Source organism: Neophocaena asiaeorientalis, unplaced genomic scaffold (assembly GCF_003031525.2).
Source record: "Neophocaena asiaeorientalis asiaeorientalis breed wild unplaced genomic scaffold, Neophocaena_asiaeorientalis_V1.1 scaffold447, whole genome shotgun sequence".
In the NCBI taxonomy this organism is placed as follows: Eukaryota; Metazoa; Chordata; class Mammalia; order Artiodactyla; family Phocoenidae; genus Neophocaena; species Neophocaena asiaeorientalis.
In genome coordinates, this window is record NW_020174372.1 from 1,447,541 (window position 1) to 1,519,629 (window position 72,089).

General features: G+C 41.3%; 1 protein-coding gene across 2 annotated transcripts; it reads right to left on the bottom strand.

The window, feature by feature from the left end:
• Nucleotides 1–27,257: 27,257 nt before the first annotated feature.
• LYPD6B (LY6/PLAUR domain containing 6B) lies at nt 27,258–59,176 on the bottom strand. 2 transcript variants are annotated; one of them, XM_024756253.1, is made up of 5 exons: nt 58,994–59,173; nt 40,772–40,924; nt 37,649–37,747; nt 33,947–34,077; nt 27,258–27,973 (listed from the first exon to the last, which is right to left on the bottom strand). In XM_024756253.1, exons 2-5 carry the CDS (start codon nt 40,884–40,886, stop codon nt 27,809–27,811), a joined length of 510 nt encoding a protein of 169 aa, XP_024612021.1. In that variant the 5' UTR covers nt 40,887–40,924; nt 58,994–59,173; the 3' UTR covers nt 27,258–27,808. The 2 variants fall into 2 exon arrangements, with proteins under 2 accessions (XP_024612021.1, XP_024612022.1); XM_024756254.1 differs by lacking the exon at nt 37,649–37,747 and having other exon boundaries at nt 58,994–59,176.
• Nucleotides 59,177–72,089: the final 12,913 nt, after the last annotated feature.

The following is a 72,089-nucleotide window of genomic DNA, read 5'->3' on the forward strand; positions in this document are numbered from 1 at the left end:
TTCCCCCCCCAGGAAAATAAAATCCTCCTTGAGCATAATAAGGAAATGCAACCCCACCATCTAAGTATTCAGGATAAAGACAAAAAGGTCTAATTGAATATTGACCAAATAAAGCTACCTTGTTTATTCCTAACTTAAATGTTCTTTCTTGAAGCAAACCTCATCAGTCTGGCCTCTGGTCTGTCAGACAGACCAGCAAGATCAGCAGGAAATTGGAAAAGCTGCATCTAAGATATTTGGGTCATAAGTCTCCCAAAGTGGGACCACATCTACCTCCTGATTGAGTGTGGTTACTTGGAGAGATTGATGAATGTTACATCAATTATCACACCAGCAACACCAGCAAACATGCAGTGAGTTACAGCTTGAATGCATTCCAGATGGATTTCACCTTCATGAAATTTAATTAAATGCTATGTGTATAAATAATCTCATACGTTCTAATTCCCTATCCCAGTCAGAGTAGCCCTGGACTTGCAGCCTCTTTCTCTGCTGCATGACTACGTGTTGATTTGAAAACTCAGAGCAACTAATGAGAGGGTCAAGCCCATAGGAAAAGCAGGCGTTCTGGGCTGTCACCTCTATCACCTTCATTGTGTCACTGTGGATTTTATCCTTTTATAAACATAGCTCCAACTGCCCGGAACATTGGAACACAGAATGTACTTCTCTTCAAAATTTTAAGCCCCTGAAAATGTGATAGCTGGGCAGTCATGGCCTTATTAATTGAAATTCAAATGCTGAAGGAATAGATTTGATGTTGAGGAAGGTTGGGATGTGGAAGGGAGAAGAGAGATCATGAGAGGAAGATGCCTCCATATTGTCACATTTAGCTTTAAAAGGACCCTCAAAGGTGTGTCCTACCTTATTATTTAGGGTCCTGATCAATTATAGTACCTAGCTGGCTCATCACCACTTAGAAGGTGCCCTGCGTGGCTGCCTTGCGGAGGGGAGAGTCAGGTCCTCCCCACTGTTGGACCGCACTCCCTGGACCAGGGGTTGGAAAAAGGCCTGGAGTGGAAATGACTTCCAAAGCAAGGAAGTGCTGAGCAACTCAGACTGTGCAGCAGGAGTGAATGCAGAAAGGTCGGGAGGCAGAGAAGTGACAGGAGCCCAAGGAGCCAGAGTCAGGAAGGATTCAAATGCCTGAATAAGCAGAAGCTACACGACAGAGAGAGGGTCAGGGAGCCAGTTCTTAGGAGGCATAAAAAGAGAAGACATCAAAAAGAGGCGTAATTGGGAAGTCATGGTAAAGGCAATGCAGAAGAGAGACGATCCAGGCTCCTTTGCTTTTACAAGGGTCTTGAACCCCAGTGGGCCTGTAGTTCCAGTCTTAGAACAGGCCAAATCAGGTTCTGTTCTGCCCAGGCCTGCTTCCTTCCCTGCCTTGTAGCTGAATCTCTCCCCTCCCCCCACCCCCACCCAGCATATAAAAACTAAGATGCAGATAAGCTGGGCTAATGCTTTTCTGGTGGGCATATTAAAGTCTCCTTATGTGACAAGCATCAAAGGCAGTGTGGGAAAACTGTGATGGATTTTCTTTTAACTGTCAAGTGCAGTAGAATGTTACCTATCAGCATCTTGAGATGCAGGCAAAAAGAAAAAAAAAGGATAATTAAACCCAGCCTTTCAAATAAGCATTGTGGCAAAGGTTACAAAACACTGCAGTGTTGCCAAACTTCGTGAAATCAATTTCCATTTTGTTTCAGTGTATGTGTCATACAGAGATTGCTGAAACCAACAAAATGAAAAGCATTAATAATTGGTATTAATAGCTTGTATAAATTAATTTGCTTATTTGCCTAAAAGTAAATTAGGCAAACAATCCATTAAATGGAAGCTCTGCACTTTATGTAGTATAGAGCAGATCCCTCCTATTTTTTTTTAACATCTTTATTGGAGTAAAATTGCTTTACAATGGTGTGTTAGTTTCTGCTTTATAGCAAAGTGAATCAGATATACATATACATATACATACATCCCCATATCTCTTTGCTTTTGCGTCTCCCTTCCTCCCACCCTTCCTATCCCACCCCTATAGGTGGTCACAAAGCACCGAGCTGATCTCCCTGTGCTATGTGACTGCTTCCCACTAGCTATCAGTTTTACATTTGGTAGTGTATATATGTCCATGTCACTCTCTCACTTTGTCCCAGCTTACCCTTCCCCCTTCCTGTGTCCTCAAGTCCATTCTCTGTGTCTCTATTCCCGTCCTGCCCCTAGGTTCTTCATGACCTTTGGTTTTTTTTTTTTTTGATTCCATATATATATGTTAACATACAGTATTTGTTTTTCTCAAGAAGGTTAGGTTTTAGCTCGTCTCTAAATGTTTGATAGAATTCACCTGTGAAGCCGTTTGGTCCTGGGCGTGCCTTGGAAGATTTTTAATCACCGTTTCCATTTCAGTGCTTGTGATTGGTCTGTTTATATTTTCTGTTTCTTCCTGGTTCAGTCTCGGAAGGTTGTGCTTTTCTAAGAATTTGTCCATTTCTTCCAGGTTGTCCATTTTATTGGCATACAGTTGCTTGTAGTAATCTCTCATGATCCTTTGTATTTCTGCAGTGTCAGTTGTTACTTCTTTTTCGTTTCTAATTCTGTTGATTTGAGTCTTCTCCCTTTTGTTCTTGATGAGTCTGGCTAATGGTTTATCTATTTTGTTTATTGTCTCAAAAACCAGCTTTTAATTTTATTGATCTTTGCTATTGTTTCCTTCATTTCTTTTTCATTTATTTCTGATCTGATCTTTATGATTTCTTTCTTTCTGCTAACTTTGGGGTTTTTTCGTTCTTCTTTCTCAAATAGCTTTAGGTGTAAGGTCAGGTTGTTTATTTGAGATGTTCCTTGTTTCTGAAGGTAGGAGTTTATTGCTATAAACTTCCCTCTTAGAACTGCTTTTGCTGTATCCCATAGGTTTTGGGTCATCGTGTTTTCATTGTCATTTGTTTCTAGGTGTTTTTTGATTTCCTCTTTGATTTCTTCAGTGTCCTCTTGATTATTAAGTACTGTATTGTTTAGCCTCCATGTGTTTGTATTTTTTACAGATTTTTTCCTGTAATGATCTAGTCTCATAGCATTGTGGTCGGAAAAGATACTTGATATGATTTCAATTTTCTTAAAATTTCCAGCGCTTGATTTGTGACCCAAGATATGATCTATCCTGGAGAATGTTCCATGAGCACTTGTGAAGAAAGTGTATTCTGTTGTTTTTGGATGGAATGTCCTATAAATATCAATTAAGTCCATCTTGTTTAATGTATAATTTAAAGCTTGTGTTTCTTTATTTTCATGTTGGATGATATGTTCATTGGTGAAAGCGCTAAAGTCCCCTGCTATGATTGTGTTACTGTCAATTTCCCCTTTTATGGCTGTTAGTATTTGCCTTATGTATAGAGGTGCTCCTATGTTGGGTGCATAAATATTTACAATTGTTATATCGTCTTCTTGGATCGATCCCTTGATCATTATGTAGTGTCCTTCTTTGTCTCTTGTAATAGTCTTTATTTTAAAGTCTATTTTGTCTGATATGAGAATTGCTACTCCAGCTTTCCTTAGATTTCAATTTGCATGCAATATCTTTTTCCATTCCCTCACTTTCAGTCTGTACTTGTCCCTAGGTCTGAAGTGGGTCCCTTGTAGACAACATATATACAGGACTTGTTTTTTTATTCATTCAGCCAATGTGTGTCTTTTGGTTGGAGCATTTAATCCATTTACGTTTAAGATAATTATCGATATGTATGTTGCTATTACCATTTTCTTAATTGTTTTGGGTTTGTTACTGTAGGTCTTTTTATTGTGTTTCCCGCCTAGGGAAATTCCTTTAGCATTTGTTTTAAAGCTGGTTTGATGGTGCTGAATTCTCTTAACTTTTGCTTGTCTGTAAAGGTTTTAATTTCTCTGTCAAATCTGAATGAGATCTTTGCTGGGTAGAGTAATCTTGGTTGTAGGTTTTTCCCTTTCATCACTTTAAATATGTCCTCCCACTCCCTTCTGGCTTGCAGAGTTTCTGCTGAAAGATCAGCTGTTAACCTTATGGGGGTTCCCTTGTATGTTATTTGTTGTTTTTCCCTTGCTGCTTTTAATATTTTTTCTTTGTATTTAGTTTTTGATAGCTTGATTAATATATGTATTGGCGTGCTTCTCCTTGGATTTATCCTGTATGGGACTGTGTGCTTCCTGGACTTGATTGACTTTCCTTTCCCATATTAGGGAAGTTTTCAACTATAATCTCTTCAAATATTTTCTCATTCCCTTTCTTTTTCTCTTCTTTTTCTGGAACCCCTATAATTCACATGTTGGTGCATTTGTTGTTGTCCCAGAGGCATCTGAGACTCTCCTCAATTCTTTTCATTCTTTTTTCTTTATTCTGCTCTGTGGTAGTTATTGCCACTGTTTTATCTTTCAGGTCACTTAACCATTCTTCTGCCTGTTATTCTGCTATTGATTCCTTCTAGAGAAGTTTTAATTTCATTTATTGTGTTGTTCATCATTGTTTCTTTGCTCTTTAGTTCTTCTACATCCTTGTTAAACGTTTCTTGTGTTTTCTCCATTCTATTTTGAAGATTTTGGATCATCTTTACTATCATTACTCTGAATTCTTTTTCAGATAGACTGCCTATATCCTCTTCATATGTTTGGTCTGGTGGGTTTTTACCTTGCTCCTTCATCTGCTGTGTGTTTCTCTGTCTTCTCATTTTGCTTAATTTACTGTTTGGGGTCTCCTTTTTGCAGGCTGCAGGTTCGTAGTTCCCGTTGTTTTTGGTGTCTTCCCCCAGTGGCTAAGGTTGGTTCAGTGGGTTGTGTAGGCTTCCTTGTGGAGGGGACTGGTGCCTGTGTTCTGGTGGATGAGGCTGGATCTTATCTTTCTGGTGGACAGGTCCTCATTTGGTGGGTGATTTGGGGTGTTTTTGACCTTATTGTGATTTCATGCAGCCTCTCTGCTAATGGGTGGGCTTGTGTTCATGTCTTGCTTGTTGTTTGGCATAGGGTGTCTAGCACTGTAGCTTGCTGGACGTTGAGTGGAGCTGGGTCTTTGCAATGAGAAGGAGATCTCTGGGAGATGGTCGCCATCTGTTATTACGTGGAGCTGGGAGGTCTCTCGTGGACCAGTGTCCTGAACTTGGCTCTCCCACCTCAGAGGCGCAGGCTTGAGACCCAGCCAGAGCACCAAGACCCTGTCATCTACACAGCTCTGAATAAAAGGAAGAAAAAAAGAAAGAAGGAAGAAAGGAAGAACTGAAGGAAGGAAGGAAAAAAAGAAAATAGATTTAAAGTTATTAAAATAAAAAATAATTATTAAAAATTTTAAGTTATAAACAGAAAGAAAGAAGAGAGCAACCAAACCTAAAAACAAATCCACCAATGATAACAAGCGCTAAAAACTATACTAAAAATAAAAAAACAAAAACGGACAAACAGAACCCTAGGACAAATGGTGAAAGCTAAGCTTACAGACAAACGCACACACAGAAGCATATACATACACACTCACAAAAAGAAGAAAAGGAAAAAATATATAGATATATCGTTGCTCCCGAAGTCCACTGCCTCAATTTTGGGATGATTCATTGTCTATTCAGGTATTCCACACATGCAGGGTGCATCAAGTTGATTGTGGAGATTTAATCCTCTGCTCCTGAGGCTGCTGGGAGAAAGTTTCCTTTCTCTTCTTTGTTCTCATGGCTACTGGGGTTCACCTTTGTATTTGGCCCCGCCTCTGCGTGTAGGTTGCCTGAGGGCATCTGTTCTTCACTCAGACAGGAAGGCGTTAAAGGAGCAGCTGATTTGGGGGCTCTGGCTCACTCAGGTCGGGGGAGGGAGGGGTACGGAATGCAGGGTGAGTCTGTGGGGGCAGGGGCCGGCGTGACGTTGCAGCAGCCTAAGGTGCGCCGTGTGTTCTCCCAGGGAAGTTGTCCCTGGATCACAGGACCCTGGCAGTGGCGGGCTGCACAGGCTCCCAGAAGGGGAGGTGTGACTAGTGACCTGTGCGTGCACACAGGCTTCTTGGTGGCTGCAGCAGCAGCCTTAGCGTCTCATGCCCGTCTCTGGGGTCCGCACTGTTAGACGGGGGGGTCCGCCCGTCTCTGGACCTCATTTAGGCAGTGCTCTTAATCTCCTCTCCTCGAGCACCAGGAAACAAAGAGGGAAGAAAAAGTCTCTTGCCTCTTCAGCAGCTCTAGACCTTTTCCCGGACTCCCTCCCAGCTAGCTGTGGCACACCAGCTCCCTTCAGGCTGTGTTCACACAGCCAACCCCAGTCCTCTCCCTGGGATCCGACCGAAGCTGGAGCCTCAGCTCCCAGCCCCGCCCGCCCCGGCGGGTGAGCATGCGAGCCTATCCTATTGTTTTAAAATATGTGGCATTTGAAGTTTGAGGAAATCTAACCTATTAATGAAAACTAAATGAGAATCCCTTTGTCAGTAAAATGAAGTCAATTCCATGGGTGCAGAAGGGCATCTTAATGACTTCAAAACCGCAGAAAAGGGGCTTCCCTGGTGGCGCAGTGGTTGAGAATCTGCCTGCCAATGCAGGGGACACGGGTTCGAGCCCTGGTCTGGGAAGAACCCCCGCCAAAAAAAAAAAAACCCACAAAAACAAAAAAAAAAAAAAAAAAAAAAAAAAAAAAAAAACCGCAGAAAATATAAAGGGTGGCACATAGCATATAACTGATCAACATGACATAAAATGGAGATAATTTAAGTTCATATAAGTTCATATTTGTTTGCAGCACTTGCTGACTACCAGTACCTAAGAGTAATTACTTGATTCTTCTGCAGTGTCTAGGAGGTGGATGGGGAATAAATAATAAACACAAATGGGACATCAAATGCTGGTGAGCTTAACAACTTTGTGAAAAATAATTCATGGGTTCATTTCAACAGGTACTCCTTGTCAGGCGAAGCCTTGGTTTACCTGCCATTGGCCCAATTACAGGAATCGATGTTGGGTGTGGTGGCACAGGGATTCCTCAACTTCCTGCCCCTCCCCAGTTTTTTGTTTATAATCATATCTCTTTTCACATTCAGCTCTTCAAGGGCTAAGTTACAAGCTTTGAAAACTGTTAGGATCGACTTTTCTCAATTCTTCCTCCCTTCTTGCCTATTCGTTTTTAGTAAGCATCCCACCAGAGCTTGGTTTCTAACTGCTCCCTACAAAGGATGAATACATCAAAAGTTGTCTACAATTTTAGGGTTGTAGAAATTTATCATAAAAACGGGCAGGAGTTTACTCACATGGAGCAAAACAGGTTGGGAAGCATCTGAGTCTCAAATAGGATAATACATGATATTGCTAAGCCATTCCCTGATCCCATTTTACAAATAATTGCCTTCACACCTATTGACCTGCCAGTGTCATCCACCCATCCCCCATCCAATAGAACCGCAGGAAATAAGAGTCATCCTTATTCAACCAGCTGGTCCTGAGTGCCTTAGGATGTTAGGCTGTAAATCATTCAAATCCTGGCTGCTTATAAAGCTCAACTCTCAGAACAGAGCTGTAATGGCTGAAGCTCCCGTAGGGTAACCTGTTAGGCCAGGCTTGCCCCCTGCTGCATTTAAGGTACCATTGAACCGCAGCAGATTCCAAGAGAGTAAGCACTGCAAAACCCCTCCACACGTGTGGTTTTCCTACTCATCTGTGCGAATCTCAGATTACACTTCCCTGCAAGACACTGCAGGCTTCTCCGAGTAAAAAAAATTAAATGCTTATTAGGATTCTGCACGTGCTCCCTGTAAACTGCACCCCACATACTACGGTGCTGTCCTTGCCTCGTTAGCACAGACACTTACCCATGGCTGACTAGGGACATCAAACCACTTCAGGTAATTGCATTTCCAGAGCAGTTGATAGTGAAATGGGGAAGATTTGCCCTTGCCCTGATCAAAAAGTAGATAAGGTCTAGCATTCTTGATTTTTAAAAAATAATCAGTCAAAAAAGTTTTGCCTCAAACTATTTGATTGTTTCCTCCCTAACCATGAACTCTAAGCTTTTACCATGTCCTTTGTTTGCAATATGTGTTTCGTTATTTTATTTAATCATGGACTATCTTTCCACTTAATTAAACTCACTTCACTTTGAAACATTGCATTGAAAAGAAAAATATAGATGTCATGTAGAATTATTTCACTAGTCTATTTTCTCAGTCAAATAATTGCTCCCTGCCCCCAGGTAGTTAAAGATGACGCATTGTTGCAACTATGATCAAAATCTTTCTCTTTTCTTTTTTCAAAATTCCACAATTTTTAAGGCTAGGTAACTATAAAAGAGTCAGATCCTGAATACTGCCAAGAAAACATCTTCCAAAATCAGACATTTGGATTTCTGATTAGTTACAAAAAAAGATCCATGAAAATAAATGGATTAGGGAAAATACTGTAGTGTTCAACTTAGTTATGTCTTCATTTTCTTTTTTTAATTTAATTTTTATTTTATATAGGGGTATAGTTGATTTACAATGCTGTGTTAGTTCAGGTATACAGCAAAGTGATTCAGTTATACATATACATATATCCATTCTTTATCAGATTCTTTTCCCATATAGGTTATTACAGAATATTGAGTGGAGTTCTCTGTGCTACACAGTAGGTCCTTGTTGGTTATCTATTTTATATACAGTAGTGTGTATATGTCAATCCCAATCTCCCAATTTATCCTTCCCCCACTTCCCTTTCTGTAACCATAAGCTTGTTTTCAAAGTCTGTGAGTCTATTTCTGTTTTGTAAATAAGTTCATTTGTATAATCTTTTTAGATTCCACATATAAGTGATATCATATGATATTTCTTCCACCGTCTGACTTACTTCCCTTAGTACGATGATCTCTAGGTCCATCCATGTTGCAAATGGCATTATTTCATTCTTCTGTTGGGCTGAGTAATATTCCATTGTATATATATATATATATATATATATACCACATCTTCTTTATCCATTGCTCTGTTGATGGACATTTAGGTTGCTTCTGTGTCTTGGCTATCGTAAACAGCGCTGCAATGCATATTCAGGTGCATGTATCTTTTCGAATTATGGTTTTCTCTAGATATGTGCCCAGGAGTTGGGATTGCTGGATCATGTGTAGTTCTATGTTTAGTTTTTTAAGGAACCTCCATACTGTTCTCCACAGTGGCTGTACCAATTTACATCCCTACCAACAGTGTAGGAGGGTTCCCTTTTGCCATACCTACTCCAGCATTTATTGTCTACAACTTTTCGATGATGGCCATTCTGATCGGTGTGAGGAAATACCTCATTGTAGTTTTGATTTGCATTTCTCTAATAATGAGTGATGTTGAGCATCTTTTCATGTGCCTATTGGCCATATGTATGTCTTCTTTGGAGAAATGTCTGTTTAGGTCTTCTGCCCATTTTTTGATTGAGTTGTTTGGTTTTTTTTGCTATTGAGCTACATGAGCTGTTTGTAGATTTTGGAGATTAATCCTTTGTTGGTCGCATTGTTTGCAAATGTTTTCTCCCATTCTGTGAGTTGTCTTTTCGTTCAGTTTAGGGTTTCCTTTGATGTGCAAAAGCTTTTGAGTTTCATTAGGTCCCATTTGTTTATTTTTGTTTTTATTTTCTTTACTCTAGAAAGTAGATCCAGAAAGCTATTGCTGCAATTTATGTCAAAGAGTGTTCTGTCTGTGTTTTCCACTAAGACATATTCATAGTATCCAGTCTTACATCTAGGTCCTTAATCCATTTTCAGTTTGTGTATGGTGTTAGAGAATGTTCTACTTTCATTCTTTTACATGTAGCTGTCCAGTTTCCCCAGCACCACTTATTGAAGAGACTGTCTTTTGTCCATTGTATATTCTTGCCTCCTTTGTTGTAATTAATTGACCATGGATGCATGGGTTTATTTCTGGGCTCTATCCTATTCCATTAATCTATATTTCTGTTTTTGTGCCAGTACCATACTGCTTTGATTACCATAGCTTTGTCATATAGTTTGAAGTCAGGGAGCTTGATTCTTCCAGCTCTGTTTTTCTTTCTCAAGATTACTTTGGCTATTCGGGGTATTTTGTTTCCATATGAATTAAAAATTTTTTGTTCTAGTTCTGTGAAAAACGCCATCGGTAATTTGATAGGGATTGCATGGAATCTGTAGATTGCTTTGGGTAGTATAGTCATTTTGACAATAGTGATTCTTCCAATCCAGGAACATGGTGTATCTTTCCATTTGTGTCCTCTTCAATTTCTTTTATCACGTCCTATAGTTCTTAGAATACAGGTCTTTTGCCTCTTTAGGTAGCTTTATTCCAAGGTAGTTTATTCTTTTTAATGAGATGGTAAATGGGATTGTTTCTTTAATTTCTCTTTCTGATCTTTTGTTGTTCGTGTGTAGGAATGCAAGAGATTTCTGTGTATTAATTTTGTATCTTGCAACTTTACCAAATTCATTGATGAGCTCTAGTAGTTTTCTGGTAGCAGCTTTAGGATATTATATATATAGTATCGTGCCATCTGCAAACAGTGACAGTTTTACTTCTTCTTTTCCAATTTGGATTCCTTTTATTTCTTTTTCTTCTCTGATTGCCATGGCTGGGACTTACAAAACTATGTTGAATAAAAGTGGTGACAGTGGACATCCTTCTCTTCTTCCTCATATTAGAGGAAATGCTTTCAACTACTTACTGTTGAATATAATGTTAGATGGGTGTTTGTCATATATGTCCTTGATTATGTTGAGGACATAATCCCACTTTCTGGAGAGTTTTTATTATAATTGGGTATTGAAATTCATCAGAAGCGTTTTCTGCATTTATTGAGATGATCATATGGTTTTTATACTTCAGTTTATTGTCATGTATCACAATGATTGATTTGCAGATATTGAAAAATTCTTGCATCCCTGAGATAAATCCCACTTGATCATGGTGTATGATCCTTTTAGTGTACTGTTGGATGTGGTTTGCTTGTACTTTGTTGAGGATTTTTGCATCTATGTTCATCAGTGATATTGACCTGTAATTTTCCTTTTTTGTTGTATCTTTGTCTGGCTTTCGTATCAGGGTGATGGTGGCCTCGTATAATGAGTTTGGGAGTGTTCCTTTCTCTGCAATTTTTTGGAATAGTTTCAGAAGGATAGGTGTTAACTGTTCTCTAAATGTTTGATAGAATTCACCTGTGAAGCCATCTGTTCTGGACTTTGTTGGAAGTTTTTCAATCAAAGTTTCAATTTCAGTACTTGTGATTGGTCTGTTCATATTTTTTATTTATTCCTGGTTTAGTCTTGGAAGATTGTACCTAAGCATTTGTCCATTTCTTCTAGGTTGTCCATTTTTTTTGGCGTAAAGTTGCTTGTAGTAGTCACTTACGATCCTTTGTATTTCTGTGGTGTCAATTGTAACTTCTCCTTTTTCATTTTTAATTTTACTGATCTGAGCCCTCTTCCTTTTTTCTTGAAGAGTCTGGCTCAAGGTGTATCCATTTTGTTTATCTTCTCAAAGAACCAGCTTTTAGTTTCATTGATTTTTTTCTACTGTTTTGTCTCTATTTTATTTCAGTTCTGATCTTTATGATCAGAAAGTATTCTTTCCATCTACTACCCTTGGGTTTTGTTTGTTGTCCTTTCTCTAGCTGCTTTAGGTGTAAAGTTAGGTTGTTTGAGATTTTTCTTGTTTCCCGAGGTAAGATTGTATGACTGTATGCTTCCCGTGTAGAACTGCTTTGCGAAATCCCAAAGGTTTTGGATCGTTTTGTTTTCTTTTTCATGTCTCTAGGTATTATGAGGTTGTTTTAGTGCATTTTATTTTATTATTTTTTTTAACATCTTTATTGGAGTATACTTGCTCTACAATGGCATGTTAGTTTCTGCTTTATAACAAAGTGAATCAGCTATACATATACATATATACCCATATCTCCTCCTCCTTGTGTCTCCCTCCCACCCCACCATCCCACCTCTCTAGGTGGTCACAAAGCACTGAGCTGATCTCCCTGTGCTATGCAGCTGCTTCCCACTAGGTATCTCTTTTACGTTTGGTAGTGTATATATGTCAATGCCACTCTCTCACTTTGTCCCAGCTTACCCTTCCCCCTCCATGTGTCCTCAAGTCCATTCTCTACAACTGTGGCTTTATTCCTGTCCTACCCCAAGGTTCTTCATGACCTTTTATTTTTTTTTTTTTTAGATTCCATATACATGTGTTAGCATATGGTGTTTGTTTTTCTCTTTCTGACTTACTTCGCTCTGTATGACAGACTCTAGGTCCATCCACCTCACTACAAGAGATTTCTGTGCATTAATTTTGCATCCTGCTACTTTACCAAATTCATTGATTAGCTCTAGGCATTTTTTGGTAGCATCTTTTTGATTCTCTATGTGTAATACCATGTCATCCGCAAACAATGTCAGCTTTACTTCTTCTTTTCCTATTTGGATTCTTTTGATTTCTTTTTCTTCTCTGATTGCTGTGGCTAAAACTTCCAAAACTATGTTGAATAATAGTGGTGAGAGTAGACAACCTTGACTTGTTCCTGATCTGAGGAAATGGTTTCTGTTTTTCACCACTGAGAACGATGTGTGCTCTGGTTTTGTCATATATGGCCTTTATTATGTTGAGGTAAGTTTCCTCTGTGCCTACTTTCTGGAGGGTTTTTATCATAAACCAGTGTTGAACTTTGTTGCCAGCTTTTTCTGCATCTATTGCGGTGATCATACGGTTTTTCTCCTTCAGTTTGCTAATATGGTGTATCACATTGATTGGTTTGCGTATATTGAAGAATCCTTGCATTCCTGGGATAAACCCCAGTTGATCGTGGTGTATGATCCTTTTACTGTGCTGTTGGATTTGGTTTGCTAGTATTTTGTTGAGGATTTTTGCGTCTGTTCATCAGTGATAATTGACCTGTAGTGTTCTTCGTGACATCTTTGTTTGGTTTTCGTATCAGGGTGATGGTGGCCTCATAGAATGAGTTTTGGAGTTTCCTCCCTCTGCTATATTTTGGAATAGTTTCAGAAGGTTAGGTGTTAGCTCTTCTCTAAATGTTTGATAGAATTTGCCTGTGAAGCCATCTGGTCCTGGGCGTGAGTTTGTTGGAAGATTTTTAATCACAGTTTCCATTTCAGTGCTTGCGATTGGTCTGTTTATATTTTCTATTTCTTCCTGGTTTAGTCTCAGAAGGTTGTGCTTTTCTAAGAATTTGTCCATTTCTTCCAGGTTGTCCATTTTATTGGCGTAGAGTTGCTTCTAGTAATGTCTCATGATCCTTTGTAGTAATATCTCATGATCCTCAGCAGTGTCAGTTGTTACTTCTCCTTTTTCATTTCTAATTCTATTGATTTGAGTGTTCCCCCTTTTTCCTTGAGGGGTCTGGCTAATCGTTTATCAATTTTGTTTATCTTCTCAAAGAACCAGCTTTTAGTTTTATTGATCTTTGCTATTGTTTCCTTCATTTCTTTTTCATTTATTTCTGATCTGATATTTATGATTTCTTTCCTTCTGCTATTTGGGGTTTTTTTGTTCTTCTTTCTCTAATAGCTTTAGGTTTAGGTTGTTTTTTGAGATGTTTCTTTATTTTATTTTATTTATTTATATTTTGCAGTATGTGGGCCTCTCACTGTTGTGGTCTCTCCCGTTGTGGGGCACAGGCTCTGGACGTGCAGGCTCAGCAGCCATGGCTCACAGGCCCAGCCACTCCACGGCATGTGGGGTCTTCCCAGACCGGGGCACGAACCCATGTCCCCTGCATCCGCAGGTGGAGTCTCAACCACTGCACCACCAGGGAAGCCCTGTTTCTTGTTTCTTGAAGTAGGATTGTATTGCTGTAAACTTCCCTCTTAGAACTGCTTTTGCTGCATTCCATAGATCATTCTGTTTTCATTGTCACTTGTTTGTAGGTAATTTTTGATTTCCTCTTTGCTTTCTTCAGTGATCTCTTGGTTATTTAGCAGTGTATTCTTTAGCCTCCATGGGTTTGTATTTTTCAGATTTTTTCTTGTAATTGACCTCTAGTCTGATAGCCTTGTGGTCAGAAAAGATACTTGATACAATTTCAGTTTTCTTAAATTTACCAAGGCTTGATTTGTGATCCAAGATATGATCCATCCTGGAGAACGTTTCATGGGCACTTGAGAAAAAATTGTATTCTGTTGTTTTTGGATGGAATGTCCTCTAAATACCAGTTAAGTCCATCTTGTTTAATATGTCATTTAAAGATTGTGTTTCTTTATTTTCATTTTGGATCATCTGTCCATTGGTGAAAGATGGGTGTTAATATCTCCTACAATAATTGTATCACTGTCGATTTCCCCTTTTATGGCTGTTAGCATTTGCCTTATGTGTTGAGGTGCTCCTATGTTGGGTGCATAAATGTTTACAGTTGTTATATCTTCTTTTTGGATGGATCCCTTGATAATTATGAGTGTCCTTCTTTGCCTCTTGCAATAGTCTTTATTTTATTTTATTTATTTATTTATTTTGCGGTACACAGGCCTCTCACTGTTGTGGCCTCTCCTGTTGAGGAACACAGGCTCCAGATGCGCAGACTCAGTGGCCATGGCTCACAGGCCCAGCTGCTCCGCGGCATGTGGGATCTTCCCGGACCGGGGCACGAACCCACGTCCCCTGCATCAGCAGGCGGACTCTCAACCACTGTGCCACCAGGGAAGCCCCAGTAGTCTTTATTTTAACGTCTGTTTTGTTTAATATGAGAATTGCTACTCCAGCTTTCTTTTGGTTTCCATTTGCATGGAATATCTTTTTCCATCCCCTCACTTTCAGTCTGTACGTGTCCGTCAGTCTCTTGTAGACAGCATATATACGGGTCTTTTTTTTGTATCCGCTCAGCCAGTCTATGTTTTTTGGTTGGAGCATTTAGTCCATTTACATTTAAGGTAGTTATCGATATGTATGTTCCTATTCCCATTTTCTAAATTGTTTTGGGTTTGTTATTGTAGGTCTTTTCCTCTCTTGTGTTTCCTGCCTAGAGAAGTTCCTTTAGCATTTGTTGTAAAGCTGGTTTGGTGGTGCTGAATTCTCTTAACTTTTGCTTGTGTGTAAAGCTTTTAATTTCTCTGTTGAATCTGAATGAGATCTATGCTGGGTAGAGTAATCTTGGTTTTAGGTTTTTCCCTTTCATCACTTTAAATATGTCCTGCCACTCCCTTCTGGCTTGCAGAGTTTCTGCTGAAAGATCACCTGTTAACCTTATGGGGATTCCCTTGTATGTTATTTGTTGTTTTTCCCTTGCTGTTTTAATATTTTTTCTTTGTATTTAATTTTTGATCGATTGATTAATATATGTATTGGTGTGCTTCTCCTTGGATTTATCCTGTATGGGACTCTGCGCTTCCTGGACTTGATTGACTATTTCCTTTTCCAGTTTAGGGAAGTTTTCAACTATAATCTCTTCAAATATTTTCTCATTCCCTTTTTCTCTTCTTCTTCTAGGACCCCTATAATTCACATGTTGGTACGTTTATTATTGTCCCACAGGCGTCTGAGACTCTCCTCATTTCTTTTCATTCTTTTTCCTTTATTCTGCTCTGTGGTAGTTATTTCCACTATTTTATCTTCCAGGTCACTTATCTGTTCTTCTGCATCATCTATTCTGCTATTGATTCCTTCTAGAGAATTTTTAATTTCATTTATTGTATTGTTCATCATTGTTTGTTTGCTCTTTAGTTCTTCTACGTCCTTGTTAAACATTTCTTGTATTTTCTCTATTCTATTTCGAAGATTTTGGATCATCTTTACTATAATTACTCTGTATTTTTTTTCAGGTAGACTATTTCCTCTTCATTTGATTGGTCTGGTGGATTTTTACCTTGTTCCTTCATCTTCTGTGTGTTTTTCTGTCCTCTCATTTTTCTTAACTTACTGTGTTTGGGGTCTCCTTTTCGCAGGCTTCAGGTTCGTAGTTCCCATTGTTTTTGGTGTCTGCTCCCAGTGGCTAAGGTTGGTTCAGTGGGTTGTGTAGGCTTCCTTGTGGAGGGGACTGGTGCCTGTGTTCAGGTGGATGAGGCCGGATCTTGTCTTTCTGTTGAGCAGGACTGTGTCTGGTAATGTTTTGGGTTGTGTGACCTTATTATGATTTTAGGCAGACTCTCTGCTAATGGGTGGGGTTGTGCTCATGTCTTGCTAGTTGTTTGGCCTATGGTGTCTAGCACTGTAGCTTGCTGGTCGTTGAGTGGAGCTGGGTCTTAGCACTGAGCTGGAGATCTCTGGGAGAGCTTTCGCTGTTTGATATTGCATGGAGCTGAGAGGTCTCTGGTGGACCAGTGTCCTGAACTCGGCTCTCCCACCTCAGAGGCACATGCCTCATACCCGGCTGGAGCACCAAGACCCTGTCAGCCACACAGCTCAGAAGAAAATGGAGAAAAAAAGAAAGAAAGAAAAATAAAATAAAGTTATTAAAATTTTAAAAATTATTAAAAGTAAAAAAATTAGAAAGTAATAAAAATGATAAAGAAAGAAGATAGCAACCAAACCAAAAAACATATCCACCAATGATAACACACACTAGAAACTATACTAAAAACAAAACAAACAAAAAAAACCAGACAGACAGAACCCAAGGACAAATGGTAAAAGCAAAGCTATACAGACTAACTCACACAAAGAAGCATACACATACACACTCAGAAAAATTGAAAAAGAAAAAACAAAAATATATATATATATTTTTAAAAAAGGAAGAGAACAGCCCAATCAGCAAACAAATCTACCAATGATAATAAACTCTAAATACTAAACTAAGATAAACATAAAACCAGAAACAAATTATTTGCAGAAAGCACACCCCAAGTCTACAGTTGCTCCCGAAGTCCACCACCTCAATCCTGGGATGATTCATTGTCTATTCAGGTATTCCATAGATGCAGGGTACATCAAGTTGATTGTGGAGATTTATCCACTGCTCCTGAGGCTGCTGGGAGGAATTTCCCTTTCTCTTCTTTGTTCGCACAGCTTCTGGGGATCAGCTTTGGATTTGGCCCTGCCTCTGTGTGTAGGTCACCTGAGGGTGTCTGTTCCCTGCCCAGACAGGACAGGGTTAAAGGAGCAGCTGATTAGGGGACTCTGGCTCACTCAGGCCGGGGGGAGGGAGGGGTACGGAATCCAGGGAAAGCCTGTGGTGGCAGAGGCTGCTGTGACATTGCAACTGCCTGCAGTGTGCCATGTGTTCTCCCGGGGAAGTTGTCCCTGGATCACGGACCCTGGCAGTGGTGGGCTGCACAGGCTCCTGCGAAGGGAGGTGTGGTTAGTGACCTGTGCTTGCACACAGGGTTCTTGGTGGCGGCAGCAGCAGCCTTAGTTTTTCATGCCCGTCTCTGGTTTCCGCACTGATAGCCACAGCTCGTGCCCATCTCTGGAGCTCATTTAGGCGGTGCTCTGAATCCCCTCACCTCACACACCCTGAAACTGTGGTCTCTTGCCTCTTAGGCAGTTCCAGACTTTTCCCCAGACTCACTCCCAGCTAGCTGTGGCGCACTAGCCCCCTTCAGGGTGTGTTCACACAGCCAACCCCAGTTATCCTCCTGGGGTCTGACCTCCAAAGCTGGAGCCTCAGCTCCCAGCCGCCCCCCACCCCAGTGGGCGAGCAGACAAGCCTCTCATGCTGGTGAGTGCTAGTTGGCACCAATTCTCTGTGTGGGAATCTCTGTGCTTTGCCTTCTGTACCCCTGTTGCTGTGCCCCTCCATGGCTCCAAAGCTTCCCCCCTGCCCACTCCCTATCTCCGTCAGTGAAGGGGCTTCCTAGTGTGTGTAAACTTTTCCTCCTTCACAGCTCCCTCCCCAAGGTGCAGGTCCTGTCCCTATTCTTTTGTCTCTGTTTTTTCTTTTTTCTTTTGCCCTACCCAGGTACGTGGGGAGTTTCTTGCCTTTTGGGAAGTCTGAGGTCTTCTGTCAGCATTCAGTAGGTGTTCTGTAGGAGTTGTTCCACATGTAGATGTATTTCTGATGTATTTGTGGGGAAGATGAGGATCTCCACGTCTTACTCTTCTGCCATCTTAAAGTTCTCTCTCTAGGTATTTTTTGATTTTCTCTTTGATTTCTTTGGTGATTGGTTGTTTAGTAACATAGTAACATATTGTTTAGCCTCCATGAGTTTGTTTTTTACAGTTCTTTTCTTGTACTTGGTTTCTAGTCTCCTAGCATTGTGGTTGGAAATGATGCTTGATATGATTTCAGTGTTCTTAAATTTCCTGAGGTTTGCTTTGTGGCCCAGCATATGATCTACCCTGGAGAATGTTCCACGTGCACTTGAAAGAATGTGTATTTTGCTGCTTCCAGATGGAATGCTCTATAAATATCAATTAAGTCCATCTGGTCTAATGTGTCACTTAAGGCCTGTGTTTCCTTACTGATCTTCTGTCTGGATGATCTATCCATTGATGCAAGTGGGGTGCTAAAATCCCCTACTACTTTAGTGTTACTGTCAATATCTCCTTTTATGGTTACTAGCATTTGCCTTACGTATTGAAGTGCTCCTGTGTAGGGTGCATATATATTTATAATTGTTACATCTTCTTCTTGGGTTGATCCATTATGAAGTAGTGTCCGTCTTTGTCTCTTGCAACAGCCTTTATTTTGAAGTCTGTTTCGTCTGATATGAGCATTGCTACTCCAGCTTTCATTTGATTTCCATTTGCATTGAGTACCTTTTTCCATCCCTTCACTTTTAGTCTGTATGTGTTCCTAGATCTGAAGTGGGTCTCTTGTAGATAGTATATATACAAGTCTTGTTTTTGTATCCATTCAGCCAGTCTGTGTCTTTTGGTTGCAGCATTTAATCCATTTACAGTTAAGATAATTATTGATACGTATATTCTTACTGCCATTTTGTTAATTGTTAGGATTTGTTTTTGTAGGTCATTTTTCTTCCCTTTCTCTTTTGTTCTCTTGTGATTTGATGATTAACTTTAGAGTTGTGTTTGGCTTGCTTTTTCTTTTTTGCATGTGTATTTATTGTAGATTTTTGGTTTGTGGTTACCACGAGGTTTTTTTTTTTTTTTTTTTTTTCGGTATAAACCTGCGTCCCCTGCAACGGCAGGCGGACTCTCAACCACTGCGCCACCAGGGAAGCCCTACCACGAGGTTTTGATATAGAAGTCTATACCTATATACACGATTGTTTTAAGTTGCTGGTCTCTCAATTTCAGATGAATTTCCAATAGCCTGCATTTTTAATTTCCTCAACAATTTCTAGTTTTGATATATTTGTTTGTGAATGAGTTCCTACCTTTATGTTTGCCTTTACTGGTGAGCTTTCTCATTTATAGTTTTCTTGTTTCTAGTTGTGTCCTTTTCTTTTCCGCCTAGAGAAATTCCTTTAGCATTTGTTTCAAAGCTGGTTTGGTGGTGCTGAATTCTCTTAGCTTTTGCTTGTCTGTAAAGCTTTTGATTTCTCCATTAAATGCGAATAAGAGCCTTGCTGGGTAAAGTATTCTTGTTTGTAGGTTTTTCCCTTTTGTCACTTTAAATATATCATGCCACTCCCATCTGGCTTGCAGAGTTTCTGCTGAGAAATCAACTGATAACTGTATGGGGATTCTGTTGTATATTATTTGTTGCTTTTCCCTTGTGCTTTTTAATATTTTTTGTCTTAATTTTTGTCAGTTTGATTAATATGTGTCTTGGTGTCTTTCTTCTTGGGTTTATCCTGCATGGGACTCTCTGTGCTTCCTGGACTTGAGTGTTTCCTTTCCCATGTTAGGGAAGTTTTCAGCTATTATCTCTTCAAATGTTTTCTCAGGCCCTTTCTCTCTCTTCTTCTCCATGCAAATGTTGGTGCACTTAATGTTCTCCCAGAGATGTCTTAGACTGTCCTCATTTCTTTTCATTCATTTTTCTTTATTCTCTTATGCAGCAGTGATTTCCAGCAGTCTGTCTTCCAGCTCACTTATTCATTCTTCTGCCTCACTTATTCTGCTGTTGATTCCTTCTAGTGTGTTTTTCATTTCAGTTATTGTATTGTTCATCTCTGTTTGTTCTTTAGTTCTTTTGGGTCTTTGTTTAACATTTCTTGAATCTCCTTGATCTATGTTTCCATTCTTTTTACAAGATCTTGGATCATCTTTACTATCATTACTCTAAATTCTTTTTCAGGCAGATTGCCTATCTCCACTTCACTTAGTTGTTCTTCTGGGATTTTATCTTGGTCCTTTATCTGGAATATACTTCTTTGCTGCCCCATTTTATCTAGCTTTCCGTGTTTGTGGTCTCTGTTTCTCAGGCTGCAGGTTTGTAGTCTGGTGTCTGCCCCTTCGTGGGTGAAGTTGGTCCAGGGGCTTGTGAAGGCTTCATGGTGGGAGAGACTGGCGCCTGCCTACTGATGGGTGGAGCTGGGTCCTGTCCCTCTGGTGGGCAGGGCCGTGTCAAGGGGTGTGTTTAGAAGTAGCTGTGTGCTCAGGATGACTTTAGGCAGCCTGTCTGCTCATGGGTTGGGCTGTATCCCACCCTGTTGGTTGTTTGGCCTGAGGCATTCCAGCACTGGAGCCTGCAGGCTGTTGGGTGGGGCCAGGTCTTGGTGCCACATTGGTGAACTCCAGGAGAGCTCACACTGATGGACATTCATTGGGGCCTCTGCCACCAGTGTCCTTGCCCACACAGTGAACTATAGCCAACCCTTTCTCCCCCAGAGACCCTCCAAGACCCACATGTATGTCTGTTCCAGGCTCCTATGGAGTCACTGCTTTGCCCTGGTCCCAGTGTCCCCCTCCAAGAGTGGAGTCTCTGTTTCCCCCAATCCTGTGGAGCTCCTGCACTCAAACCCTGCTGCCCTTCAAAGCCACATGTTCTGGGGGCTCCTCCTCCCAATACCAGACCCCCAGGCTGGGGAGCCTGATTTGGGGCTCAGAACTCCTATTCCTGTGAGAGAACCTCTGTGGTATCATTATTTTCCAGTCTGTGGGTCACCTACCTGGCAGGTATGGGATTTGATTATATTGTGAAAGCACCTCTCCTACCGTCTCTTTGTGGCTTCTTCTTTGTCTTTGGATGTAGAATATCTTTTTTGGTAGGTTACCGTCTCTTTTGTCGATGGTTGTTCAGGAGTTGTGACTTTGGTGTTTTCATGAGAGGAGGTGAGCTCGAGTCCTTCTACTCCACCATCTTGTCTCCTCCCTTCACCTGAGCAAGTGGCCAGAGGTGCAAGTTAAGGCATCATAGTGGATGGACACCACTGTTGACATGTGGGCAGAGCTTTGTGGCCAGTGGGAAGCGGTTTATGGTAAAAGATGCTTAGGCAAGGCTGTGGGAAGGGGTGTGAGCTCCCTTGCCCTCTCTGAGCCTCCATGTGTTCACCAACCTGGAAGATCCTATCTTCATTTTCTTTTGTTAGATGAGATAAAGACTTTCCTTGAGAGTATGTCCACACCTCTGACAAAAAGGCATCTTCAGTCTATTAGTAAATTCTGACCTAAATTCATTAGTTAAAATAAGGATAAGTACTTAGTATTCAGGACCCATCTCTGACTAAAGATTAATTTCATAATCTAAAAATATTTAAAATAACAAGTGACTACTTCAGATAATTCTTCAAAGCGCATATGGAAAGAGAGGAATACATAATCCTCAGAAAACAGTGCCTTCCAGATTGATTTACAGTTGAGTCCTAAGGAGCAGTGGGCCCTTCAGAGCTAGACAAAAATGCCATGAGTGGGATCAAAATTAGTTCAGGACACTGATAGGTCAACAACATGAGAAAAGAATTTTTTTTAAAGCATTTTGCCCTTTTTTAAGGCAGTGTCTTAGTTTTCTGCCTTTGCTCACCTATGGATGATGGACACAAGTCTGTATAGAATGGAGCCTGAGCTCTTGGAGCAGTGAGTATTTCTGAAGGAGTCAAGGTTTGTGCACTCAGCATGTGTTCACCAACCACCTAGGATATGCCACTTATTTTAGGGGTCAGTTCCATACCCATCCCCCGAGTCCTGCAGCTTTCCCCCCATACTTCTCTACATTTGCAAAGTGGTGTTGGCTTAACAGAGTGTGTTCTATGGAACTCAGATACTTGAGAAAGAAAAGCTTCTCTTGCAGAATAGTTTGGGAAGTGCTGAATACTCTCTCCACTCCGTGCAGATTTACAACATACATTAATCAAAAGAGAACTTGGTGGAAATTGCAGTAGGCAGCAGAGTTTCTCTGTCTGGGTCTGCTACCAACTAGCTGTGTGGTTAGGGCAAGTCCGTACAGCTTCAGAGGGCTTGGCTGGCTTATCTCTAACACGTGAGCACTTTCTCAGCCACCTTAACAACTGCCTCCTGACATGGCCTCAGACTGTGGGAATCTGGAGCAGACATTTCTGGCTGCCCTCCCAGATCCATTTCTTCCTTCCTCCTCTTTAATTCCTATTTTGCTCAGCTATCTACCCTCTGCCGTGCACCGCACATGCCTCAGGGGACAGAGATCTCCCTTCAGCTGTACTAAAGCCAAGGGTAACCACATCTTCCTTGGCTTCCTTTGTGACTTGCTGGGAGCCTGGGTGAAGACTTTTACTTCCTGGCATGTGTCCGGTAGTATCCCTCTGTCTCTTCCCCGGATGTTGGCTGGGACATATGGGATAGCTGTGCCATCTCCTTACCAGAGGACGTGGGGGAGCTGGAGCCAAAAGAACAGCAGAGAACGGAGCTAGAACCACCGAGTTAAGTCCACCCTGAATCCCACTCTCCCTCTGGACTTCTAGTTGTGTGAGCCACATATTTATTTATGCCAATTTGATTGGGCCTCTCTGTTATTTGTAGTTGAAGTCATCCGGATGGATACATCACTCTCTAAAAGGTACTCTCCTTGGGGACCCTCAACAACCTAGACAGAGTCTGTCTCCAGGACCTGCTTGCCCCTGTTGCTTATCCTCTTTTAGAGAATATTTGAGTTGGATCTGGTCTTTCATCTCTGCTCAGCCTTTGTGGACAGGCTCCATTGCCCTTGGCTTTGTGTTGCTCCTGCTGCGGACACAGCCATGACTTGCAGGGAGTCTGGTCAGTGGTCAGAACCCTGGACATCCTGCTTGGCTAGAAGAGGTACAGGTTTCCTGCAGGTCCCACTTGTCCAGGTCTCCCAGGACCATCCCCAACAGGGCAGCTCTGCCAAGCCACAGTGTCCTCCAGTTGCTCCTAGCCCCTTCACTGGGACCAATTTTCATAGACCAAAAAAGTACAGATACGGAGGTTTAGGAGTTGCATGGTGGATGCTCTCAGTAAAGCCTCTACAGCCTTATACTGAGGCCCTGCATTATTGTTTGTAAAGATGATGCCCTAAGACTACCAGTATCAAAATCACCAGATTCATGACCAGATAGATGCTTGTTCAAAATGCAGGTTCCCAGACTCCTTGAATAGTATTCTTGGGATTGAGCTGTGAAAGCCCTATTTTTCACAGCCAACACTCTGAGTAACTCACATTCTGGATTACCCCCTAGATAGCTCAGCTCCTAGCCTCAGCATCTGATAAAAGAGGCCAAGGCAATGAGGGAGGGGGATGGGGGAGGAGACAGAACTATGAAGGCCAAAGGAGAAGTGGGAGGTGTGATAGGAAGATGCTAGACTCTTTCGGGGGCACAGCCATGGAGCTATGCCTAAAGGCAGACTGAAATTACGACAGCCATTTCCTCTCCAGTTTCTACAACTTTCACCTTTGTGTATCCACTATTCACCCTTGTCCTCTGGCATGCTTTGTCCCCTGACATATCCAGCATCACAGTGAAACCCTCCACAAATCAAAGAGTCAGTGACCAAGATCTAGGTGAAAAATAAAATGTCCAAGATCCAAAGGTCAGAGCAAAGTTTCATAAGATGGCAATTGACGTCACAAAAATCGTGCATTAGAGCTAGTAATTTCTTACCTGTGAGATATTTCCCAGTTCCTAAGTCCGTGCCGGTTCATACTGCTTATTTCACGCTTTGCACAGCTTTATAAGTTTTCTCCCAGTGAGAAAGGGAAACTGACCCACCTCCTTCCCTTTTCTTATGAGATGTATTTTACACAGTGACTGACACAGCAGACTGCAGACTGTATGGAAAACAATACCTGTAATTTCTGGCTGCTAACTTCACTCAGAGTTGGATTTGGGGAGGGTTTAGACACAGTAAGGAAAAGATGTGTTCTGTACCTTTTTTTTTTTTTTTCTTTTTCAGAAAGTGATGGATGGGAATTCAGTTTATTCTAGAATGTAGATCTATTCAAAATGGACCTTTGACAGGTCATTCCCTCACACACTCCTCATATTCATAGCTAATCCCCTTGTCTCTTTTATAAGAACAAACCTACATACCCTCATGCCCTCACTACTCCAGTTTTCAATGGACATTTTGACAAAGTACTTTTCATCATCTTGCTCATTAGGAGCAAATGAAATTAATCTGAGGTCTGGAACACTTGGCCATTCTAAGTCACTATGCAGTGGACTAAAAAAATCCACGCAATGGACTCTGATTAGATTTTTGGATTCTAGTTTTAAAACAATTACATTGGAGACATCACACAGAGTCCATTTATAATGCAGAGGGCTTTCAAGGTCAGGTGTTAAAAGTTTGGGCCTTCTGATCAGTAAGTCACCCCCATCTCTCATTCTCTAGTTTAGTGGCTCCCAAAATGGCTATGTATCAGAATCACTTGAGGAATTTATAAAAATACAGATTTTCTGACTCGGCCCCAACAAAAAGAATCTGACTTTCTGGATTTGGGGCCTGGGAGTCTGATTTTCTTTTCTTTTTTTTTTCTTTTAAATATAAGTTCCCTGAGTGATTTTCATGCAGCCACCAAGGACCCGTTTACAGAAGACGTTTAGGAAGCACTTCTCTGGTCCAGTGGTTCTTGAACTTGTGTGTGCATCAGAAGCACCTGGAAACTTTATTAAAACACAGATTGAACCCTCAGAATTTCTGATTCAGTGGGCCTAGAATGGAGGCTGAGCATTTGCATTTCTAACAAGTTCCCAGGTGATGCTGACACTGCTGGTCCAGAGACCACAATGAGAACCACAGCTCCAACCCAGGTTACTCATTAGCACTTCTATTATGTGGCCGAAGACTGGGCTTCAGAAAAAGGAATAAACCTCTCAGGTCAAGGGTAACACACCTGGCTGAGCATCATATCATCTGGGAGCTTTTTCTTTAACATTTAATTATTGGGGTTAGGCTTGGGCTTCCATCCCAGATCTACTGAGTCAGTGTCTCCAGGATGCCCTGGGAATTTGTATTGTTTTGAGGTTACCCAGAAGATTCTGATTACAGGGACTTGAAAACATTGCCTTAGATGAGCCACACTTATGAGTTCATGAATAACTTATACTAAAAAATTGTTGTTTATCTGAAATTCCAATTTAATGGGGCATCCCATGCTCTTAAATATTTGTAAAGCTGGCACCCCTACTCACTCAGCTGCCTTTGCAGGAGTTTGTTTCCTCTGTGTGTTCTCTCTTTTGCTCAGCATAGCCCTATCTTAAATGCTCGGTGGACTGGTGTTAAGGTAAGGAGGGCAATCCATGAAAACAAAATGTGTGGGGTGAAGAAGAGAAAATTAAGATGTTTCCTCAAGAAAGGAAAAAAAAGGAAAGATCATTAATCTAGAAAGCAGAAACAAAATCAGAAAAAAATACTGGCTGCTAATGGTTTTTTAACCAATTCGTCAACTACACAGACGAATAAAAATACACCCACCAAAGATGCTATTAAAATGTTCCAACTGAAGCCATATATAATTAATTTCAAACAAGCATAAATGATAAAAACTCAAATACTTCAAGGTGCTGAGTGAAAGGCAGGATAAATTTACATCAGGCTTCAAAACGGATGCTTCCAGGTGAGTCGGGGGTTTCAGCCAGAGACAGGGAGGTAACGATGTCTGCTTCCTCCCTGTTGTACTGGAAGCTAAAGAGCCTTAGGATGAGACTCTCTCAGTGTGTCAAGGATGAGAAGAAACAGACGGTTCGGCACCTTACAACAGCACGTAACTACTGAGAGGCTGAATCAAAGGAGTGGAACAAACAATCAAAACGAAGAAACATTCATGGATGCATCTAAGGAAAGTGATCTGGCAAAAACCACTGCAGAGGCTGAGGAACCCCCGTGAGCACCACGGTCCCTGTAAAGCAAGCAGCTTTCTCCCAATGCACTTCTGCCATTTCAGAGGTTAGGGGTCGGCACACTTTTCCTGTAGAAGGCAAAATAGTAAATCTTTTAGATTTCGTAGGCCAGATGCTCTTTGCTGCATCTACTCATCCTCGGTGTTGTAGCAGGAAAGAAGCTTGTAGACAATAGGTAAACGAATAGGCACGGCTGTGTTCCAATAAAACTGTGTTCACAGAAATAGGTAGTTGCTATAGAGTGAGCATCTGTCTCCCCCAAATTCATGTGTTGGAGCCTAAATCCCAGATGTGGTGGTATTTGGATGTGGGCCCTCTGGGAGATGGCTAGGTCATGCAGGTGGAGCCTCCTGAATGCGATTAGTACCCTTATGCTCACTCTGCACTCTGCCTTGAGAGGATATGAGAAAACCAGTCTGCAAACCTGGAAGAGGGCTCTCACCAGACAGTAGATCTGCTGGCACCTTGATCTTGCATTTCCCAGTCTCCAGAACTGTGAGGATGACATGTTTTAGTTTAAGCCACCTGGTCAACAGCCTATTTGCTACAGCAGACTGAGAGCAGTGAGATGTATTTGTCCCATGGCCCATAGTTTGCCAACCCCCATCGTAGATGAGCCCGTGTGGCAAGGACAGCATCATTAGTGGATTCTATGGAGCACTCAGTATTCTAATGGTAGATGCTCAACTCAAAAAAAAACCAGACAATTCATTAACTCCTCACTATACATACAAGGGCAGAGTGTTTAAAGGTCACCCCAAAGTGTAAAGGCAGGAAATTAGGATTCTGGGACTGTGTTATAAGAAGGAAAGAGAAGACAAGGGGACCAGACATTTTAGCATGTGTTTAGAAATGTTCTCTTAGTGGCCCTGACATTCAGAGGCAAGTTGACTGGGAGAGGGACACTGGTGCCAGTTTCTCTGTCTTTAAGCTGCTACTTTTGGGGGTCCATCACATGATAAGGTATCATCTTCCTTGATCAGGGAGGTTTCCTCACCTTCTCAATTCACTAGTTTTGCATTTAGCATCCTAAGAAGGGTCCTTCACCCAAAAGAAAAAACTAAGTCACAATGGCATAGAATTTTGTACTTTAAGCTAGAATATATCACCTGTGGTGCATGAACACGTAACTTCAATTAGCCTCCCTTATGACACTGGTTAATGTTTCACCTGAGGTCTCCACATCAGCCAAGAAACACATAAGCGTGCATTTTACATTGTATAATTTAAAAGTTTTATTTCCCCCCACAATAGCCAATGGGTTTCATATTAGTTCCACTGGAAGTTTTCTTCTTGTAGTTGCCCTTCTCATTGACTACACCGTTGGCGGGGAAATTGTTTTCTTATTGGGGAAGGGTTATATGTCATAGAGATGCTCTGAGCTAATCACAGAAAAGAGAGGGTCTGATCCAGCAGCCCCTGAAGGAGTTGATCAGTCAAGGAGTCCTTTCTGCTCCAGGCCTGGTCAGGTGGGGACAATACAGGCTACCGAACCTGCCCGTAGTAGATGCTGGCAAGACTCTCCTTGCAGTAGTGACCAGATGCAGCCCCTTTGATCAAGAAATATAAAATCCACATAATCCCTCAGTCCCTGCCAAGTCCCCTTCCTCAGTGGCCTCGTGCAGGAGCATTTCAGCTAAGCACCAACTGGCTTCTGCTTTGGGGTCCGATGAGCATTCTTCACCAAGTGCAAGATGGGTCTTCACTCCAAAGTTCACTGTTTACACAGTTGTTGGCTTGTGATTTAGAGGGCTGGTCTCTGCCTCGCCCAGGAATGGTGGTATCACATCAACAGCAGCATGAAGGCCCAGGCCAGCACTGGTAGGTGGAGCGCAGGGGCACGGCTGCCAGACGTCCTCTGAACATGCGTCACAGCAAAGACCGCATTAGTGTGGTTGGTGGGTAACTCAACATTGCAGATCATCCCTTCACAGCAAGACCTACACTCCTGTTACCAAAGGAAGAGGAGAAGGAAAGAGCAAGTGAATAAAGGGAAGAAGAGGGAAGGGTCAAATGAAGAAAAACAAAAGCCTTCTTCAGCTCTGAGGACAGAATTATTTTTTTATCTTTTATGAGTATATAAAATTTTATTTCAATTTAAAAATTTTCTAAAATATGGCATACAAGAGAAAAATGCTATCTTATTTTTTAAATGTTTGAGACTTAGTAAACATTATGAATTTGAAAATGTACCTTTTTCCTATCAAATTGACAAAGATTTCCAAAATGTACATGAGCCTGGGTCCGTGACATGGTAGTAATTTTGATATTCTCAAACACTGCTACTGAGAATATAATTGCTTCAGTTTTTCTGGGGAGAAATTTGGCAATCTTTATCAAGAGCTTCAAGATTATTTATATAAATCAATCCAGTAATATGCACCAAAATCACAAAGATTATGTGGGGCTTATTTTAGAATAAAGAAATATTAAAAGCTGTCTAGTATTTTTAATAAGGAATTAGATAAACAAATTATAGTACAAACACATATTTTAATATTATGTAGCCATTAAGAATATTTCTGAAGAATAGTTAATAGGTAAGTTTTCTTTAAAAATATTTTTATTTTATATTGGAGTATAGTTGATGTGTTAGTTTCAGGTGTCCAGCACCTGAACAGTTAGACATGTATCTATTCTTTTTCAAATTCTTTTCCCATATAAGTTATTGCAGGATATTGAGCAGAGTTCCCTGTGCTACACAGTAGGTCCTTGCTGGTTATCTATTTAAAATATAGTAGTGTGTAAATATAACCCCAAACTCCCAATTTATCCCTCTCCCCCACCTTTCCCCTTTGGTAACCATAAGTTTGTTTTCAAAGTCTGTGAGTCTGTTTCTGTTTTGTAAATAAGTTCATTTATATCATTTCTTTTAAAGATTCAGCATATAACTGATACCATATATTTATAATACTAAGTCAGAAAGAGAAAGACAATCTCCAGGTCATCCATGTTGCTGCAAATGGCATTATTTCATTCTTTTTAATGGCTGAGTAATATTCCATTGTATATATGTACCACATCTTCTTTATCCATTCATCTCTCAATGGACTTCCATGGTTACTTCCATGTCTTGGCTATTGTAAACAGTGCTGCAGTGAACACTGGGGTGCATGTATCCTTTCAAACCATGGTTATATGCCCAGGAGTGGGATTGCTGGGTCATATGGTAGTTCTATTTTTAGTTTTTTTTTTTTTTTTTTAACATCTTTATTGGGGTATAATTGCTTTACAATGGTGTGTTAGTTTCTGCTTTATAACAAAGTGAATCAGTTATACATATACATATGTTCCCATATGTCTTCCCTCTTGCGTCTCCCTCCCTCCCACTCTCCCTATCCCACCCCTCCAGGCTGTCACAAAGCACCGAGCTAATATCCCTGTGCCATGCGGCTGCTTCCCACTAGCTATCTACCTTACTACGTTTGTTAGTGTGTATATGTCCATGACTCTCTCTCGCCCTGTCAAAACTCACCCTTCCCCCTCCCCATATCCTCAAGTCCATTCTCCAGTAGGTCTGTGTCTTTATTCCTGTCTTACCCCTAGGTTCTTCATATGTCGGCACTCATCCTCTGTGCGGGAATCTCCCCGCTTTGCCCTCCACACCCGTCACTGTGCACTCCTCCGCAGTCCCGAAGCTCCCTGCTCCGCCTCCTGCAGTCTCCGCCCGCGAAGGGGCTTCCTAGTGTGTGGAAACTTTTCCTCCTTCACAGCTCCCTCCCACTGGTGCAGGTGCCGTCCTTATTCTTTTGTCTCTGTTTTTTCTTTTCTTCTTTTGCCCTACCCAGGTCCGTGGGGAGTTTCTTCCCTTTAGGGAGGTCTGAGATCTTCTGCCAGCCTTCAGTAGGTGTTCTGTAGGAGTTGTTCCACGTGTAGATGTATTTCTGGTGTATCCGTGGGGAGGAAGGCGATCTCCGTGTCTTACTCATCTGCCATCTTCCTATTTTTAGTTTTTTAAGGAACCTCCATACTGCTCTCCATAGTGGCTGTACCAATTTACATTCCCACCAACAGTGTAGGAGGTTCCTCTTTCCTCCACACCTTCTCCAGCATTTACTGTTTGTAGACTTTTTGATGATGGCCATTCTAACTGGTGTGAGGTGATATCTCGTTATAGTTTTGATTTGCATTTCTCTAATAATTAGTGATGTTGAGCAGCTTTTCATGTGCCTCTAGGCCATCTGTATGTCTTCTTTGGAGAAATGTCTATTTAGGTCTTCTGCCCATTTTTGGATTGGGTTGTTTGTTTTTTTGTTATTGAGCTGCTTGTATATTTTGAAGATTAATCCCTTGTTGGTTGCTTCATTTGCAAATATTTTCTCCCATTCTGTGGGTTGTCTTTTTGTTTTGTTTATGGTTTCCTTTGCTGTACAAAAGCTCTTGAGTTTAATTAGGTCCTTTTTTGTTTTGTTTGCTTGTTTTATTTCCGTTATTCTAGGAGACGGATCAAAAAAGATACTGCTGTGATTTATGCCAGAGTGTTCTGCCTATGTTTTCCTCTAAGAGTTTTAGAGTATCAGGCCTTACATTTAGGTCTATAATCCATTTTGAGTTGATTTTTGTGTATGGTGTTAGGGAGTGTCTAATTTCATTCTTTTACATGCTGTCCAGTTTTCCCAGCACCATTTATTGAAGATAAATGGTGCTGGGAAAACTGTCTTTTCTCCATTGTATAGTCTTGCCTTGTTTTGTCATAGATTAATTGACCATAGGTGTGTGGGTTTATCTCTGGGCTTTCTATCCTGTTCCATGGATCTATATTTCTGTTTTTGTGCCAGTACCATACTGTTTTGGTTACTGTAGCTCTTTGTAAGTGGTACAGTCTGAAGTCAGGGAGCCTGATTCTCCAACTCAGTTTTTCTTTCTCAGGATTGCTTTGGCTATTTGGGGTCTTTTGTGTCTCCATACAAATTTTAAAACTTTTTGTTTTAGTTCTCTGAAAAATGCCACTGGTAATTTGATAGAGATTGCATTGAATCTGTAGATTGCTTTGGGTAGTATAGTCATTTTGACAACATTGATTCTTCCATTTCAAGAATATGGTATATATCTCTCCATTTGTTTGTGTCACCTTTGATTTCTTTCATCAGCGTCTTAGTTTTCTGAGTACAGGTCTTTTGTCTCCTTAGGTAGGTTTATTCCTAGGTATTTTGTTCTTTTTGATGCAGTGGTAATTGGGATCATTTCTTTGATTTCTCTTTCTGATCTTTCATTGTTAGCATATAGGAATGCAAGAGATTTCTGCATCCCACAACTTTACCAAATTCATTGATGAGCTCTGGTCGTTTTCTGGTAGCATCTTTAGGGTTTTCTATTTATAGTATCATGTCATCTGCAAGCAGTAACAGTTTTACTTCTTTTTCAATTTGGATCCCTTTTCTTTTTCTTCTCTGATTGCCATGGCTAGGACTTCCAAACTATGTTGAATAACAGTGGTGAGAATGGACATCCTTGCCTTGTTCCTGATCTTACAGGAAATGCTTTGTTTTTCACCATTGAGAATGATGTTTGCTGTGGGTTTGTCATATATGGCCTTGATTACATTGGTTCCCTCTATGCCCACTTTCTGTAGGGTTATTATCATAAATGGGTGTTGAATTTTGTCAAAAGCTTTTTCTGCATCTATTGAGATGATCCTATGGTTTTTATTCTTCAAATTGTTGATGTGGTGTACCACGCTGATTGATCTGTGTATATCAAAGGAGGTTGGTCCAGGGGCTTAAGCAGGCTTTTCGGTGGGAGGGACTGGTTCCTACCCACTGGTGGGTGGAGCTGGGTCATGTCCCTTTGGTGGGCAGGGCCGTGTCAGGAGGTATATTTAGCTGGTAGCTGTGTGCTCAGGAAGACTTTAAGCAGCCTGTCTGTTGATGGGTGGGGCTGTGTTCCCACCCCGTTGGTTATTTGGCCTGAGGTGTCCCAGCACAGGAGCCTACAGGCTGTTGGGTGGGGCCAGGTGTTGGTGAGAAAATGGCGGGCTCCCAGAGGGCTCATACCAATGAGAACTTCCCAGAACTACCACTGCCAGTGTCTTTGTTCCTGCAGTGAGCCACACCCCGCCTTCACAGGAGACCCTCCAATACCAGCAGGTAGGTCTGGCCCAGACTCTTATGAGGTCCCTGCTTTTCTCCCTGGGTCCTAGTCACACGAGACCCTGTGTGCGCACTCTAAGAGTGGAGTTTGTTTCCTCCAGTCCTGTGGAGCTCCTGTGACAAACCCCAGTGGCCTCAAAGCCAGATTCTCTGGGGGCTCCTCCTCCCATTGCCAGACCCCCAGGCTGGGGAGCTTGATGTGGGGCTCAGAACTTTCACTCCTGTGGGTTAACTTCTGTGACAGAATTATTTTCCAGTTCGTGGGTTGCCCACTGGGCTGGTATGGGATTTGATTTTATCACAGTTGCACCCCTTCTACCATCTCCTTGTGGCTCTTTGTCTTTGGATGTAGGATATCTTTTTTGGTAGGTTTCAGCGTTTTTCTTGTCAATGGTTGTTCAGCAGTTAGCTGTGATTTTGGTGTTTCGTAAGGGAAGATGAGCTCATGTCCTTCTACTCTGCCATCTTTTCTCCAAGTTTTCATACTGTAATTTTTCTAAGTGGAAACGTTTCTTTGAGGTGGGAATTCAGGAAGGGCCTGGCTGGGCAGTTCTGGCTTGGGGTCTCTTAAGTGGTTGCAGTGAGACAGTAACTGAAGTGCAAACATTTAGGAGGTTAAAGACCTCTCTGAGGACAGAATTGAGTTGGCTTTTAGTCTGTGAGTCATCCAGGCCCTTGGGCAGCCTTCCCCCCACTTACCTCAAAGTAAAAACCATCTTGAGAGTCTTTTCATTTTAAGTGTGATACCTGCACCAACCCAAGCATAAGCAAGAGAAAGGCAAACTGAATAAGACTGCTTAACTGAGTCAACAACTCTTCTGAAGGTTTGTAAGCAGAAACACTGAAACAAAAATAAAAGCTAGGAACCTTTTGGATTGGTCATTGATTTTCTTTCTCAGTACTACTTGTTAGGGGATAATTATCACTCTTGTTGTCTGTACTAACACTGATTCCTATCTTTACAGTGGCATGCTCCCTCACAGCACAAGGTGTTCTCAAGGGAAGCACTCCCTGTCATGATATCGGATACAACGCCTCAACCTGATAAACCTGGACATTCACAGAGGCTTTCAGGATAAAGTATCTATATCGAATGGCTTCCAGGATGGCCAGGTAAGATAAAGTATGTACCTCAGTGGTTCTCAATCCTGGCTGCACAATGTATCTATTGCTCATTTTTTTGTGTGTGTGGTACACGGGCCTCTCACTGTTGTGGCCTCTCCTGTTGCAGAGCCCAGGCTCCGCGGCCATGGCTCACGGGCCCAGCCGCTCCACGGCATGTGGGATCTTCCCGGACCGGGGCACGAACCCGTGTCCCATGCATCAGCAGGCGGACCCCTAACCACTGTACCACCAGGGAAGCCCTCTATTGCTCATTTTAATAAGCTGGGGTTAACCTCTCAGATTCTCACTTCCTCGTCTAAGCAGAGGCAGTAAGTTTGCCACCATTTTCCTCTTTCTACCTTCTTGGTGCAGTGCTCTTGGTGATTTCTAGCCATAAACAAAATATGTAAGCTGGGCTCTAATGTTGGTCATCCTCCAGTGCATGGATTGTTTGCTTTTGGGGCTTCCAGAGTTGACTTCAGACAACTCACCCAAAGTCCAAGGTCTAGACCCTGGAATCTAAGAATTATCATTTGTTTTTAGTAATATTATTGTTTGATGGACAGAAAGGCTTCTTCTTTCATCTCCATTTTATCAGTGTAAGGGAGTCTCTCTCAAAGTGTACGTATGTTTGACATTATTTATCCTTCCTGCCTCTTTATATACAACCAGCCATCACCATCAAGAAACCACAGGACAATAACTTTACACACACATACGCTCCTTACCGTGTGTTCAGAATCTTGGCTGTGGTGGCAGCCAACAAAATGACATTCACTTGTGGAGGCACACTTTTTGGTGATGGATGTACTCCTTCCATGACTGGTAAAGTGATGTACTGTCAAACAGTACTGTGTATCTAGGCAGAAAAAAGCAACTTATTTTTTTTGCAATGTAGTAAGCAAACTTTCAACAGTCACTTCAGAAATGACTAAAATTCAGGATGATGCTTACGTTTCTAGGCGGTATTGTTGAACAGACATTAGCTTCTGAAGCACATGTCTATTTTTAAAATGAATATAAATGGGCACCATCAAAACCATAGGTCCAAGGAGCAGGGGATGTGGGGACATGTGTATACATATAGCTGATTCACTTTGTTGTACAACAGAAACTAACACAGTATTGTGAAGCAATTATACTCCAATAAAGGAGTATAACGCCAAAAAAATAGGTCTGCTCATTTCCTAAGAAAGTGTCAGTATGTCTATGTTTCTCCCTCTGAAGCACATGTTCTGTAACTCTAAAGTAAAATGCAGTGGGTCATAGCACTTGTTGCATTATTCCACATATGTTTCTTTATATACTAATAGGCCATGTGGCAACCTGGACTGAGAAGCAGGTGCCTTAAATTACACACCAAGAGCACCTTGCTTACCTAATTCTTCTCCAGGCTCTAATCCTCCCGGCGTGTTTGATTTTTCCCCAAAGTATTTCCAGCTTTTCTCCTCCTCTTTAGATAACTCTTACCTTCTCTGCCCCCTCCCACTCTGCAGGGCTAGTTCATTGCCACACAGATTACCCCTTTAACCATTCACATTTTATTCTCAGGGTTCTTTCAAGAAAGTGATTTCATTCACTAACCTAGGACATTCCACTTTAGTTCTGCGCCTCTTACTCTTTAGTTATCTCAGGCCAAGGCAATGCTTCTTAGTTTATTGAGAAGTGACTATGGCAGCAATGCCCTACAAGTGGGGGCAGGGAGCAGGAAAACGTGAGAGTTGAGAAGACGGGGCTTAGGGAACTGCCTGTGTCACAAGTGACGAAGCCACGTGAGAGCCTTTGAGCTCATGTTCGTTTGAGTAAAATTATAAGCGCACGGGTGGTTGACAGGGCTGTTGTAAGCTCTACGTAATGTTAACAATAGCAAATGCCCATTAAGTGCGTACCACCAACCAGGCACTCTTCTAACATGTATTCACTCATTCAGTCCTCACAGCAGGCCTTAAGTCATATTAACATCCTCATTTCACAGAGAAAAAAACCTGAGGCTTACGGTCACATAGGTAGAAAGCGGTGGAAGGTAAGACGCTGACGTAGGCAGTTTTCCAGGGTTTGTGCTCTTCACCAGCATACTATCGTGCCTCTTAGTACACTCAGCATTGAACTGGGCGTGAGCAGAGCGCCCTACAAGAGCAGCTGACTGGGACTCTGAAGGACAGGGAACCACTACATGTTCTGGAAGGCATTCCCATTTGTACTCCAGACAGAGAAGAATTGAGAACTGGTAGCTGCCTGTGTTCCTAGAGACCGTCACACATGCTAAAGCAGCCCTACAAAGTCAGAGTTAAACGCCGGGGTAAATAAAATAAGAAATGTCATTCTTGTCATATCCTGTTACCTAGAGAACCTCTTTTAACACCCCTGGCAGACCACAGAAGCAGAGCTATAAAGTGAGAAGGAAACCTGAGATGACAAAGAATAGCCACAGGCCTGTGTGCCCCAAGAAATGGTTGACCATCACCCCCCTCAATAATGACAAGGTGAAAAGTAAGCAATTACAGCCTCAATTCCAGATGGTTAGTATTTTGGGGGCTTGGCTGGTGTACAATCAAGAATGTACTGTTACGCACGCTGGAATGCGGGGGGCATTCCGAGTCCATCTCTCTCTGAGTCAGGCTTTTTCTTGTTGGCGAAAAGCTGCAGCATCCCTCTTTTGCTCCCATGTTTCAACAGAGATGAATTTCTAAAACCCAGAAATTTCCATGCATGTTCCCGTTAAAAGTGGCTTCGATTACCTAGTAGGAACAGCATTTGGTAAAATCCAAAAGAATAATGCCAGCCATAAAGATGAGGATAAGAAAAGTGCCAGACAGTGTCCATAAAGAGGCTGGACATCAATGCCCCAATCGACCACTGTTCCGAACCCTTCCCATCCAGTTCTTGGGAGAATTTAAAGCAAACGGTTAAAGAATGATACCCACCTTCTGACACAAGCTAGTTAAAGAGAGGCATCCACCAGCCTCAGAAACATTGAAATTAATGTTTGTGAAAAATGTAGAAACAAATCCCCAAAAGCATACATGCACTCACAAGCACAATTCAGTCAACCGCTCTTCAGAACTGTAAAATAACCTCAAGAAAAAAATATTTTGATAATTATTCTTGGAAAGACATGTAAATGTCACAGCCATCTGTGCTAATTTACAGCATAAGATTCTCAGGCCCAGTAGAGGTCTCCAGTGTATATACTATTTCTTGGTTCCACAGTTTGGCATCATCTGGAAGAGGTAAGGCTATTCCACTGCCATAATGTGATATAGAAATGTCCAAAAGATTCAAGGTAATAGTAGACCAAAACTGGTAGTCTCTAAGAGTTTGTTTTTGGTGGCTTTTTACATCTGAAAACTTAAAAAACAGTGCATCCTATAATCTAAATAGCCTGATCTCCTTATAGTTCTAAGTAGAGTTTTTCAATTACAAATCGTCCATCAGCACATGCTTTACCTCCAAGTTTAGTCCAAGTCATCATCTTCTCCTGCCCCAAAACAATGAAAGACCCCATTTGGTGTCCCCTTCTTCTCTTGTGCCCAACCATCCATTTGGCACTCAGCAGCCAGAGAAATATTTTAGAGCACACCTAGCATCTTGTACTCCATGGCTTAAACACCCTACTCCCTTCCCATCACATTTACAGTGAAATCCAAACTTCTTATCAGAGCAAATAAGATGCTGCACATCCCAGTCCTTAAATCTCAATCAGATCCTTTCTCCATCTCCTACTATGCCTCACCAGCCAGCCTTCTTCCTGTTCACAGAGGAAGCCAAATCTTGCCTTTGCACCTGCTGTTCCTTCTTCCTGGCATGCTCTTCCTGCAGATGTCCACGCAGCTGACTTGTTTTGGTCATTTGGTTCTCAGTTCAAATGTACATTCCTCAGAGAAGATTTCCCGACTACCTAGTCAAAGGCATCCCTTCATTCTCAATATTTACCAAGCACCTAATATGGTCTAGGCACTGGATTAGGCACTGGGGATCTACCAGGGAACTAAACAGACTAAAAAGATGCTCAAATGTTTGTTGAATAAATGAATGAGTTTCTCAAGCATCAGTGTATCTCAAGAGTACAAAAACCTTCCTTTGCTTTAGCCAGTAAGTAGGACTTTTCTAGCAGTATCATCAAGCATTTCTGACATTCTCAGAATGCCCTAGTCAACATTGTGGTCTGTTTGTTCTCCCTGGTAAATATTAAGAAATTCTTCCTCAAAGCCCATACAACTACAAATGGAGGCCATGCATCAGTTTCCATGTACTCTCAGAGTAGTCTGATGTCTGGATAGTCTCGTCAAAAAAAATCTCTGATTTCTATAGAACATCATCAGCCTGCTGGTTTGCTAATCTCATCACATAAGATGCCTCTGCTCAGGGCCAGTTAAGAGAGATCTAAATGAGGTCTGATCACCAAAGAGTTCCAAACTCAGCACACTTACTTCGTGGGCACCATTTGTCTTCTGCCCATCGATTGCAGTTATAATTATCCCCTGCATTTTCACAGGTAAAACACTTGAAGCTGTTTGGAAATGGTGTCGCTTTAAAAAAAAAAAAAAAGGAAAGGGAAACAGTATGGTTAAAATTTTTTTTCAAACATCAAATATGGCATAAAGTTAGCAACTTTCACTAGATCAAATGAAAGTTACAAGTCATTATCCGTACAATTTCTGTTTCTATGGAGCTGGGCCACACTTTGGGGAATTTTCTTTATTCCCTTTTCTTTGAATATTTCATCTATGAATATCTACTACAGAGTAATGCAAATGATTCTATGAGCCACTTTGACATATCCATGGTATTGTTCGATTATAATTTATAACTTGGGGGTAAGTGAGGGTTGAGTGGACAGGCAAAGATGGTGGCAGTATTGGAACCAACCAATACTTTGATATAGTATCGGCCCTGAAAAGAACTGGAGTCACATTAACCTAAGCTTGAATTCTGCGCTTCTCACTAATTGTATGATTTTTTAACCTCTAAGAAATAATAATATTTACAATAATAGTGACAGTGAAGATCCCCAGGACTTGCAGAGATAAAGATTAAACAGCAGGTTGCAAGAAAAATATCTAGTAGAGTCCCTGGCACATCAAAAACCAGGTTGGTTTCCATCCATATGTACTTGCATTACAGCTACACTTAACTTCAAACAAGTAATCTCATTTGATATATGTCAGTTATCCCAACATTAGACCTCTTTCAGGAATGTAACATTTAATAGAAGGATGATAGTAATTCTCAGGCCCTCGTACTCAGGCAAGAGTGTTACTGAAAGGAGGAATTACAAGCCGCCGGAAGTCTGGATTGAGAACAACTAGTATGTTCTTTTTTTTCTTTATGCTTTCTTTTTCCTGGCTTGTATCTTGTTATTTTGTTGGGCGAGGAGTCAAAAGTGGAATAAATTTGACATTTCTCTATAGGCCAGAGTATAAAGCCCTGTATGAAACTTTCAGTTCTCCTATTTTTGGAGAATGAAACAGACACAGATCAAGGTAACCCAAACCATCCCTAAGTTGGGATGATAATTAGAAAGCAGTGCATAAAACAAGAGCAAAATATCAAAAGCTAAAGTTCAGAGGACATGAAATTAGTTCTTGCAATACATTTCAGTTTTGCCTGTGCATAAAAGTGAATTAGGTAAGTAAATAAATAATGAAATCCATTTTCACCTATTAATTCAGCACAGTTTAAAAAATACTAAAACTCAATGCTGGTAGGTAAATAGTTAATGTATAAACTGGCACAACCTTTTTGATTTAGTAATTTCAAGCATCTATTCTAAGGTCATTCGCCAACTGAAGAGGAAACTTCATTTAAAAAGATTTTCAATGAAGCGTTAACATTTAGCTTGCTTGTGAGAGTGTGTGTGTGTGCACTCCTGGGGGGCCAGTATAAAGCTTGGGGAAATAGTTTACGCACATAGCCAGCTATGTGAGTAAAAACATTTTTAATGTAAGACATTAAAATACTTTCAAAGTCATGGAAAAATATTCAAAACACAATGTAAACAAATAAAAGCTACTGCAAAATTAAATTTGTGTGATCTCTGTCACGAAGTTAAATACACATACAGAGTAAGAACAGTGGAAGGAAACACAGTTGACCCTTGAACAACGTGGAGGTCAGGGGCGCCAGCCTGCCATGCAGTTGAAAATCCTCATGTAATTTATAGTCGGCCCTGCATATGGCCCTCTGCAGATCATGTAGTACTAGAGTATGGACAATGGGGAAAAAATCCACGTGTAAGTGGACCCAGGCAGTTCAAACCTGCGTTTTTCAAGGGTCAGCTGTATTCAAAAATGGAAAGAAGAGCTCACTCTGAATCTTGGGATTGTTTTCTTCTACACATTTCCTGTCTCTTTGGAATTTTCTATAGTAATCAAATATTACTTTTTTCTCTTTAATAATTTTTTCTTATAAAAGGTTACAAATTTGTCAGTAATGTAGATTTTATGAAAAGTATGTCTATGCTCTGCCATTAAGCTATCAGTATATGATCACTATCAATTTAGAAATTTGTAATAAATGATGATAGTTTAAGATGTGTGTGGGCTATTTTTCATATGTATATGGTTGTGTAGTATATACGTGCGTACACATACACCTACTAATGACTGAAGGTCCTTAAAAACAGAATGGTAATCATATAGGAGTATGGAGTATGAGTACTCCTCCTTTAGAAGTATAAAGACAGTGGTTCCCGAACCTGGCTGTGTGTCAACAGCATCAGGAGAACTTTTTTAAAAAGAAGAGGGGGAAAAGGGAAAACAAATATTCTGCATACCACCCTTCTGACTACTGAATCTCGGGAGAAGGGACCCAGGAATATGTAGTTTTAAACGCTTTTATTGCGATTCTGATACTCTTACAGACGTGGGAACCACTGGCATTCACATTTCCACGAAACAATTTTCATCTATAACCAATTCTCTGTAAAGTATATCAGAGAAGTTTTACTTGTCTGGAGAGAAAGGAGGTGAGATTATATATATGTTAATACTTCATTAAAAGTATTTTTAAATGCATTTTCCTCTTCAAATGGCTAATGACCTTAGAATAGATTCTTGGAATTACTAAATATATATATATATATTATATATGTATATATAGTGACTGTGCGTAACATTAATGAAAATCTAAGTAGTATTCCCCTCCAAATTTCAAACATGCTAATCTGTTTTCAAAATTGTTAATGGCCATTTGAAAGTATATATAATTTATGCAGAAGCTTCCTACAGTCAATATCCTTCTCCAAGGAAGATATCAACAAAGAACACTGAATTTCTCCTGCTGAGCCATTCTTATGGACAGTGTTCAGAAGATTAATTTAAACAAGAACCCTTTTGAGACTTCAGCAGGAAGCCAAACCATTTTAAAGAAATTGAGAAAATTTCTGTCACCATGTGTTACCCTTACTCATGGAAGTAGTAAAGACTTTCTGATTTATGCTGGGTATAAACCAAACATTCCAGAAAAGGCAAAGTTACTATAGGGAAACAGGGACTTCAAACAGTTACTCTGACCCCCCCCCATCATCAGTGATGGTGACAACCACTACTTACGGTCAAGAGGAGGCTGCACGTTATAGAAGTTGATGTTCTTGGCAAATGCCCGGTTTTCTGAGAAGATAAAGGTCTGGACCACAGCTACAGTGAGGGCATGACAGAGGAGTAGCATTCTGACCCTGGGTGTGGAGAAGTCCAAAACTCATACACCTGCAGCGAAAAGACACTGGTTGAGTTTATTTGCATTTTATACATCACCAGGAGTACGTTTTGCTTCTGTTTGGAAAGCTTGATTATTCAAATATATTCAACAATCTACTTGTTCTGTAGGGCCAGCACCTGTGAGTAAACTGCATTCTTCCCCATCAGATGAGAGTTAAACAATGCCTTTTACTGGGCAGGCCTCTGCACGCTGCAGGACGCCCAGTGGCCTGGGTTCCTGGAGATCAAGCAGCAGTCCTGGCCCGGCTGCGCCCCGTTCCACTGCTGCCTCAGTGGGCTGGTTTACTTCGTGCTGAACCACCTGATCTTTGAACAACCACAGATCGGGTCAGAGGCATGCTCAGCTGAAGTTACAGAACCACCTGTCTGAAATTCCATCCCCTGAGTTACATACCTATGGTTGACGAATTTTGCAACTCTTGCAAAACTTGGAAGAAACAATAAAAGCTGGAGCAGTAGGAAGGACACTGAGTAAAAGGGCAACCAGTTTGAGAAACAAAGTCTCTGCTGGATCCCAGAACACACAGACACTGAGAAGAGAAACTAGGGTAACCATGAAATGCCATCCCCACCTGTTTCCGTCACATCGGGAGCAAGGAGAAGCAGCCAGGTGGTTCTCAAGGAAACAGAATAACAGTTGTTTGAAAACCATACATATAACGTTAGTCCTGGCCCACAGATACTGTTCATCACTTTCAGCCACTTAATGACAGCCAGGGCCAAAACCCAGTGAAACAACAGAGTAAACACAGCACTGAGTAAGGTGTTCCATCTTAAGCCCCTCAGGTTCCACCCTCTAGCAGCAGACCTGCTAGTAAGGAAATCTTCAGGAGACATGCTCGGAACCTGGAACATCACCACTAGCAGGTTCTCTTTGAGAAGGGGGAGGTGTGGGCCAGTAGAAAAAGTAACTAACTTGGAATCCAAAGACTTTGGTTCAGGTGCTAGCTCTGCTATTTATTAGTGGCCTGACCTTGGGCAAGCTCTTTAAACTCTATTAACCTCAATTTCTTCATCTGTAAAGTGGCTTAATAACACCCGCCCCGCCCACACAGTTGGGTAATTGTGAGCATCAAGTAGAGGCTTGAGTAGGATCACATAGAACTGCTTGCATAAGAGCACTTGTAATACAAGTTCTGTGAAAATTTTGGAATTTTAGGGTTCAAAAATATTGGCTAGGGGCTTCCCTGGTGGCGCAGTGGTTGGGAGTCCGCCTGCCGATGCGGGGGGGGGCGCAGGTTCGTGCCCCGGTCCGGGAGGGTCCCGCATGCTGCGGGGCAGCTGGGCCTGTGAGCCGTGGCCGCTGGGCCTGCGCGTCCGGAGCCTGTGCTCCGCGGCGGGAGGGGCCACGGCAGTGGGGGGCCTGTGTACTGCAAAAAAAATATATATATATTGGCTAGGGATTCCCTTGGTGGTCCAGTGGCTAAAATTCCATGCTTCCACTGCAGGGGGCATGGGTTTGATCCCTGGTTGGGGAACTAGGATCCCACATGCCTCATGGCATGGCCAAAAATAAATATATAAATTGTTTTGAAAAAAAAAAAAAAAATATATATATATATGTATATATATGCTGAACCTGTTTTATTCTTGCTGAATCAATAGGTCTCAGTGGGTTTAGGGAGTCTTCCAAAGAAAAAAAGTTTGACGTCCACAAATCCAACCATAATCCTTCACATGGATACTTTCTTTGAAGCCAGGGTAAGAATGCGTAAGTTCTAGGGATTTTATGCCCCCCGTCTTGTGTTGTGAGTATACTGGTTTTGTATGGGTGGTTAATAATGCCTACCTATAGAGAATGAGCTGAAAATCAGACAGAATGTACCCACGACATCATATCATCCCTACAGATGGCTTTGGCTTTTGCTACTGAGAGAACTGAGTCCCTAAGGAAGGACTCAGGGTGAAAAACCTGGTAAGTTTCACAAAACAATAGCGCTAAACTTTGTACACTGCATTTCAGTTCAGTACAGAATCGGACCTAGTGATACACCAATATATTTCTAATTCTGTCCTTGTTCATTTTAGAAACGAAAATTGACCTTTCACAGTTATCAAGTTTCTAAATCCTACTGTATGCTCTTTCTGAAGAAATGAACATTTAACCAACTCTATTATTCCTTACAGACCAGTGGTTATACTGACACAAATTCTGCTTCCCTATTCATTTCTCTGAGTTGGACTGTTCCGTATTCGCTATGAATCTGTAGCCAAGTAATTGATACCCCTTCTTGACACCAGTGGAGACCTTTTGAATGAGGGAGACTAATCCCTCTCTCACAAGCCTGAAAATGACTGTGTTCCAAGAGCCACCCACAAGTGCTCTTGTAAAGTGGAGAGGATGCCTGAGATCACAGCATTCATATTACCTACATTCAAGTCCCTTTTGCATCACTAAGCGACTATGGAAATTGAGACAAGTTGCTTAAGCTTTCCAAGCCTCAGCTTCCCCATCTGCAGAACAGGCATAATGACAGTCCCTATTTCATAGTGTGGAGCTGAGGACTGAGTGACACCATGCATACAAAGCACTCAGCCAGTGCTGGGCACAAGGTCAAAGCTGTATTTATGGAGCACTCTCTGTTCTGTGGTAAAGAGCCTTCATTGACTCACATACCTGCCTTCAAACCTACAATCTTTGTAGCTTCGTGCAAGTTCCTTAACTTCCCTGTACCACAATTTTTGCATCTACAAAATGGGAGTAATACCAATAATATCTACCTCATAGGGTTATAGGAATTAAATTAGTTAATACATATAAAGCACTTGAACTACCTAATTCGCTATGTGCTCGGCATTTTGCTAATTCTTATGTAAGCATTTACGTAAGCATTTATTATGATGAACAAATCCCCAAATACTTTGGGATCACAATTCAGAACGCCTGATTTTCCTCACATAGTCTCAGTGAGACAAAAGCCCATTCATTCATTCAACATACCATTATTGACCCCTCATACATAACAGATGTTTTTACCACTAGATCCCCAACAAGGCCTTTGCTCTCAAGCAATCTGCATTTTAGAGGGAGAAGACAGCCAGTAAATATGGAAAAGACCATAATTTCTGATCGTCATAAACTCTGTGGAGGAAAAATAAGGTGATATGTTAGTGAATAGCAGGACCTGCTTTATATATATGGTGGGCCTGGTACATCTGAGTAGGTGACATGCACACAGGTGAATTAAATGTTGAGAAGAAAGTGTCCAAGCAAAGAATCAAGGGAAGAGAAACCAAGGTCCTCAGTTGGGAAGAAGTGTGCCTCGTCGGCGGATCTCAGAAAGCAGCCAGCGTGACGAGAGCATGAGAAAGGGGGAAAGAGACAAAGCCAAGCCAGTGGGGTCAGGCCACACACGCACTTAGCAAGCCGTGGCAAGGATTTCAGGTCCTGCAAAGTCAAAAAACGGTTCGAATTTACATTATCTAGTTTTGAAAAATACTCTTAAGAAAGCTTTGGAGAGTAGTAATTGGTCCCAAACACCTAGCCTTATTTCTAGCTCCTGGAAGAAAGGAAGGCAAGTAAGTGCATTCCTTTCTTCCAGGAGGAATACAGAGCTCAGATACACCACAAAGCTTCTTCTGAATGGATGACAGAAGACTTAAAAAACGACCGATAGACTTATGTTTTGGTTTCTCCTTTCCTGGAAAGAGCACTGTAGGGAGGATAGTCTCATTACTGTTACATAACAGGACAGGGGGGTTCAGGGGCAGTACACGCCAAGATCCTTGCATGGTCTGAAACATAGCATCCCCTCAAAACATGTCCGCACAGCTTGTTCTAGCACAGAAGTTGAAAATAGTGAAAAACATACCACAAGAACATTGCTTCCATATAGACTAGATCTATTTTCATTTCCATTTTTAGTTAAAACAGCATAGCCTTATTCTATCAAAATCCTCCAAAACTGCAAAGGTTTTACCTGTCAAATGAAGAAAGCACTAAATAACAGTATCTCACATTTTCCAGAGCATGCTTTATAATCTATCACTACATACTGCTTTTCTCCCAAGCACCTATATTTATCTCTGTCTTTCAGTACATAGGTTTGTGTTAACATGACTGCTTTATTTTTTCACAACGAAAAGACATTAGGATAATGAAAAAGCAAATGACTATAGTATCTGAAAATTGTTTTACATTTGGAATCATTTCACGGAGACTCTGAACTAAAAATTATCTGCTGAAACTTTGCTGAGTAGGCTCTCGTTGCAATCTTTCTAGCAGAACAAGGTTATAGCAGAGCTTGTATTCTGCCCCAGAAGGAAAACAAATCTTTAATACAAGCTAGACTAAACCATTCTGGTACTTTCTCTAGGACCATCACATAGAGCAGAGTTCTTCATATGGGGGAGAGGGGACCTGTGAGCTTCTTAAGGTTATTTGCAAAATTGTGTCAATACGTATTTTCCCCCTGGGTTGAGTCTCTCAAAGGAATCTGAGACCTACATAATGGTTAAGAACAGCTCCTTGCTGACTCAGAATATGGCCGTTATGATTTGGCCTCCTGTAACTTAGATGTTTTCTTATATTGACACTAAGAAAGCTCCACATCCATGTTAGGTATCTGGTCCACACTTCTCAAACACAAGGGTACCTCAAAACGTTCCTCCCCAGACACAGCTCATTACCATCATCCATCTTTCCCAGAGAGTAGACCTTGTCAGAAACCCCTCACCTGTGGTGCTGGTCTTTATTTTATGAGTCCTCTCTTTGGAAAGTACATTAATTTTTGTTCTAGAATGCAGTGTGCTTCTTTGCCGAGAGGGAAGGGATTTTTGCAAGGCGCATTGGTAGGGATACAACAGGGGTAGGCAACTCTCAGGCATTCCAGGGAACAGCGGGTAGCCAGATTCGTAAATTTAGGAAACCCCAAGTGAGACTGGCCCGCTACTGCCCGGAGTCAAGGACCTACGTGGCCCTTGGTCCACAAGCATGACTATTTCCCAGGTCTGAGCCATGGCCATCATCTCCTCCTATATGTGGCATTTTTAAGCTTCCTTGGGGAATGTGCGGGCCTGAGGAAGGGACACATCCTTGACCTCAAACGCTTTTGAGGTAGGAAGAGGACTACATTACTTTTTATATTCCCTAGGCCCATACTCAGCACATGGTAGATATTCAATGAGTACGTCTGGGAATAGAACCAACATCATAAGCTATGACCTATATAAGGAGCACCTTTCTTAGCAAGTAAGACAAAGGCTGTGAGCAGTAAGGAGCTGCCAGAGCATCCAAAGATGATAAAGAAATGATGGAATCAAAAAGGAGATGTGAAACAGAAGAGGCCAAGCAGAGGTGGTAAATACTGGCACTTCTTGCACAACTGCTAATAATGAGTCAGCAAGCACCAGGCCAACCTCCACTGCCAATAAAACAAATGAAGTACAAAATTTAAGGGGAGCAGCTCTCCTAAGTCCAACATGCCTATCAACACTCGCATTCACACCTTCCTGCAAGCATCACTTATCCCGCAGCAAGACACTTTAATGACAAACCTAATAGGCCTGGCTACCCTGTAAAAAGAATAGAAGGCAAAGAGGAAATTCAACATAAGTGCTGGAATTTTACTCAGAAACAGTGGAAAAGATGAAAACACTCCTCTGAAAAGGAGAAATCTGACGGAAAACCTTACCGTCCATTCCAAGGGTGGTACTACTTGCTTCTGGCTATTAGGAGAGGTTGGCCAATGGAGATACGCTGGTTCTCATTAAATTTAGGAAGAACGTCACGGGATCTAAGCTGAGACTCTGCTCCAGCTCTCTTCCTTGAGGGGAACCTCGCCTGGGCACTGAGAGCCCAGCTCCTGCGGCTCAGCTTTTACCTTCTCTGACAGATTCTCTGCTCCGGTACATGAAGAGTTTCTTTTCCCCGCTAAGTTTAAATATTAATTTTAAAGATATTTAATTTAGCATTTCTACGTGCCTGAAGCAAAATACAAGAGAGAATTTTAGCTTATGCTCAGTCCATCATGTTTATCTGAAAATACAGAAATCTCCGTGGAGTACCATGGATTCTACTCTTGCATAATAACATTCAGGAGGGAAAAACAGAATCATGATTCAACCTCTCAGTACTGCTTGTCCAAATCTTGAAAGCAGCATGATCGTAAGTCATGCATTCATACTAGGTACTGTGCTGAGCACTTAGTATACAACACTGAATGAGAGAGACACAGTCCCTGTGCTGTCACACGTTATTGGAGCCCAAAAGTCAACGTGAACCACTAGTGAGCTGCGACTGTCAAGAGTTAATACAATCATCTTTGAGGGGGGAAAACAATGGACTTTTGATTCAAGTAGACCTAGGATAAAATTCTGGTTCTACATTTAGTAATCAGGCGACCACAGAGTTAAGAAGTATTGTCCCCATTTGCCACTAAGACAAGCAAGGCTTAGAGTCGTGTAGGTAGAATTTCTAAACTGTGTGGATTGAGTGCAATTACATAAGTAATGTACATTTTACTTAGACGATGTTGAAGACATGTTCTCCCCCTTCCCTCCCTCCCCCCAGGCTTTTTCAGGTAACATTAGCAGGAGAATAGAGATCAGATCAAGGGATATAACTGTCCAATTCCATTCCACATCAGCTGGACCAAATCTAATAAACTGTGTTGAGTTCTCTGCACTCATTTCTTAAGAAGATTCAGAAGTTCCCTCTATTGCAACCAAGTGAGAAGTTGGAATGAATGACTGCCAAGGTTCCTTTCACTTCTAATATTCTATGATTTTAGGGGAAGGATATTAATGAAGACTTTAGTTATGCCATAAAAAGTCATAAATGTAATACAATATCATAATGTTTCAGATTTCTGCTATACTCTTTTAAAGTAAAACCTAAAAAAAAAAATCTCATAAAGCACAGGATCAAAGACTCACAGAACTGAGTATCTCATTTCTAAACATAAAGCTGTGCATTTTGCAGTGCTAAAGATGGGAGTTTTTCCCACTACATGCAACGTGATACAAGATAATGTCTAAAACCGTGCTATTATTAAAATAACTTCATTATGCAAATCAATCGTGAATTAATACAGGGCCCATAAGTGTGTAATTTGGGTGAAGAAATAGTCTAATCAATTTTAAAGACATCTTTTTAAACGTGATTCAAATTTTAAGAAAAAGCTAAAAGACACTTCCAAAGTAATAGCTTTTCAGCTGCATTAAAAAAAAATAAATTTAGGGCTTCCCTTGGTGGCGCAGTGGTTGAGAGTCTGCTTGCCAATGCAGGGGACGCGGGTTCGTGCCTCGGTCTGGGAAGATCCCACATGCCGCGGAGCGGCTGGGCCCGTGAGCCATGGCCGCTGAGCCTGTGCGTCCCGAGCCGGTGCCCCGCAACGGGAGAGGCCACAACAGTGAGAGGCCCGCGTACCGCAAAAATAAATAAATAAATTTATTTTATTTACTTATTTTGGGCTGCGTTGGGTCTTCGTTGGTGTGCGCGGGCTTCCTCTAGTTGCGCGAGCGGCGGCTAATCTTCATGCGGTGCACAGGCTTCTTACTGCGGTGGCTTCTCTTGTTGCAGAGCACGGGCTCTAGGCGTGTGGGTTTCAGTAGTTGTGGCATGCGGGCCCAGTATTTGTGGCTTGCGGGCTCTAGAGTTCCGGCTCGATCGTTGTGGCACATGGACTTAGTTGCTCCACAGCATGTGGGATCTTTCTGGACCAGGGCTCAAACCCGTGTCCCCTGCATTGGCAGGCGGATTCTTAACCACTGCGCCACCAGGGAAGTCCTGCATTTTTGTCAAAGATACCATTTTACATCTTTTTGAGAAGGCTCTCATGACACAGGAGAATAAGAAGGTAAGAACTCCATGTGAACAAGATTAGATGTTTAGGAGTTAGAAACAGGACTCCTTTTAAAAAGAATCAAGATTGGTTTGTCATGTTGTATTGAACTATGTGGACAAATGGTAGGAATCTAATAAAACTATGTTAATTGATTATATTTGAGAGTATCCTTCACACAGGTGGAATAATTTTTACCCAGTTTGCTTCCATAAATGATTTTTAGGAGGCTGATGCCAAGTCACTTATGCATTAAACCTCTCAAAAGAGTCAAAACCATATTGGATGAGAGGAAAATAAAGATCCTAACCCCTTCTATGAATGGTGTTCCTCTGCTGTATGTCACGCTTTGCTCTGTACTTCCCAGGAGCCAAGAGAGACACACATGGAACACACATTCTCATTATTTGTAAAAAGAAAACTCCCCCTGATCCTTAATTCTCAAACTAGTGGTCCCTATGCATGTTTATACAGAGAGCAGCAAACAACATACGGATAATGCCCGAAATTTGTTTTGAAGAGCTCCAGATGCATCCCTCATTTGGCCGTTTCTTTAAAAAAGCCAAAGGCATAAATATTAAGAGGTAATTTTACAAAGATATTTGCACTGTCAGGCAGGCAAATGAGAGAGATTATTTTCTTTTCTGTGTGAGAGGGGTATTTTGAAATTTGAGAGGAAGATACAATAACTGGACAGAAGTTCTGCGGGAGAGCTGCAGGCACACAGGTGTTGGTGCTGTTAATGGGTGATTCTACCGGCAGAACTGCACGGATATAAACTGAGTGGCAACAGAGGCTGGGCACGGAAGACATCGTTTTTATGTTCCCTATCCTTGCTTGCTGTACTGAACTCATTTCTTTTAATAACCAATCAAAGTTCACATAATAGAAATCTAGGCTGAAATGTCCGACAGCTGGCTAAGGATCCATTATTCTATAATTGTTGAGTGGAGGAGAACCACCCCAAAGATGCATTCTCAAACACACGGCACTCGTGTGAAAATAGCACTCATGCGTGAAGATAGAACTCAACTGAGAAAACAGCTTTCAAGGTCACTAGACGTGCAGGTGATGGCTAGCACTTCTGACTTCATTTAGTCTCAGCTGAGGTAGAAAAATGACCATAAAACTAGAGTGTATACACACAGATGTGTCCCTCATTTGAATCTCTCTGTATATATTCTCTAATATGATGAAATATCTGTACCAAAGCAGAAATCTTAGATGACAGGTTCATCTGGATACGTGTGTGTGTGTGTGTATATGTATGTGCATATACGCACGCATACATGTATCTTATTGAATGAATTCACTGCTCAAGCACTATGTGCCAGGTGATAAAGAATCCCTAGAACTCTGTTAAGAGACTGTATTAGCAGTCACGTCCAATGCTTTCAGCACCTGCACCGTTATCTGTCATTTGGGAGAGCTTTAGGATGCAGAACTCTTAACTATGCATTCGTCCTGTTGTCCTTCTTCTGTGCTGAGGCTTTATGTCACTGACCACTGTTTATAACGCTAGCTCAAATTATTCCTGATTCTGCATCTAAAAATGTATTATACAAGAACATGTTCATGGCTATCATTCTGAAACAGAAGGGCACTTGAAAACCAACAATAGACTACACGCAATGGCGAAAGACTATCGTGCTGACTTTTTCGCACAATCACAAAATCCAGAACAGATTATTCAAAGAACTCTCTGGAAGCTGACAGGCTTATAAAAGCAATCCTAATAAAAAAATTTCTGCATTCTACATATATAACAAAGTTACAGCATGTCACTTGCTCTATAAATGGTCACTATTACCGCTTGGAGCAGAAGGAAACGTACACATATAAAGATATATATGTGCATAATTGTATATTCCCAGAGGAAACTGTAAAAGTATGTGCATTAAATAGTGTTTTAATTGCAGCATGAAAAACGACGCTTAAGCAATGGTTCACAGTCCCACAAGGGTAAAGTCAAGTGTAAACGCTGCCTAGTATAATGGGGGGAGAATGGACGGGGCACTCAGGCATGGGAGCAAATTCTGATCCTGTCACTAGTTGGATCTATTACTTCTGGCTGATCCCTCTACAGCTCTGAGGTTCAGTTTCCTATCAGTAAAAGAGAGATATTAAATATCTATTTTGCAGAGAGTTGTGGGAATTAAAGGACAAGGAATAAGTCCCTACCCATTGCTGCTTTTTCAAATTATTAAATAAATTTAAAAGCTAAAAATAGAGATTTATGGCTCCTCAGTGAATAACATACCAGCCAATATCGTTAAGATTACGCTGTATCTGGCTAGATTTAAGACTGAAATTCAATACACATATTTTCAGCTCTCAAATACTATGATTATCTGAGCATATATGAGAGAAGAATGTAAAACTCCTCTGAAGACAGATTTTAAGAAAACTATTCTAGAATATATGTGGGTACAATATTTAGGCCTCAGTGGAACATTTTCATTTATCTGCTTTCTGATAAATCTATATTCTTTGTCTACGCTCATAAATAAAAGGCAGTTCTCATAAAGTGTGCTCGAGAAAGCAACAGGCTCTGTGCTCTCACATGTGTCATTACCTTGTATTTCTCCACCCCATGGAATAGTCCCCACCCTGAAAAAAGCTTGGGGTTCATTTAGGGACACAAGACTGCCCTCCTTGCTGAGCACTGGGGTGGGCACGGCAGCTCCAGTCCTTGCTTAGAGATGGGCTAAAGGTCTCTAAAGGACTCACACACTTGCAGGCCTTACCTTTAAAAAAAAAAAAAAAAAGAAAAGCTTTTCCATCTTTTCCATTTCCATTTCCATGTTCACTGTTCATTTAGATTTTAGGTGAACGATGTGAAGATTGTGAGAACTCTGTTTTCAACAACTGAAGTTCTGCCCACGAATGGCCTATTCACATGTGGTTCAACACACACTAGGTTAGGCCTTAAATATGCTATGACCACACGATCTTCCCAAGCTATCCTAAAAGGGTAAAAGGAGGTGAACCCTGCTGGGCTTTCACCTCTTGCTCCTGTAGCCCCACCCTCCAACCTTGTCCACCCTGCTCTGTGCCCTGGGAAGCCAAGCTATGAAGACCAGGCACACAGCTCCCTTTTCCACCGGCTTTCAGCTTCATTTGGCCAGTGGCAGAAACTGGCAGATCAGAGGGTGGGCAGAGAGTGAGACTGGGGAAGTTACTCCCCTGACCCACTCCCTGCCAGGCTGTCGTCATGTCGCTCAGCTCCCATCAGGTCCCTGGCTCCACAGCTACCTTCTCCTGGGTTCTGGTAACCACTTATCTTATCCTTTAGGCCTATAGGATAGAAATGGCTTCTCTCTGTTGCCAGCTATGAAGACTAGGTGAGCCCACACCACTGTAAACAGCCCCTCATTCATTCTCTTAAACAACACCAGTCTGAATATGCCATCTCATTCCTGCCAGGACCCTGACTAAGCCTTGAGTCCAGCCTCAAAACACCAGGAAAAGAGCCACACTGAACCAGAGCATCAGGACTTGCTGTTACAGCAGGTATTGATACAAACAGCTGCAGTGACTTTAGAAGAGCATAAGAACAGTTGTTACTCTTATGTCATAAAAAACCAACAACTGGATTTATGCTACAAACCAATCAAGGTGAGACTGAAGGCTTTAAAAAGAAAATATCAACAAGAAAAATCTAGCTGAAAATTATTCTTTAATCCCATGCAAATATCACAAGCCCACCAAAAATGCGGCTTTTTCTGCTGCTACCATCACTGAAGAACATCATTAAATAAGGAGAAGGGTGGGGGGGCAAGGTTCCAGAACCTCAATAAAAGAGCTGAGAAAAATGAACACATAATTTTATGAACATAGCACTGAAGCCCACGGAAGCTTTAGTGTATTCAAGGCTGCACTCTTGCAGCATCATAGAACCTAACACATATCTACACAGAGGTGTAAGTTTATTTAAATATAAAAAATTCACAGAGGGGAGGGGCCAAGATGGGGGAGCAGAAAGACCCTGAGCTCACCCCATCTCATGAGCACACCAAAACAACATCTGCAGAACCACCATCCATAAAAAAAAAAAGACTAGAACCTACTAGAAAAGATCTTCTCCAACTAAAGACATAACGAAGGAACCACAAGACAAGTAGGAAGCGCAGACTCAAGATATAATCAAATCCCATCCCCCAGGGTGGGCGACCCACAAACGGGAGAATTCTATTGCAGAGGTTCTTCCACAGGCATGAGAGTTCTAGGCGCCCTGTCAGGCTCCCCAGCCTGGGGTTCCTGCATCAGGAAGATGATACCCTAGAGCATTTGGCTTTGAAGGCCAAGGGGTTAATTTCCGGAGCCTCGCAGAACTCAGGGAAATAGAGATTTCATTCTTAAAGGGCCTACCCGAAATGTCACACATACCAGGACCCAAGGCAAAAGCAGTAATTTGATAGGACCCTGGGCCAGACCTACCTGCTTGTCTGGGAGAGTCTCCTGGAGAGGTGAGGGATGGCTGCGGCTCACCCAGGGGACATAGACAGTGGTGGCAGCCATACTGGGGAACATTCTACCCATGAACACTACTGATGGCAGCTGCCATCTTGGCTCAAGACCTGACCCCACCCAACAGCCTTTAGGCACCAGTACTGGGATGCCTCAGGCCAAACAACTAACTGGACAGAGACACATCCCTATCCATCAACAGATGACAGGCTGCCTTAAGATTTCCTGAGCTCACAGCTGCCTCTAAAAACACCCTAGATACAGCCCTGCCTACCAAAGGGCCAAGACCCAGCTCCACTCACCAGTGGGCAGGCACTGGCCCTTCTCTCCAGGAAGCCTGCAAAAGCCTCTAGACCAGCCTCATCCACCAGGGGGCAGACACCAGAAGCAAGAAAACTACAATCCCACAGCCTGCGGCTCCTGCTCGCAGCAGGCCAGATCTTAACCTGGGAACAGCTGGGCCCGGGTCCTGGCCCTGTCCACGAGCAGGCCAGTGCAAACTTCAGGACGCCACAGACCCCATACCCAACTGTGTCAGGAACATCACCCCCCAAACAATCTGAAACAAGATCTGAGATCCCTGGGCCCTGCAGCCAGACTACAGGAAACAGCTCTGTCTACCAGTGGTCCAGCACTAACTCCAGGACCTGGCCTCACCCACCAGTGGGTGGCCAGCAGCCCCGGAGTCTTCAGGACCCTGACTCTGGCCATCAGTGAGCCAAAACTAGGCCTGGGACCCCTGGGGTTCTGCAGCCAGCCTCCTTGTGACCAGGCCCTGCTAACCAGCAGCCAGTAATCATGACGGCCTGCAGAGTACAAATGCAGAGTTTTAAAAATGCATTTGAAATTAAGAGATTGGCAACTTAAAACAATATATATGTAGGCTGCTATACAAAAACCTCATGATAACCACAAACCAAAAATCCATAATAGATATACATACAAGAAAGAAAAAGGAATCCAAACTTAACACTAAAGATAGTCATCAAATCACAGGAGAATAAAAGAAGAAGAAAGGGAAAAAGACCTATAAAAACAAATACAAAACAGTTAACAAAAGGGCAATAAGAACATACATATCGATAATTACCTTAAATGTAGTCAGGTTAAATACTCCAACCAAAAGACATAGAGTGGCTGAATGGATACAAAAACAAGACTCATATATATGCTGCCTAGAGAGACTCACTTCAGATCTAGAGACACATATAGACGGAAAGTGAGGGGATGGAAAAAAGTATTCCATACAAATGGAAATCAAAGAAAGCCAGAGTAGCAATACATGTATCAGGCAAAATAGACTTTAAAATAAAGACTGTTACAAGAGACAAAGCAACACACTACATAATGATCAAAGGATCAATCCCAGAAGATATAACAATTGTAAATATATATATGAACCCAACACAGAAGCACCTAAATATTTAAGGCAAATATTAACAGACATAAAAGGAGAAATCAACAATAATACAATATGGTAGGGGACTTTAACACCCTACTTACATCAATGGACAGATCACCAAGACAGAAAATCAGTAAGGAAACACAGGCCTTAAAAACCACATTAGACTAAATGGAATTACTTGATATATAGAGAGCATTCCATCTGAAAGCAGCAGAGTATACATTCTTTTCAGGAGCACATTGAACATTCTCTAGGATAGATCACATGCTAGGCCACAAAACAAGCATTGGTAGATTTAAGAAAACTGAAATCAAATCACACACCTTTTTGACCACAATGTCATGAGATCAGAAATCAACTACAAGAAAAAAACCTGCAGAAAACACAAACATATGGAGGTTAAACATTATGCTACTAAACAACCGATGGATCATTGAAGAAATCAAAGAGGAAATCAAAAAATACCTAGAGACAAATGAAAACACAAAATCAAATACCCATGGGACACAGCAAAAGTTTCTAAGAAGGAAGTTTATAGCAATACAAGCATACCTCAGAGAACAAGAAAAATCTCATAAATACCCTAACCTTACATCTAAAGGAACTAGAAAAAGAAGAATGAACAAAACCCAAAGTTATCAGAAGGAAAGAAATCATAAAGATCAGAGCAGAAATCAATGAAATAGAGACCAAAAAAAAAAAAAGATCAATGAAACTAAGAGCTGGTTCTTTGAAAAGATAAACAAAAGTGATAAACCTTTAGCCAGACTCATCAAGAAAAAATGAAGAGGGCCCAGGGCTTCCCTGGTGGCGCAGTGGTTGAGAGTCCGCCAATGAAAAAGGAGACGTTACAACTGACACCATAGAAATACAAAAGATCATAAGAGATTACTACAGGCTACTATATGCCAATAAAATGGACAACCTAGAAGAAATGGACATATTCTTAGAAAGGTACAATCTCCCAAAACTGAACCAGGAATAGAAAATATGAAAAGACCAGTTACCAGTAATGAAATTGAATCAGTAATTTAAAAACCTCAACAAACAAAAGTCCAGGACCAGATGACTTCACAGGTGAATTTCACCAAACATTTAGAGAAGAATTCATGCTTACCCTTCTGAAACTATTCCAAAAAACTGCAGAGGAAGGAACACTTCTGAACTCATTCTATGAGGCCACCATCACCAAAACCAAAAAGAGATATACCCCCCCCCAAAAAAAAATTACAGGCCAGTATCACTGATGAACATAGACACAAAAATCCTCAACAAAATACTAGCAAACCAAATCCAACGATGCATTAAAAGGATCATACACCATGATCAAGTGGGATTTATCCCAGGGATGCAAGGAATTTTCAATACCGCAAATCAATTGGTGTGATACACCACATCAACAAATTGAAGAATTTGTTCTTCAAAAGCCATACGATCATCTCAAAAGATGTAGAAAAAGCTATAAAATTCATCATCCATTTATGATAAAAACTCTTCAGAAAGTGGACATAGAGGGAACCTACCTCAACATAATAAAGGCAAACCCACAGCTAAAATCATACTCAACAGTGAAAAGCTGAAAGCATTTCCTCTAAGATCAGGAACAAGACAAGGATGCCCACTCTCACCACTTTTATTCAACATAGTTTTGTAAGTCGTAGCCACAAGAATCAGTGAAGAAAAACAAAGTAACCAAATTAGAAAGGAAGACTTAAAACTGTCACTGTTTGCAGATGACATGACACTATACATAGAAAATCCTGAAGACACTACCAGAAGACTACTAGAGCTCATTAATGAATTCAATAATGTTGCAGGATACAAAATTAATATATAGAAATCTGCATTTCTCTACATTTATATTGAAGTATCAATATCGAAAGGGAAATTAAGGAAACAATCCCATTTACCACAGCATCAGAAAGAATAAAATACCTGGGAATAAATATACCTAAGGAGGCAAAAAGACCTGTACTCTGAAAACTGTAAGGCACTGATGAAATAAATTGAAGACTACACAAACAGGTAGAAAGATATATACCATGTTCTTGTACTGTAAGAACAAACAGTTTATATGACTATACTGCCCAAGGCATTCTACAGACTCAATGCAGTCCTTATCAAATTAGCAGAGGGAGGAATACTCCCAAACTCATTCTACGAGGCCACCATCACCCTGATACCAAAACCAGACAAAGACGTCACAAAAAAAGAAAACTACAGGCCAATATCACTGATGAACATAGATGCAAAAATCCTCAACAAAATACTAGCAAACAGAATCCAACAGCACATTAAAAGCATCATACACCATGATCAAGTGGGGTTTATCCCAATAGTGTGGTACCGGCACAAAAACAGACACATAGATCAGAACAGGATAGAAAACCCAGAAATAAACCCACACTTATAGTCAAACTACGATAAAGGTGGCAAAAATATACAATGGAGAAAAAACAGTTTCTTCAGTAAGTGGTGCTGGGAAAACTGGACAGCTACATGTAAAACAACGAAATTAGAACATTCCCTCATACCATATACAAAAATAAACTCAAACTGGATTAAAGACCTAAAAGTAAGACCAAAACCATAAAACACTTAGAGGAAAACATAGGCAGAACATTCTTTGATATAAATTGCAGCGATATTTTTTTGGATCTCTCTCCTAAATTAAAGAAGATAAAAGCAAAAATAAACAAGTGGAACCTAATTAAACTTAAAAGATTTTGCACAGCAAAGGAACAACTGACGAAAAGACAACATATTGAATGGGAGAAAATATTTGCAAATGATATGACTGATAAGCGATTAATATCCAACATATATAAATAGCTCATAGAACTCAACATCAAAAAATAAACAACCAGATTAAAAAATGAGAAGAACTCGACAGACATTTTTCCAAAGAGGACATGCAGATGGCCAATAGGCACATGAAAAGAAGCTCCACATTGCTAATTATTAGAGAAATGCATATAAAAACCACAGTTAGATGTCATCTCACACCTGTCAAAATGACTATCATCAATAAGAACACAAATAACAAATGTTGGCAAGGATGTGGAGAAAAAGGAACCCTTGTACACTGTTGGTGAGAATGTAAATTGGTGCAGCCACTGTGGAAAAGAGTATTAAGGTTTCTCAAAAGCTAAAAATAGAGCTACCATATGACCCACAATTCCACTCCTGGGTATATATCAGAAGAAAGCAAAAACACTAATTCAATAAGATGCACGCACCCCAGTGTTCACATCAGCATTATTTACAATTGCCAAGATATGGAAGCAATCTAAGTGTCCATCAGCAGATGAACAGATAAAGAAAAAGTGGTACAGATATACAATGGAATGCTACTCAGCCATAAAAAATAATGAAATTTTGCCATTTTTAGCAACATGGAGGGACTTGGAGGGTATTATGCTAAGTGAAATATGTCAGAAAAAGAAAGCAATACTGCATGATATCACTTATATGTTGGAGGTTAAAAAATAAACTAGTGAATGTAACAAAAAAGAAGCAGACTCACAGATGTAGAGAATAAACTAGTGGTTACCAGTGGGGGTTGGATGGGAGGGTCAATATAGGGGTGGAGGAGTGGGAGGTACAAACTCTTGTGTTTAAAATAGGCTCAAGAGACTTCCCTGGTGGTGCAGTGGTTAGGAATCTGCCTGCCAATGCAGGGGACATGGGTTTGAGCCCTGGCCCGGGAAGATCCCACATGCCGCAGAGCAACTAAGCCTATGCGCCCCAACTACTGAGCCTGTGCTCTAGAGCCCGTGAGCCACAACTACTGAGCCCATGTGCCACAACTACTAAAGCTCGTGTGCCTAGAGCCCATGCTCTGCAACAGAGAAGCCACCACAATGAGAAACCTATGCATTGCAACGAAGAGTAGCCCCCGCTTGCTGCAACTAGAGAAAGCCCACGTGCAGCAACAAAGACCCCACGCAGCCAAAAAATAAATTGATTAAAAAAAATAATAAATAAAATGGTAAATTTTTAATAAATAAATAAAATAGGCTCAAGGATGTATTGTACAACACAGGAAATATAGCCAATATTTTGTAATAACTATAAATGCAAAGTAACCTTTAAAAATTGTATAATTTTTTTAATAAAATAAAAAGTCACTGAAAACCAGAATTTCATATTAACACAATGGTGCTTTGCCCTATTCTCCTTTCTTAAAATCTTGTATTTCAAGAAACAACACTATTTTTACATGACAATGGGTTTGTCATTTAACTTAAGGACCTTTTTCCTAATCTGCCTCTGATGATTCTCTGGTTACCTCTCACCTTCCACAGTCCCAAACCTTCCTATTGGGATAATGGTCTTAGCAGCCTCATTTGCCCAGAGAAGCCCTTTACTTCACCTTCCAAATTTACTCATACTCACCTTTCTTAATTTTCTTTTCTCCTCCTCTTTTACTCCCTGCTACCCTCACTCAAGGACACCTGAAAGAAAAAAAAAAAAAGAAAGAGTTCAGCTTGAAATGTACATTGAGATCTCATCCATATTCTGTACCAATTTCCAGACCATAAAACTCCTTATTGGCAAAGAAAGTGTTCTGTGATAATGCCTGAAATAGTCCCTTTTACCTTGTGCTTAAAATAAAACACACCTTGAACGTACTCTGTAAAGCAGCAGCATGCAATAACAGAAGACAAAGAGGCCAAAAGAGGGGTCTCTTTTCTCTTCCCCTTTTGTTAATGAACACAAAGATTCTTTTCACTGCAAACACCTAGGAGAGAAGACTAGCTTAGGGATTTGATAAGGTTGGCATCTGGAAAGTGAGGGGACTGAGGGAGCGCTGATCACCCTTCTTATTCTTCAGAGTACGCCGGAATGTGGAGCCGACTACAACTGACGCCCAGCTCACATCGTTGATGGCAAAGATGACTTCTCGTCCCCAGAGTCACAATTCTAGGCTACGGTCTTCCACTGTGACTAACAGCCGCCCCAGCAATGCCTGCACCTCAGGGCCATCACTCCTCCTGCCCCCATCATGGCTGCCCGTTACCACTTGCACAGGGTAGACACTGAGTAAGGAATCGTTGAATATGCCCGAACAAGGCTGACTTCACCCATTCATTCAGTCTGCAAAGCCCACTCCCCTGACTCTGATGACGACCAATTTCCATTTACCCTTTGCGGCCTGCATTTGGGCAGCAGGCAACTCCTGGCTGTGCAGCCTCAAATTAGCACGCTCACTACACCACATGACTCCGCAGCCAAGAACTTTCCCATCTGAAACTAATTAATCTTCCCCACCTCCCTGTGCGGTAAGCCAGTGTGTTCACCTGCAGGTTATAAGGAGGAAATTGGGGATGAGGAGGTTAGGAGCTGTGCCATGGGTTATTAAGGGTGTCTGCCGGGGATGAAGTCATTCTGTAGTCATCCCCGTTCAGTCTCCACCCGCTCCGGGGACACACACACACACACATACACACACACACCACACACACACACACACACACACACACACCACACACACACACACCACACACACACACACACACCCGCTTTGACCACCTTATCATTCTCTGGGCTTTTGTGAAGCCGCAGAGTCCCAGCAGATACATGCATTTCAAAAGGATAAAAGGTATTATGATTTGCCCCTGCTAAATACTTTAGATGTCTCTCCCACGATAACTCGTACCAGAAGTCCTCTCTCTCAGACCTTTTCCAGTAAAGGTATCTTGTTAGCCAGAACTAATACTGTCTCCTGGAAAGAGGGCTCAGAATAATACAGCTTCATCCTTTGCCTGGGAAAGGCCTCGTAAGGTTCACTCTCGCACCTTCAGAGGCACAAACCAGCACCCAGGCAGCCCTGGAGTTCAGGGTTATTGGCTGCCCAGGCCTGTGAACTGCCCAGAGCACAGTGACGGCACAGCCGCCTCCACACGCTTCATCCGGGCCCTCTGGGCTCTGCAGCATGATTTGCATCTCTGATTGGTTCCCTAGGGCAGGTACACAGCCAATGCTGCAACTTTCTCTACTGTAGGCCTTTCTGACTTTGCCAAAGAGAACCAGGATTGGCTACTTCCAAGGGAGAAGCACGCTTCAACCACCAAAACTATGTCCTTTATCCTTTGCTGGTTCTGCTCTCTCCTCCCACCTCCAGATGAGGACCTGCCCCAGGTTTCAAACTTTTATGTTATTACTATTTACTTTCCTATAGTGTTATTACTCTTACTTTCCTTAGGGACCACATTTATGCTCACACATTCTACTCCCACTCCTTGCTGATTTCTAAATCACCAGATCTGACGAGGCTGGACTATAAACTATAATTTTCTGCCATTTTTAAATAGCATAAATTAGAGTAGATGACTTACTATTTCATTTAGGGAATGACTAGTCCTGAAAGACATTAAAACATTCTCTAATGCCACAGTAAATAAAACAGTATAGTAGTAACATTTGAGTAGACTCAAATACACATGGGAATTTGTTATACGGTAAAGGTGGCATCTCAAACCAGTAAGGTAAGAATACACTTTAAGAAGCTGAGTTGGGACAACTGGGTAGCCAGGAAAAAAATAAGGTTAGTACATACCTCATACTATACGCATAGAAAACAAAGCCATAAAAGTTCCAGAAAAGAAAATGTGAACACAGAATAGTATTGGATAATCTTAAGGAATTATTGGTATAATAATGTTATAGAAGTTATGTTCTAAAAAGTTCTTACGTGTTATTGATATATATTGATATACTTATAAAGAAAATATAATGTCTCGGGTTTGCTTCAAATATTCTCAAAATGGATGGGAGGATAAGATAAAACAAGATTGGCAAAATACCCCTAATTGTTGAAGCTGGATGACACGTAATTGAGGTTTATTATACTATTTTCTAATTTGTGTATGCTTAAAATTTTCTGTAATAAAATGGGTTCTTAAAAATACAAGAAAATTCCCGTGCCACAACTACTGAGCCTGCGCTCTCGAGCCCGTAAGCCACAACTACTGAAGCCCGCATGCCTAGAGCCCGTGCTCCGCAACAAGAAAAGCCACCGCAATGAGAAGCCCATGCACCGCAATGAGAAGCCCGTGCACCGCAATGAAGAGTAGCCCCCGCTCGCCGCAACTAGAGAAAGCCCGTGTGCAGCAACAAAGACCCAACGCAGCCAAAAATGAAATTAAAAAAACAAGGTCCTACTGTATAGCACAGAGAACTATATTCAATATCCTGTGATGATAAACCCATAATGGAAAAGAATATGAAAAAGAATGTATATATATGTATAACTGAATCACTTTGCTGTACAGCAGAAATTAACACAACATTGTAAATCAACTATACTTCAACAAAATAAATTAAAAAAAAAAAGAAAATAAAACACAAGAAAATATGAGTGACTTCCTGGGAGTGGGGAAGGGCCATTCTGACTATGATTAAAAACCCAGAAAGGGCTTCCCTGGTGTCGTACTGGTTGAGAGTCCGCCTGCCGATGCAGGGGACATGGGTTCGTGCCCCAGTCCGGGAAGATCCCACGGTCCGCGGAGTGGCTGGGCCCGTGAGCCATGGCCGCTGAGCCTGCGCGTCTGGAGCCTGTGCTCCGCGACGGGAGAGGCCACAGCAGTGAGAGGCCCGCGTACAGCAAAAAAAAATAAAAAGACCCAGAAAGTATAAAATTAAAGTTTGATTAATTCAATTACATCAAACAACAATACCTTCTGTATGCCAAAAAAAAAAAAAATTATAAGCAAAGTAAAAAAAAACAAATAACCTGGGGGAAATATTTTCAACTCATGTCACAGACAAAACAATGGATAATCTCGCTAATATGGAAAGAGCTACTAAAAATCGGTAAGAAAATTATCAGTAACCCAACAGAAAAAGTAGCAAAGAACATTAATAGACATTTCATAGAAAAATGAACAAAATGGCCTTTAAACAACATGAGAAAAGTTGAGCATCTTTTCAAACAGGAGAAATGTAAATTAAAAGTATACTTCATAAATTCCAGATTTTGACTAGTCTGATAGATAAAAATGTTTTCTAATATTCTTTTGAGGAGGCCATGGGAAATCAGTCATTTTCATATATTGCTGGTGGGAATGTGACTCCAAAGAGCAATTTGGTAACATTATTAAAATTTCAAATGTATTTACCCTTGACCCAAAATCTCACTTCTGGGAATTTTTTCTACAGATGGTCTGCTTTCATGCAAAATAATATATTGCCATGACAGTCACTGCAGCACTGTTTACAATAGCAAATGATTGGAAAATCCCAAGTGTCCATCAAAAGAGTATGTGTGTGTGTGTGTGTGTGTGTGTGTGTGTGTGTGTGTGTGTGTACACATATATATATACACACCTACGTATACACAACGGAATCTGATGCAGCCATTAAAAAAACGGAATTTCCCTGGTGGTCCAGTGGTTAAGACTCTGCATTTCCACTGCAGGGGGCACGGGTTCGATCCCTGGTCGGGGAACTAAGATCCCGCATGCTGTGTGGCAAGGCCAAAAAAAAAAAATGAGGATGCTCCTTATATTCTGCTGTGAAAGAAGTCCTAGGACATATATATATATATAATATACATATATGTAATATACATATTTATATTATATATATTATATATGCCTATTTATATTATATATATAAATGGAGATAGCTATAAATATAGGAGTATCATGTCTTTGTGTTAAGGAAGGAAAAGATACTATATGTATTTACTTATATGCATAAATACACTCAGGAACAGTATACAGGAAACTAATAAAAGTGATGACCTGTAGGTGGAGGGACAGGGGTAAATAATACACTATAAGGGGACAGAAGTGGGAAGGAAACTTCTCAGAATATACCTCATTTCATTGTTTTGATTTTTGATCCGTATGAATGCATAACTTATTCAAAACTTAAAAGAGCTTGATTGGCTCTATAGTTTATGGTTAAGCACCTACTATATAGCTAAAGCTCAACAGTTCTCTCTAAATGGACCAGGGGCTTGGAAAATCCAAAGAGTAGATGATACAAAATAGCATTTTTATTTGGCTTTAAAATGTATCTTTTGGTGGTAGGGATGGGAGTCCCAGACGATTCACCATCCTAATTACATTTTGCAAATTCCATTGGTAAAGCCCCTGAGAGCTTAGTAAGAACATAGTCACAGCTCTCTGCAATACAACAGTGGATTAAGAATTCAGGTAAGGAAGATAACAGCCAGGAAGCACTGCCTTCCTGCAGGATAGGGGTGTTCTATCCATTTGAGTATACTGTGATTGTTGACTATTAGTAACATATCCCTCTCTCACGGCAGGTCAATAGGTGCTAATTTTTTCATCCCTAAGGTCCAGACCCCAGATTCCATATTTAGAAGGATTTCTCTAAACTGTATGTAGAAGATAATTAGTTACCCATTTTTAAGACGAAAAGCAAAAGGCACAAGTGCCATGAAAAGTGTCTGACCCACACAAAATAAACTATTACATTAACATGATATATATAATTTGACAAACACACGCAAAAATGTTTTTATACACATTAGCCCACACTGTTAGCCCACACTGTTTTACTGCCCCTAAATGAGCAATTTCCTGTAGGCTCTTTGAAATATGACAAACAGCTCATCTCCCAGGACTCCATTTGAGGTTCTGAAATCCCAGATTTCAAGCTTTTAAACAGACAAGAGGAAGTGGCCCGGGAAGCCTTTCTGTTTGCCCCTAGCATGCAGGCTTCATAGGCAACAGCTATAACCCACTCCCACAGGAAAGGATGCAATGGTTCCTTGTGCACATAGAGTAAGGGGGGAAATTGCTATTTAGCTGAGTGACGAGCTGAATATTTTGCCACACATGGGCTATTTCTCAGCATTTCAGTTTCCTTACATGTTGAATCAAGTGCTAAGAGTTAGTGCTAACATTGGGCAAGTCACTTAACCTCCCTGTGCCTCAGTTTCCTCATTGTAAAAGATAATAAACAATAACGACCTCAAGGGAGTGAGTTAATATGTCACAATCACTTAGAATAATGTCTGAAGACAGCACAAACTAAATCAGTATTAGCTACCCACATGTAACATCTTAGAGTTGAGTATGTTGAAAACTCTGTCTTTGGAGTCAGACTTCCAGGGCTGCCTGAGATGTTACAGAATACATCTTCTGTCACCATTTTCCTTAGAGCAATTAGCTCTGGTACAGATGGAAATTATTTACTTTCATAACTTCAACTTTACTAGTGTTGAGTGATTTACACAATCCTGTAGCTATGAGGTCCCAGAACTGTATTCCCTTCTTGGGCAAATTTGTACGTCTTCCTTCAAAGGCAGTATTTGTTCATCACGTCTGAGAAATGACTGCAGGGGAGGGTTAGGCAGAGAATGTCAGTCCCTTTCCCCACCCTCTGTTTGTTCGAGGCCTGGAACACAGGGAGCAGAGGAAGGCGCTGTACACAGACAAGGGCAGAACCCACCAGCCCACGGCTTCCCCGGGGAGTTCAGAAGAGACCCCAGGTGGGGCCAGTTTACAAACGGGAGAACAGAGATGCAGCTGGACTCCGGCATCTGGCACTCCCAAGCTTCTCTTTTCCATCACAAGGGGAAGTTAAATTGTCATGATTTGGAAGCAAATAGGAGAAAAGAATGTTTTTAATCAGTCATTTAAACGTGTGCTTGTCTCTCCCCTACAGTGTCTCTTCTTAACATCACGCAAGCAGGACAGGACAGGAGCTGGGAATGCTGCAGCCAGGAGGACCCCATCCAGATCGTTACAAACAGCACCCCCAAATCATTTGATCTTAGGGAAGAAAAGGGAATCAAACCCTGTGCCCCTGACGGGAAATGACAGGATGAACATTTTCCTGGCTAAAAGTTTGAAATATACACCTCTGCCACACACAAAATTTTCACCCATTATTTCTTTCCTTATACTTTCCTCATTTAAAATGTACAATTTCATAGAATAATCCAGTTTATACACCCTAAATGCATGACACCCATTTTTTCAGTTATTCAGTCAGTATTTACGGAGCACCTACCACATGCCAGGCATCGTTTCGTTCACTGCCAAAGCTTCAGTCCCTAAAACAAAGTTGCTGCTCTCAGAGTTCTGACTTCCCCATGCTTTGCTAATGGTTTCCTGCATGAGCCCTCACATACAACACCGTCCTTTTTTAAGATAACATTTTTTGAGGGTTTATGCGTGTCAGGCACTGAACACCATTAATTCATTTAATTCTCACAGCACTCCTGTGAGGTGGTACGATTTCTATCCCCTCTTTAAGGATGAAGAATTTGAAATTTAAAGACAGGATAAGTAACTTACCCAAGGCTACAAAGCTAGTAAATCACAGATAGGATTAAAGTGCAGGTCCAGTTCCAAACTCCTCCATCTTAATCCCTACGCTAAACTGCCTTCGAAACTTCTTAAATATAGTTGGCTATGATGGACATATTTGGTTTAGAGTGGTCTCTTCTGCGTTTTCTTTGTTTGGTTTGCTGTGATTCTCATCTTCTGTACAATGCCTTTCTAGCATCTACAAAATGATCATTTAAAAAGCAATTGTATCAAGTCATGGGACCATGGCAGAGCAGGCTAAAAATCGACAGCCATTCGTACATAAATATTTAAATATATGCACTACACTCCATTTAGTGCATTATTCAAACTCTGGGCTTACATTAAAAAGGTTTCCAGAACTTACCAGCTGCTTCCTTTTGTGATCTCAATAATTCTCACCCAAACAAGACTCAAAGGACCCATTGTCCAAATCGGCTTCCTTATATTTACACCTGTCACTGATGTCATCTGCTTTCTTTTCTGCCAACCCCAAACTGACTAGGGAGGAGGATCAATTTGAATTCTTTCGGACTGCTTCCTTTCCCTTTCCCCAAACCTTGCATTTCTTCCCTAAAACCCCCTAAAGCCAAAACCATAGTTCAGTGAAGTAAGTGTGATTAAGCAAATTATGAACCAGCTCAGGGAGTTGCTCTAGTTGCTCTAATCAGGGCTACTTTCCTGGCTCGGCTGGCAGGAGGCCCGGCCAGCCTAGAGCACCCCCTCCCCGTCGGTGGGCGGTGTGTCAGCCGATGGCAATCACTGCTGCTATTTTTCCAGGTAATGTGAGATTACAGTCTGAAGCCTCAAACTTGAACAATTATTCTCCTCAATGATTTCTTTATTCGTTCCACTGATAAACCTTGCCTTTAATCCCTGAATGGCCCAGCAGCAACCATTCATCAGATGTCAGATTCTTCAATGGGAAGAAGAAGGTGTGCACACAGGCAGGGGTCTGTTTCCCTCTCTCATCATATTCAAGGCCCCTGAAGGTACAGTAGTCTTTCGTCTCCAGCAATGGGACTGGTACAGAGCAGGGGCCCAAATGTTTGCTGAATACTGTGGGATGAAGAAAGGAGATATAAAAGTGCAGTCACATTTTCTTTTAAAGAGCACTTAATGGGACAATGGATTTAATAACAAAATACGTGCATAGGAGATATGCACATCACATATAACACTTAAAGGAGGATGTTTTCCTTAAAGAACTAAAAATAGAGCTACCATATGATCCAGCAATCCCACTCCTGGGCATATATCCGGAAAAGACGAAAACTGTCATTTGAAAAGGTACATGCACCCAATATTCTTAGCAATACTATTTACAATAGCCAAGACATGGAAGCAACCAAAGTGTCTGTTGACAGACGAATGGATAAAGAAGGTGTGGGAGATATACACAATGGAATATTACTCAGCCCTAAAAAAAGAATGAAATAATGCTATCTGCAGCAACATGGATGGACCTAGAGATCATCATACTAAGTAAGCCAGAAAGAGAAAGACAATTATATGATACGATTTATATGTGGAATCTAAAAAAAATGATACAAATTAAGCGAATTATAGAACAGAAACAGACTGACAGACATAGAAAACAAACAGGGTTGTCAAGGGGGAAAGGGGTGGGAGAGATGAATCGGGTATTTGGGATTAACAGATACTGAGTAAAATAGATAAACAACAAGGACCTACCATATAGCACAGGGGACTATATTCAATATCTTGTAATGACCTATAATGGAAAAGAATCGGAAAAAGTATATATATATACATGTATATATATATATATGTATATATATAAAACATTGAAAAGACATGGCTAGTTCTTAGTACATATTTTACAGCAAAGATTAGCTGATTTCTCACCATTAAAACAGTTAAAGGTTGCAAGTCTGTATAAGAAAGAGAGGTTGAAGTACAGAAGAAAAGTATCAAATGGACATCAAATCAGGAACTTCCACTGGGAAAACAGCAGCAGTAGCAATAATCAGTACTCTAACAAGCTTGATGTGGTTATGAAATCCTTCAAGGAAAATTCCAGAGCCTTAGGAACTTAATACCTTACTGAGGCCTACGAGGTGGTTGTACATTAAAATACTGCCAGCCCTGCTTAGGCTTTTACTTAACTGTGTGTACCTTTTGGCAATGGTAGTTCATGAAGGAGAGTTGAGAGAGCACTGTCACTAGAATTCCTCTGGGTCTGGGCTCACTGGGTCCTGCAGGACACATCCAAGAAGACTTGCCAATGTCCTGCAGCTGCCGCATAGCCATACCATGTAGTTCATGGATTTTGGCTTCCTTTTGGGTGGGTGATTTTGTCGAGCACTGCATTAGAAATGTCATGTTCAACAACATCCATCCAAATTTACCTCTGGCGTCTTTTTCTAGCTAAGTAGTAATAAACTTGTTTTTTTTTTTTTGCGGTACGCGGGTCTCTCACCGCTGTGGCCTCTCCCTTTGCAGGGCACAGGCTCCGGACGCGCAGGCTCCGCGGCCATGGCTCACGGGCCCAGCCGCTCCACGGCATGTGGGATCTTCCTGGACAGTGGCACGAACCCGTGTCCCCTGCATCGGCAGGCGGACTCCCAACCACTGCACCACCAGGGAAGCCCAGTAATAAACTTTTAAATTGGAAAATGCATACATACACACACACACACACATACACATATATATATATACCTCTTTTTCATTTAATAAGCATTCTTGAACATCTACTATGTACTATATGAGGAACTAGAAATAAAAATTTAAGTAAGACATGGTCCATGCCCTACAGTAGATACACTGGATTGTGGAGTGTTACTAACTCTGCTCCACTTACTTTTCTAAAACGCTAGTGACTCCTGTAGCTTGTAGTAGGTAGGGAAGGGTATTATTTATGCTGAAATCATGTAGGGAGGTGCCTAGAAATAAGCAAATCTGCAAAGAACAAATTTATACACATTTAGTTTGGCTAAATAGAAGAAATGTCTCAAGAAACAAATTTTTTTCTTAAAAAGGAGAAAGAAGCATGCTGGCTGAGACTTTCCACAGATAATAATCACCAGGATAAATGCATGGGGGTAGACACACTTAGATCTGTAGCACTGACCAGGATCGTGTGGAGGCTGTGTAGCCTGAACTAGGGATTGGGTAGTCTGGTACACTGATGATTTTCAGCAAAATTCATAGCTCCCATGTCCCCATTCTTGGTTCAGAAATTTCACCCTTCCAACAAAGTTCAATTCTTCCAGAAGCAGAAGGTACACTAGACACGTCAAGCTTGGAGGGGGGGAAATCAAGTTTTACTGATTACCAGCTTACTCATTGCAAATTAAACCTCCAGGGTAGTAAGAGGTACCCAGCATGCCCCTGCCACCCAAAGGAGAGTCCATCACAACAGGTTCACCTTATTTTCCTGAAGGTTCACCTTATTTTAGATAACTTTTTAAAAAATGGTATATTTCTGTATGATTTAAAACAAATTTTCACTTACATGAAGCATTTGCCTTCCCCTTACTGAGGCACTAAGAGCACTGACTCTTACAATGGACATAATACAAGAACCTATTTCCTATTTCGACTAGGAGAAAGTTGGAAGCAAATTCATGTGGACTGCTAAAATGTGTCATCAGCTGAAGCCAGCAAAGGGTCTTCTGCTATTTCAGACTGAAGCAGCCTTCTCAGTGAAACCTGGTATAGTTCTGATAGTCTGGGTGGCATCCTCACTTACTGGGACTTTCTCCCTGTCCAATGTGAGCATCCAGAGAGTCTTTTGGTGTTTTTTTTTTTTTTTTTTTCGGTACGCGGGCCTCTCACTGCTGCGGCCCCTCCCGCTGCGGAGCACAGGCTCCGGACACGCAGGCTCAGCAGCCATGGCTCACGGGCCCAGCCGCTCCGCGGCATGTGGGATCCTCCCGGACTGGGTCACAAACCCGTGTCCCCTGCATCAGCAGGTGGACTCCCAACCACTGCGCCACCCGGGAAGCCCTTGGTGGTTTTTTTGTTTGTTCGTTTTTCATATGATGTCACTTATATGTGGAATCTAAAAGAATGATACAGATGAACTTATCTACAAAACAGAAATAGACTCACAGACATAGAAAACAAACTTAGGGTTACCAAAGGGGAAAGGGGGTAGGGGAGGGATAAATTAGGAGTTTGGGATTAACATATACATACTACTTATATAAAATACATAACCAACAAGGACCTACCGCATAGCACAGGGAACTGTAGTAACATCCACAGAGTTGTACAAGGCTACAGTGAGGATGGACTACCAGACACATGACGACTGATCCAAGAACTGAGTTCTGCCTTTAGTTCATTTTCAAGAGAATAACTCACCCAAACAACTTATTTACCCTGCTTCTAAGGTCTCCCACATCCATTTCATATCCTTAGAATTTCAATCTTGCTTTGGGAAAGTGCCAGAAATTCAAGTATCTATCTGATAATTAACCAACCACCACTGCAGCACAACCAAAACGGGAGGTTCTTGGGAAATATCAGAGATCAAAATTCTATTAAATCCACATGAGGTACCCGCTGTGTGGTCGGCACTGTGATGACCACTGCAGAGTTGTACTGGAGTTACACTTTAAATATATGAAAAATCTTTGACCTAAAGAACTAGTGAGACTAGATATCACACATGAAATGACTGCGGTGAGTACAGGGTAGAGTAGGATTAACAATGAAAACAAGTGCTTTAGGGCACAGTAAGTGATAATAGAGTGCATCCACACGCAATAGTTCTCGTGATTCTTACGACCACATGGCGAGGTCGGCAAGGGAGATATGGTATTATTAACCTCATTTTACAGATGAGGAAACTGTGAGGTCGAAGGCAGCCAAGGGCACCTTGCAAATAAGTGGCAGAATTTGAGGACAGTAGTACTAGCGTTGTCTCCCTGTTCTGTAATCTTGCTGCCACATCACGCTGCCTCCTTGCTAAGTACCATGGAAGATGAAGAGGGAGCATGAAAGGATGTGAAGGGTGAGCTGTGAAGGGTGAGCTGTAAAGGATACTGCTAGGCAACAAAAAGGATGGGGGTCTTCATGGGGAAAGGTAGAGACAGAAATGGGCAAAGAGCATGACCATGGGCTTGGAGGCAGAGAACTGGGAGGGAATGACTTCCTGAAGTGGGATGTGTGTTAGAAGGAAGAGGGAAATAGGGTTTGACAGAAACATTAAATAATCATGGAACTTGCAGACAAAGTCAGGAGTCGAGTTTTGATCTTTCAAGCGATGAGACTAGTTTTTGCCAGGAGACTGACACAATCAATAAGAAAGGTGATATAGTATTCCAGCAGCAGTGGGGTTAGAGGGGTGGGGGTGGGGCAAAGAGTCTGAGTTTCTGGAAGCCAGGAGCGCCTGGCATAGTTCTGAAATGTCGATGTGGGTATGCTTTACAGAATTCATCACCCAATTCATTTGCATATCACTGGAACAACAGCAAAGCTTTAAAAAATACTCTGGTTACAAGAACAGGGCATATAAAAGGATAATTAGTGCTTAGAAATTTTTGATGGATTAAGCCATTTTAGGTTGGTTGACTTAAAACTGTAAAATATGCTGTCTCCAGGATTCAGGGTTGACAAAGGTAAAATCATCTGCATTTTCAGGCTTTGGTTTGACTTCCTGACAACCAGCCAGCTTGCTATCAGGCTGAACTGATAACAAGCTGTTGGAGTTCCAACAGATGAAGGGGATTTGAGTGGGGTGGGAGGTGTTCTGGATCCCTTGTCCACACTTAAATGAGAATAGGTCTGATTTTATAAAACTGCTTGTATTAGGATATTTCACAAAATTTCCTTTGGGTAAAGAGTTCCATAGCTTAAAACATCTGAAAAGCCACTGATCTAGTCCAATCCTAGCCACAGACATATGAGGAAGCAGGACAGAGAGGTACAGGGCCTGGTCCACGGTCACAGGGTAAGTGAGGCCACTTGAGAGGCATTTACAACTACTTTAAATTGGGAACTAAAAAGGCTTTTGTACAGCAAGGGAAGCAATCAACAAAATGAAAAGGCAACCTACGGAATAGGAGAAAATATTTGCAAACCAATATCTGATAAGGGATTAATATCTAAAATATATAAGGAACATATACAACTCAATAGCAAAAAACCAAATAATCCAATTTAAAAATGGACAAAGTGGGGGCTTCCCTGGTGGCGCAGTGGTTAAGAATCTGCCTGCCAATGTA

What these genes read in the sequence shown, in the direction of transcription:
- LYPD6B (XM_024756253.1), bottom strand. Translation starts at nt 40,886, where the DNA reads ATGCTACTCCTCTGTCATGCCCTCACTGTAGCTGTGGTCCAGACCTTT. An exon ending in CGTGCAGCCTCCTCTTGACC is followed by an intron (nt 37,748 to 40,771) that starts GTAAGTAGTGGT and finishes TTTTTTTTAAAG; the next exon opens with CGACACCATTTCCAAACAGC. An exon ending in AGACAAATGGTGCCCACGAA is followed by an intron (nt 34,078 to 37,648) that starts GTAAGTGTGCTG and finishes TTTTCTGCCTAG; the next exon opens with ATACACAGTACTGTTTGACA.